This window comes from Odocoileus virginianus, unplaced genomic scaffold, assembly GCF_023699985.2.
Source record: "Odocoileus virginianus isolate 20LAN1187 ecotype Illinois unplaced genomic scaffold, Ovbor_1.2 Unplaced_Scaffold_11, whole genome shotgun sequence".
NCBI lineage: Eukaryota > Metazoa > Chordata > Mammalia > Artiodactyla > Cervidae > Odocoileus > Odocoileus virginianus.
In genome coordinates, this window is record NW_027224273.1 from 53,388 (window position 1) to 125,476 (window position 72,089).

The following is a 72,089-nucleotide window of genomic DNA, read 5'->3' on the forward strand; positions in this document are numbered from 1 at the left end:
TGATTTTGACAAAGGAGGCAAGAATATACAATGGAGAAAAGACAATCTCTTTAAAAAGTGGGACTGGTAAAACTGGTCAACCAGTTGTAAAAGAATGAAAGTAAAACACTTTCTAACACCATACATAAAAATAAACTCAAAATGGATTAAAGATCTAAATGTAAGACCAGAAACCATAAAACTCCTAGAGGAAAACATAGGCAAAACACTCTCTGACATAAATCACAGCAGGATCCTCTATGATCCACCTCCCAGAGTAATGGAAATAAAAGCAAAAATAAACAAATGGGACCTAATAAAACTTAAAAGCTTTTGCACAATGAAGGAATTTATAAGCAAGGTGAAAAGACAGCCTTTCATAATGGGAGAAAGTAATAGCAAAGGAAGCATTTAACAGAGAGTTAATCTCAAAAATGTACAAGCAGCACATGCATCTCAATTCCAGGAAAATAAATGACCCAATCCAAAAAAATGAGCCAAAATCTAAACAGATATTTCTCCAAAAAGACATACAGATGGCTAACAAACACATGAGAAGATGCTCAACATCACTCATTGTTAGAGAAATGCAAATCAAAACCACAATGAAGTACTATTTCACTCCAGTCAAAATGGCTGCTACCAAAAAGTCTACAAACAATAAATGCTAGAGAGGGTGCAAAGAGAAAGGAACCCTCTTAAACTGTTGGTGGGAATGCAAAGTAGTCCAGCCACTATGGGGAACAGTGTGGAGATTCCTTAAAAAACTGGAAATAGAACTGCCATATGACCTACAATCTCACTGCTGGGCACACACACCGCAGAAACCAGCATGGAAAGAGACACGTGTACCCCAATGTTCATCACAGCAGTTTACAATAGCTAGGCCATTGAATCAACTTAGATGCCCATCGGCAGACAAAGGAGTACGAAAGTTGTGGTACATATAGACAATGGGATATTACTCAGGTATTAAAAAGAATGCATTTGAATCAGCTCTAATGAGGTGGATGAAACTGGAGCCTATTATACAGAGTGAATTAAGTCAGAAAGAAAAATAACAATATAAAATATAAACGCATATATATGGAACTTAGAAAGATGGTAACAATGACCGACCCTATATGTGAGACAGCAAAAGAGACACAGATATGAAGAACAAACTTATGGACTCTGTGGGAGAAGGGGAGGGTGAGTTTATAGGAGAGAATGACATTGAAATATGTATACTACCATATGTGCAATATATCACCAGTCCAGCTTTAATCCATAAGACAGGGTGCTCGAGGTGGTGCACTGGGATGACCCTGAGGGATGGGATGGGGAGGAAGGTGGGAAGGGGGTTCAGGATGGGGAACACATGCACACCCATGGTTGACTCGTGTCAATGTATGGCAACAACCACTATAATACTCTGAAGTAATTAGCCTCCAATTAAAATAGATTAATTAAAAAAAATAACACACCCACACAAAAGAAATGCAAAAACTCAAAATGGTTGTCTGAGGAGGCCTTACAAATAGCTGAGTAAAGAAGAAAGGTGAAAGGCAAAGGTAAAAAGCAAAGATATACCCATCTAAATGCAGAGTTCCAAAGAACAGCAAGGAGAGATAATAAAGCATTCCTAAGTGATAAGTGGAAAGGAATAGATGAAAGAAAGAGACTGGAAAAGACTAGAAATCTCTTCAAGAAAATTTGAGATACCAAGGGAATATTTCAGGCATCAGTCAGTTCAGTTCAGTCACTCAGTCGTGTCCGACTCTTTGTGACCCCATGAATCACAGCACGCCAGGCCTCCCTGTCCATCACCAACTCCTGGAGTTTACTCAAACCCATGTCCATTGAGTCGGTGATGCCATCCAACCATCTCATCCTCTGTCATCCCCTTCTCCTCCTGCCCCCAATCCCTCCCAGCATCAGGGTCTTTTCCAATGAGTCAACTCTTCGCATGAGGTGGCCAAAGTACTGGAGTTTCAGCTTCAGTATCAGTCCTTCCAATGAACACTCAGGACTGATCTCCTTTAGGATGGACTGGTTGGATCTCCTTGCAGTCCAAGGGACTCTCAAGAGTCTTCTCCAACACCACAGTTCAAAAGCATCAATTTTTCAGTGCTCAGCTTTCTTCACAGTCCAACTCTCACATCCATACATGACCACTGGAAAAACCATAGCCTTGACCAGATGGAATTTTTTGGCAAAATAATGTCTCTACTTTTTAATATGCTGTCTAGGTTGGTAATAACTTTCCTTCCAAGGAGTAAGCATCTTTTAATTTCATGGCTGCAATCACCATCTCCCGTGATTTTGGAGCCTCCCCACCCCCAAATAAAGTCTGACCCTGTTTACACTCTTTCCGCATTTATTTCCCATCAAGTGATGGGTCCAAATGCCATGATCTTAGTTTTCTGATCTTAGTTTTAAGCCAACTTTTTCACTCTCCTCTTTCACTTTCATCAAGAGGCTTTTAGTTCCTCTTCACTTTCTGCCATAAAGGTGGTATCATCTGCATATCTGAGATTATTGATATTTCTCCTGGCAATCTTGATTCCAGCTTGTGCTTCTCCCAGCCCAGCGTTTCTCATGGTGTACTCTGCATATAAGTAAAATAAGCAGGGTGTAATAGATAGGCTCAATAAATGTTATGAACTTAACAGAAGCAAAAAGTATTGAGAAGAGGTGGTAATACACAGCAGAGCTATACAAAAAAGATCTTCATGACCCAGATAACCATGATGGTGTGACCACTCACCTAGAGCCAGACATCCTGGAGTGCCAAGTCAAGTGGGCCTTAGGAAGCATCACTATGAACAAAACTAGTGGAGGTGATGGAATCTCAATTGAGCAATTTCAATTTTTAAAAGATGGTGCTGTGAAAATGCTGCACTCAATATGCCAGCAAATTTGGAAAACTCAGCAGTGGCGACAGGACTGGAAAAGGTCAGATTTCATTCCAATCCCAAAGGAACGCTATGACAAATAATGTTCAAATTACTGCACAATTGCATTCATTTCACATGCTAGCAAAGTAATGCTCAAAATTCTCCAAGCTAGGCTTCAACAGTGCATGAACTGAGAACTTCCAGATGTTCAAGCTCTGTTTGTAAAAGGCAGAGGAACAAGGGATTAAATTGCCAACATTCGTTGGATTATAGAAAAAGAAAGAGAATTTAAGAAGAATTTCTACTTCTGCTTCATTGACTGTACTAAAGCCTTTGACTGTGTGGATCATAACAAACTATGGAAAATTCTTAAAGAGACTGGAATACCAGACCACCTTACATTCCTCCTGAGAAATCTGTATACAGGGTAAGAAGCAACAGTTAGTACTGGACATGGAACAATGGAGTGGTTCAAAATTTGGAAATGAGTATTCATCACCTTGCTTATTTAACTTATATGCATAGTACATCATGTGAAATGCCATGGGTGAAGCACAAGCTAGAATCAAGATTCCCAGAAGTAGCATTAAGCTCAGATATGCAGATGACACCACCCTTACGACAGAAGTGAAGAGAAACTAAAGAGACTTTTGATGAAAGTGAAAGAGGATAATGAAAAAGCTGACTTAAACCTCAATATTGAAAAAACAAACAAACAAACAAACAAAGATCATGGTATCCAGTCCCATCACTGGCAAATAGATGTTGAAACAATGAAAACAGTGACAGACTGTATTTTCTTGGGTTCCAAAATCACTGCAGATGGTGACTGTAGCCATGAAATTAAAAGACACTTGCTCTTTGGAAGGAAAGCTATAATAAACCTAGACAGACTATTAAAAAGCAGAGACAGTACTTTGCCAACAAAGGTCCATCTAGTCAAAGCTATGGTTTTTCCAGTAGTCATGTATGGATATGAGAGTTGAACCATAAAGAAAGCTGAGTGCTAAAGAATTGATGCTTTTGAACTGTGGTGTTGGAGAAGACTGGAGATTCTGTTGGACTACAAGGAGGTCAAACCAGCCAGTCCTAAAGCAGATCAGTCCTGAATATCCATTAGAAGGACTGATGCTGAAGCTGAAGCTCTAATCCCTTGCCCACCATGCGACAAGCTGATTCATTGGAAAAGACCCTGATTCTGGGAAAGATTAAAGATAGGAGGAGAAGGGGATGGCAGAGGATGAGATGGCTGGATTTCATCACCAACTCAATGGACATGAGTTTGAGTGGGCTTCAGGAGTTGTGATGGGCAGGGAAGCCTGGTGTGTTGCCCTCCATGGGTTTGCAAAGAGTCAGACAGGACTGAGTGGCTGAAATGAACTGAACTGATTTGTTCCAAAGCTCCAACTGTTCACTGGCTGGGAGTTTGGAGTCAATTGATCTGTAATAATAACAAGGTTGTGTTTATCAGAAATTCCTGTTCTGTATAAACCCTTCTGAAGCCCTGGGTTGTGAGAACAGAAACTGAGGTATCAGATGCAGCCTCTTTTGTCTCTTCCACCTCACTTCCATTTGACAATGCATGTATTAGACAGACAAGGACCTCTCTGATTTATTCTGAACCAAATGCATAGGATTCAGTACTAGTCACTAGGTAATCTCTAACTTTTAACTATTGATTCTCTTTGATTTAACTGATAACTGAGTCTAGCAAATTTAGACAAATCTGGTTTTCAGTTCTCAATTAAGGAAGTCTACAAAAGTTTTTACAAAAATATGTCTACCTTGTTAATTCATCAATAATTATGGATGCCTAATATATGGCAATTACCCTGCTCTAATCCCTCTTGCTAAGGATTTTCCAAAGATAATTAAAATATAGCTATTTTTCTACTTTCAAGAAGCTCATGATCATAAAAATGAGAAAGGTACAAATAACTGACAAAACAAGCAAAATTAAAGGCATACTAAGAATTAGTAACAAGCAAGTTCCTTTGGGCCACAAGAGAAAAAACAATTTCAATGTGCAAGTTAATGGCACGGCCTTAGGGAATGGTGGAACCAAAGGTGAAGCTGTACTTTTTAAACCTCTGTAAACTTCAACTGCCTTTCTGTGAAATGGGATGACAATTCCCTACTTATTTGTCTACCAAAAAGATCAAATGCAATTATGCTCCTCTATGCTTACCCCATAGTGACAGGAAAACTGGTGGTTCTGTTGATTAGAAAGTCATTTCAGAGAAAGAAGATAAGATAATCACAGATTGAGATTGTTGGCTGTGAGGTAGAATGCAAAATCTGTATGAAACTACCCAGTAGAAACAATTGTACATATTTGGGGTAAACCATTTTCAAAACATTATTCCATCTCTCAGTGTTTTTAATCCTGATTCACTCTCTCACACCACATTCTCCCTTCACTCCCAAGAGATTTAATTGTGTTGGGAGGGTGTAAGTAACATCATGTGTGTCTAAGTGCATAAAATTTCTGACTCCAATTTGTTTCACTCGCTTCTCCATGGTTTTCTTATCAGTGGCTTGTTTATTCTTTCTGGCCTTGCACATTTAATTAATATCATTTTAATGCTGAATTAATTTTATCTCTCCCCTGACTCTAGTTTTTCTTGCTCTATTGGCATTTCTCTTGCATGTATAAATTCATGCAAATATTATAAGTTTAATTTAGCTTACAATTACTAATTGTTATCTATATAGTAGACATTATGGTTGTGAATGAACCTGAGACAAAGACAAAATACTATTTAGTTTTTTACATCAGCACATTTACCAAGCATACTTTTGATCTTTGTAAGCTACTCCTTCACTTGTTTGTTTGTTTTTTCAAATAAATCCTATAGTAAATTTTTCTTTCTTTCATTACTTATTTCCAAAACAAATACACATGTGACTCCTCAGTCTGCTAAATGGAGCCTCCCTATTTGGGATTTGTTGCTGAGAAAGTTGGGTGCATACGTCCTAACTTACTTCAGTCATGTCTGATGCTTTGTGATCCCATGAACTGTAGCCCACCAGTCCATAGGATTTTTCAGGCAAGAATATTAGACTGGGTTGCCATACCCCTCTCCAGGGGATCTTCCCAACCCAGGGGTTGAACCTGAATCTCTTATATCTCCTCTATTGGCAGGCAGGTTCTTTAATATTAGGGCCACCTGAGAAGCCCAAGAACACTGGGACATCAGTGAAATATGTCATAACGTTTAATGGAAGATTCAAGGGTTGGAAGTGTAATTCCTCAGAATTTTCCCCAGTGAAAATTGATTTCTAGTAGATCTTGTCTTCAGAGATTACCAAGAAGCCTGGCAATGGTATTGAAATCATCTTGGCTAGACTAGGGGAAATACTAGCGCCAACCCACAAGTTGGCAGCTCCCAGGTGTTTTCATCTAAATGGGAATCCCCCCGGAGGTGAGTAATCTTACAAGCTCCTCCATTCCAGATCTCACAAATCCCTTAAATTTCCTTCCTATTTAAGAGATCTCTGGAACAAAGACAGACTTCATCACTTCTCAGTTTAATACAAATAGAGAAACACCATTGATAACACATAATGTTATCATCCATGCTATTACAGATTTGCTTAGGGCTTTTGGCAGACCTCACATTGCAGTTCCCAGAGCACTGCAGGCCCTGGAGATGCTAGGAACAGAAAGAAGCAAAATGAACAATAAGAAGTATTTTTAAGACAGAAAAAATCACCAACCCAAAAGCACTGTGGAGTTAGGCCTGCAAACTGGCTTGGGGGCTGAAAAATTCCAAAAGCCCAGCCAGGGTGTGGGAAAAGCCATGTTTTTAACAGCAGCATTGAAGATGAATCAGATTCATCCCTCAGGTCAATACCTCCTTGTCCATCTTATCCCCAGTCCCAACATTCTGGATTTTACTGAATTTAATTTAAAAAAAAATAATAAAAGATCTGTTTTATGCTTTTTCAGAGATTTGGTCATTTTATAAACTACTTTCAAATAGCCTAAAGATTGAGGTTAAGAGGCTAAGGGAGTTCAAACCAAAGTATCAAATTAATTGCCCCTTGAAAATTGAGAAACTGAGCTTAGAAATATCTAATTCAAGATTAAGTACTAAAGAGAACTTCTCTTAATCATGGCAGAAGCATAAATAAAAAAAATACATGACTCTCCCAAAGCTTTGAATGATTAAACCTGTGGAAAACGAATGCGCTTACATGTCTTCCATCAATTACATTGTGGATATAAATGTGTGCTGAAATCTGATCCCCCCCTTTAAGGATCAGACAAAGTCTTGCTTCTCTGCAGCATCCTAAAATCCCTTCAGTCAGACAAGCCGATTTCCTCCCTGTAATCCTAAGAGTGTTTGTTCAATTATTGTAACATATGTGAAGGAAAGATTCAGAGGGGAGATTTGGGAATTGAAGGGTGTTATTTAAATTCTAGATCCCCTATTTCTCAGCTCTGTGACTGTGGGGAAATAACACTTTCCTTAAGCCCCAAGTCATCATCATATGAAAAATGAAAAATGGGAATTATAATGAATCATATCAGTCAGGCTTATATCCAGGTATATCAGCTGTTAACACTCTGAATACTTCTGCTTGAGGGGCCCTGCCACTCTAGTTGCCCAGGACCTCTCTCTATATACAATCTACTTTGGCAACTAAAATGTTAACTGCTGACTTGGGCTTTAGAGGTGTCCACATTGTAACCTTCTGTTTGATGATGTCTCTGTTGTAGGAGTGGTTAGATATTTTAAATATTACCTTCCCTAATTGCAAACATTAAAGGCTATTGTTTCCCTGATATTGACTACATGTATGGTGTTTAGGCAGGTAGTTTTTGTTGTTATAACAAAATAGCATTTTTATTTTATCATTAGTTCCTAAATCTGTCCATGTCTCCAATTTTATTGACACTTACCTTAATGGCATATTTTGTTTTATTATCTCAACGACTAACAGAATTTTTCACAGTGTAGGTACATAATAAGTGAACACTGAATTAAAATACAGGAAAATTATCCAGTTTTCCAATTAATCTTAGTATAGTTATGTAAATAATAACTATTTTGATCAGCTTATTTCCTCAGACGATTGGTTTAGTATCTTGCAATAGTAGGCACTAGTGGTAAAGAACCCACCTGCCAATGCCAGAGACATAAAGACGTAGGTTTGATCCCTGGGTCATAAATATACCAGGGAGGAAGGCATGCCAACACACTCCAGTATTCTTGCCTGGAGATCCCATGGACAGTGGAGCCTGGTGGGCTATAGTCCATAGGGTCACAAAACCTGGACACAACTGAAACAACTTAGCACACATGCATACATATAGTTGAATATATGGTAGAATCTTTGTAAAAAATCACATGTAAAATCACAACTGTTCTGAGTCAATAATACTTATCTTTAGGTGTGCACTTTTTTAGATGCAAGTTGGCTTCATAACATTAAAAGAAGTGGGTTCATCTTTATGTAAATTCTTGACTGCCATATGACAAGATGCAATATGTCTCCTCTAGATCAATCCCACAAGCGAGTGATTGAAATAGCAAATACTGTGTCAACATATTATATCCAAAGCAATATGTAATTAGTAAGGAATCTGGATAATCACTTTCAATAACTGAAATATACTCTCCAGCAAATCTATATTGGGAGCTAACAGGAATTTGTTGAAGAAACATGGACAGCACTGTGATAAGGACAGAGAATCACTGTTATCATCTTTAATCATGATGGCCACTGATGTGAAACCAAAAATGTCACTGGAAAGCTTTCTTCGGTCCTCTTTAATTCAACCATTTGTTAAATCATGCCTATCACTGGTTTTTGGGCTCCAGAAGACACCAAAGAGGAATACTGGTTATGCTTTGTGGAAGCAACTTTTGCAACTATCAGTTGACCCATCCTTTAATCCAGAGCTGAGACTAAGTGATCTGTTAATCACTCTAATCCCCACTCTTTCTACCTCCCAGACCCATCATGGACTTGACCTACCTATCTGTTTCAGCTTAAATCAACATATTCTGTGAGTTTCTTCACCAACTACCTTACCTATGTTTCCATACTTATTCCATGGATAAAACACACAGTTTTCTCCATCCAGGGAAGGGCTCACTTGTCATTCTCAGTTTTCCTCTATTTGATATTTGGTCCAACTCTAATAGCCAGAATCTTTATTATTAATTTACTGCTCTGTTTTAAATGTCTTCCACTCCTAGAACCAAAAATTTAGTTTATATCATGTTGAAAAGTAACCTACCAGAATAATATATGTCATCTACTTAAGCACAGTTATACTGATTCTATATTAAGATAATTTTGGCTGTCGAAATGTTTGTTTTTGTTTTGTTTTTGTGATAGGAAAGCAATTCTCTTTAACAAACACATTACCGGTTTTATTTTATGATTTTTGAAAATGTTTGAAGAGAACTATTTCACCAACCAAAAGTGGCATCTTCAGTGTAACAGAGACTGTTCATAGGTCTCCAACCCTTCAAGTAAATAGTAAAATGTTTAATCAGAACAATTAACACTAATTTTAAATATATACAAATAAGGTAACTATTACAACAGTAAAAATGAATGCTGTGTTAAGTTGGTGACAGTTTCCATTATTCTCTATTTAATTTTCTTTGCTAAGTATCATTTATCTTTTTAAAAATTTAATTGTAAGTTTTATTTATTATTAAACAACTCTCTTTAAATCGCTAATTGCCAGTCTGCTTGAAATATAATCATGTATAGATGTTTAGAACTCTGTGTTCCAAAGTTTTTTTTTTTTGTAAATATACATGTCACAGATATTATAACAAGAATGTGTCAATGCTAATCACACTTAGCACAGCTGGCGATTTCTAGTCATTTTTTGCTGCCCATCTTTCTTGCTACATGAGACCTACGTTTTGAAAAATGCTGATTGCCATTATGTACTAAAATATTCTAACATCCACGTGTATCTATTTCCTGCTTTCCTGCCAAACTCCTTGATTTTTGGCTTTGATTACACATCAATGTAGATTCTTCTTTAATATTCTCTTCATGATTTTTTCTAAATATTGAAAGGAAATTGATCCCCAAAGCAAATATTCTTGACACTCATATATTATTTAAAAAAAAAGAAACTAGGAAAATGGAAGCTTAGATCCTGGTGTTTAAATGTGTCTAAGCTCCTTATTTGAATCACTAATGTTATAGTATGAGAGAAAATTTGCATTTGAGTTGAAAATTGGCTGATGATGGCATCACATAGTGTATATTTTGCTTATAGTTTGCCAAAAGCAGTGCAGGGTCTGGAAATCTGCAAAGCATGCAATGAGTGAATAGCAAAGCCTCAGTGGCACTGCTTGCTCTCAAGATGGTACAAGAAAAGGATGTGACCAGAGCTTCTAGTTCATACACTTTGTCATTTGTGTACAAGTTCTCAGAACTGACACAAACATTTGAAATCTAAAGGACAAATTAATACCATAAAATTTATCATAAGATAACATTACATTATCTTTTTTAATATTACATGAGTTAAATATGGAAATTAAATATGAAACCTATTATATTTTCCTTGAAGAAAACAACTGTTTAACAATTTTTTGAAAATAGCTTTCCCATTGCTGATTTGAGGCATACAGTGACTTTCTTCATCCTAAGACACATTATAAATACAAATTGGGAGTGGTATTTATACATTAGAATATCAGAGACTCTAAGTTTCCTATGAGAGAGATTATCATGTGGACAAAAATTGAAATATGTGCTGTACCTAAATGAACCTAAACATTTTATTTTGCATATTGACATGGAGAGAGGGGGTAGAGAAGCTATGTTTCTGCAATCTTCAGCTTGTTTTAGGAAAGTACTCTTTACACATATGTCTAAGCCCTCACAGGTTCAGCTTTTACTTTACAAAAAGGAAACGGCATTTTTTCTGTATTATTGATAATTTTGTTTTCTTTAAGTGTAGTTTCAATGTAAGATGACCAGATACCTTAGAAAGTAAAATAATGGGTTCAAATTATTTTCACATCTGTTGTGGTCCTTTTAAATGGAATGTGAACACAGACTAGGGCAAGAATAGTTTGATTTTTTTTAATCTTAAGTTTCCAATTCTTTCAAAGATATAGGAGCTTCTTTTAGTGTAAACTACCCACTTTCCCCACCAAAAAAAAAAAAAAAAATCATCAAACACAGTTCTGAGCTGAAGCTAAACTTGGATCACCCACTCTTCTCTAACTTCCTTGCACTGGTACACCAGACCAAACTTCCTTGCACTGAAGCACCAGACTATGGACTATCCACGTTCCTCCTTCTAGTTTAGCAGGCTCAGGAAATGGTCACTACATGACAAATTGGGCATATATTCCTTTGAATGTTATCACTTTTGTAAGGTTTTATCTATTTTTTAATTGATAAAGTTTTATCAGAGTAGTGACAAAACTCACTATAATTCTTCCTGTTTAAATAAACAAGGATGAAATTTCAGCTCAAGGTAATGAGACAGCAGTTAGTGAGACTTTGAGGGGAAATGAGTGTGCTTTTATGTGGATACATAGAGAACCCCACACAAGAGAAGTTTCCTGGTGCTTTGGGGGTGATTTCTACCTGCAGACATGGCTTGATTTACTACAGAATGAAGGTGGACTAGTTTGTCATAAGTCATTCTATCCTTTTCCTATTTTGGGGGACTCTAGTTACAAGTGGTTTTCCTCTATATTTTCATCTTTGCCTTGCTGGTTTCTTCTTCTAAATGTTAGGAGTTATGTCTTCCAAGTTGCTTATAACATTCTCAACATATCAACCCGATTTCTGTTGTCCAAGTCAACGAAGCCCACTCTGCTATTGTTTTTGTCTGTTTGTTTGTTCAGTATTTTACAATTTTGTGATGTTTTACAACTCCATGAACTGCAGCACTCCAGGCTTTTCTGTCCTTCATTATTGCCCAGAGTTAGTTCAAATTCATGTCCATTGAGTCCATTACACTATCTAAATATCTCATCCTCTGCTGTCCCCCTCTCCTTTTGGCTTCAATCTTTCCCAGCATCAGGTTTTGTTTTTCTGTTTTTTTTTTTTCCCCCCAGTGAGTCAGTTTTTCATCCAACTAGAGTAGAGTGACTCAAGGTTTCAACTAATAATTGAAAAGCATCTGGTGACAAAAAAGTATTGGTAGGCAACCAAGTAATTGATTATAGTGATTGAATTTGGAGGCATGAACATGTTCTCCAGGAGAAAAAGCAGGTACATTAGGTATCCACTGGACTGGCCAGTAGAGATGCAGGAAGCAGAGGCTGACAAAGTACCAAACCCAAGACAAGCAACAGTTTCTTTCTGGATCTGAAAGGCAAATCGGTGAATGTTGTAAACATGAAAAGAAACTTAATGAGGAGGGTTCTGCAGATCAGGGAAGGGCCAGTTGTTGTGGAGAATGGATTCTATCAGCTCAGGAATTCTGGAAAGTGAGATTTATGACACTTCCCACTCACTAATTCATTTTCATTTCCTCCAGATTTCCTAGAGAAGTAATGATCCCCAGGATGTACTTTTGCAAACACGAAGTTTCTATGCTATCTTTCTCTTGGTAATGATAGCAATAATTTTTATAGCTCAGAAGACTCTTAGGATGATATCATCATCAGAGTGGACATTTATGTAATTGAGTATAGATTTCTATAAACATATTTTTTCTATAGAAAAAATATCCAGGATCTACAGAGTTTCCCATTTCCTATTTGCAAATAAGTCCAATGGATGTCATTTCGGTTTGTGTTTAAAAACCCTTGGAAAACTCCAGGCTTTCTGCTGGAGAGTTTCAGACAGCCATGATCTAATGGCTTATAACTTGACCTTCACTGGTATATCAATATATTGACTAATTAAAAGTGAATTTCATAAACATCAAATATGCTATTGCTTCTTCTTCTGATGACCCAAAGATAATGGGTTTCATTTGGTTAGCTGGCACTACTAGAGATTAATGTAGATCAGTGGTCTCCAACTAGAGGCAATTTTTTTCTACCCCCGCACCCCAACCCCAGGGATAGTCTCTAATTGGGTTGATGGAGTAAGCTGAGGAGATCGCTTGCAACTGATGGGTAAAAGTTGTAAAACACCATATAGGGCACAGGACGCCCACAACAAAGAATCATCTGGTCCCAAATGCCAGTGCCTGAGACTGAGAAACGCTGCCCTTGAATTTTGTTTTGTTTTGTTTTTTGAGCTGTTTGTTTACATTTAAATCAAATTATACATGCAAATAGGTTGAAGTACTGAATCGTTCTATTTTTGTGGTTGTCCAATTGCTAGTCATGTCTGACTCTTTTCAACCCCAAATACTGCAGCATGCAAGTCTTCCCTGTCCTTCACTATCTCCCAGAGATTGCTCAGACTCATGCCCAATGAGTCAGTGATGCCATCCAACCATCTCTTTCTATGTCGACCCCTTCTCCTCCTGCCTTGAAGCTTTCCCAACATCAGGGTCTTTTCAGTGAGTCAACTCTTCACATCAGGTGGCCAAAATATTGGAGCATCAGCTTCAGCATCAGTCTTTCCAATGAAAGTTCAGGGTTGATTTCCTTTAGGATTGACTGGTTTGATCATGTTGCAGTCTATGGGACTCTCAAGAGTCTTCCTGAGTATAACAATTTAAAAACATCAATATTTTGGTACTCAGCCTTCTTTATGGTCCAAATCTCATATCTATACATGACTACTGGAAAAAAAAAATAGCTTTCACTATACAGACCTTATTGACAAGGTATTGTCTCTGCTTTTTTAATATGTTGTCTAGGTTTGTCATAGCTTTCCTTCCAAGGAGCAAGTGTCTTTTAATTTCATGGACTGCAGTCACTGTCCACAGTGATTTTGGAGTCTAAGAAAATAAAATCTGTCTCTGCTACCACTGTTCCCCTTTCTATTTGTCATGAAGTGTTTCCTTTTCTATTTATCCCTGTCATCATGTCGGTTACCTTGATCTAAGTTTTTTGAATGCTTAATTTTAAGCCAGCTTTTTCACTCTTCTCTTTCACCTTCATCAAGAGGCTCTTTAGACCCTCTTCATTTTCTGCCTTTAAAGTGGTATCATCTGTGTATTTGAGGTTGCTGATGTTTCTCTGACATATCTTGATTCCATCTTGTGATTCATCTAGCTCAGTATTTCATATAATGTGTTCTACATATTAGTTAAATAAGCAGAGTGACATTATACAGCCTTTTCATATTCTTTCCCAATTTTGAACCATTCTTTTGCTTCATGTCCAGTTCAAACTGTTTCTTCTTTACCAGCATACAGATTTATCAGGAGACAGGTAAGATGATCTGGTATTCCCATTTCTTTAAGAATTTCCCACAATTTGTGATGATCCACACATTGATTTTAGCATAGTCAATGAAGCAGAAGTAGATTTTTTCTGGAATTCCCTTGTTTTCTCCATGATCCAACAAATGTTGGCAATTTGATCTCTAGTTCCTCTGCCTTTTCTAAACCCAGATTGTACATCTGGGAGTTCTTGGTTCACAGATTGTTGAAGCTTAGCTTGAAAGATTTGGAGCATATTGTATGGTAGTTTGAACATTCTTTGGCATTGCCCTACTTTGGGATTGGGATGAAAACTGATCTTTTCCTGTCCTTTTAACCACTAGTGCATTTTCCAAATTTTCTGATATTTTGAGTACAGCACTTTCATAGCAGCATCTTTTAGAATTTTAAATAGCTCATCTGGAATGCTGTCACCTCCACTAGCTTTGTTCATAGTAATGATTCCTAAGGCCTACTTGACTTTGCATTCCAGAATGTCTAGCTCTAGGTGACTGACCACATCATCCTGGCTCTCTGGGTCATTAAGACCTTTTCTTGAATAGTTCTTTTGTGTATTCTTGCCACTTCATAATCCTTTCTGCTTCTGTTAGGTCCTTACCATTTCTATTCTTTATTGTGCCCATCCTTGTATGAAATGTTCCCTTGGTGTCTAATTTTCTTGAAGTGAGCTGTAGTGTTTCCCATTCTATTGTTTTCCTCTATTTCTTCATATTATTTATTTAAGAAGACCTTCTTACCTCTCTTTGCTATTCTCTGGAACTCTGCATTCAGTTGGGTATACCTTTCCCTTTCTCCCTTGCCTTTCACATCTCTTCTTTCCTCAGATATGTGTAATGTCTTCTCATACAACTGCTTTGCTTCTTAAATTTCTTTTTCTTGGAGATGGTTTTAGTCACTGTATCCTGTACAGTTTTATGGACCTCCATGCATAGTTCTTCAGGCACTCTGACTACCAGATATAACCCCTTAAAGGTATTTGTTTCTTCAACTGTAAAATCATGAAGGATTTCATTTAGGTCATACCTGAATAGCCTAGTAGTTCTCCCTACTTTCTTCAATTTAAGCCTGAATTTCCTAATAAGGAGCTCATGATCTGAACCTTAGTCAGTTCCAGGTCTTGTTTTTGCTAATAGTATAGAGCTTTTCCATCTTTGGCTACAAATAATATAGTCAATCTGATTTCAGTATTGATCATCTGGTGATGTTTATCTATTGAGTTGCTTGTTGTTTTGTTGGAAATAGGTATGTGCTATGACCAGTGCACTCTCTTGACAATACTCTGCTAGCCTTTGCTTGTTTCATTTTTAACTTCAAGGCCAACCTTGCCTGTTACTCTGGATGTCTATTGACTTCCTACTTTTGCATTCCAGTCCCCTTCTTAGCCAGCCTCCTTTCATTTTGATATGTCAGGTGTTCATCACATTTAACTTTTTTTCCCCACCCCCCTGGAATCTCTGTTTGCTACAAATGACTTTAATGTATGTATCAAGTAGGTAGTGATTAAAATTAATTTTTCTTTTCCCCCTAAAGAATGATTCCCCCACAAATATATCCTTCCCTTACACTGTGAGTGCAGTATATTATTCTTCCAAATATTAGAGAATATTTTTATAAGTATACATCCTGGCTCCTTATTTCTTTCGGTAAAGAGCAATTCATTTCAGAACAGGTGTTGAATAAAACACAAGGTATGTTTTATGAGGGACATGCAATTAAAATTAAAATGAGTTATCATTACATAAATGTTGAAATGGCTAAAATCCAAACTGACCCTACCAATCACTAACAAGTTTTCATGACCATAGAAAATTTCATTTAATATCTGTGTTCCTGCAAAATAATTTGTCCACTTTGGTTGGATGATTGTTTTCAAAACTAAATACACACTTTTCATAAGATTCAACACAGGTTCTCCTTCATGTTTCACTATACTGATTCAACAGTTTCTGCTGCTCAAGGACAAATGCTTATAGAAGCTTTATTAGTAGTTCTTAAAAAAAAAAAAAAAAAAAACCTGGAAGCAACCTGGATACTCTCCAACAGGTGAACAGATAAACAAATTGTGGTGCATCAGTAAAAGGGAATACTGTTCAATGGTAAAAATGAATGAATTGTCAAGTCATGCAAAATTCTGAGTGAAACTTAATTACATTTTACCAAGTAAAAGAAACCATTCTGGAAAGGCCGTATACTATCTGATCCCATTTATGTGACATTCTGGAAAAGGGAAAATGGTAAAAGATCAATAGTGCCAGCGTTTCCCAAGGAGAATGGGTTGAAACACAGGAATTTTTTTTTAGGGTGGTGAAACTACTCTCTGTGATACTCTGATGGTGGCTATATGACACAATACATTCATCAAGCCTTGTATAACACTACATCAGGATGAATAAATATGAAGTTATGAATTTCCTTAAAGAATCATGTAGGAGATTGGACAAGCCTGGGATGAATGCAGACTGTGACAGAGAATCTAGCTGCACTATTAACACATAAAATAACCTCACTGGAAGTAATAGGAGGACACATTTCTGACTTAAGGAACTTTAGAAATTGGTAGAGAATGTAAGCTTGATAACAAAATGAACTGCATATAGTTTTTACTCTGGTAGATAAAATTGTTTCCCATGGGGTGTGGATTAGTGCTTCTAACATGGGTGTACTGGAATTGAATCATTAAGTAAATGATGACAGATGGTTGCAACCAAGTTTCTCACTCTTGGAGTAAAAGGTGACAGAGAGAAGTATAAAATAATCAGTTAGTTAATGGATTAGAGTTAGAGACACCAGGAAGAACTTATATTTAGCTTAACATACAGGTAGATCTATGCAAAAATACTTAAAGATATGCACATATACTCTGATTAGTATGGCAACGTATATGTAACTTTCAAAGAGTAGCATCCTAGTGACAACAAGCACCCCAGCACTCAGAGCGTGGTTTCCAAACACCATTTGCCAGTGAAAGGAAGCAGGGTTCCTTGGAGGAATGACTGATTCTCAAGTTGGAGGTGGCATACACATGATGAGCCTGGAGCATTTCACAGCACCCAAAACAATGAAGTGTGCAAAACCAGCAAACAGTGCAAAATGCAGCACTAGGGGATGGCATTTGGACTCAGGAGCCAGATGAAAATGTTTGCAATAATGAAAGCTGGAATAGTTTGAGCAAAAAATAGTGTTACACTGGATTACAATGCTAAGTATAAGTAAAAATCCATGAGTCTATGCTGATAAAGATTAATGCCATATAAATTAATAACCAGGGGAAAAGTACAAGTCTCTGATCCAGAAGAATGCCAAATAATTTATGCAGGTAATGTTCCCTCAGGAAGATGGAGCATTACTTCCGAACCTTAACCATGTACTGGGCATAGTGAAGTACTTTTAATGATCAGAGTTTGGAAAGCCTAGTGATCAAGGTCAAGGTCAACACTGAGGAGTCATACTGATAATATAACTTGATATTATTTAATATGATAGCTCTTTACTCAGATTTTCCTCTCAAAACTTAGAACCCCAGTATAATCATGAGAAAAATGTCAGATAAAGTCCAGTTGAAGGACATTCTACTAAACACTATACAAGTACTTCTCAAAAATATCAAAGCCATCCAAAAGAATGAAGTTCTGAAGAATTGTCAGAGCCTAAAAGAATATAACAGAGGCATGATGAGGGATTACAATATGGCATCCTAGATAGAATACTAAATAGGAAATAAAAATAGAAACACTAGGTGAAAACTGAGAAAATCTGAACACGGTATAGATTTGTGGTAATAATAGTATATTCATATTTTTTCATTAATTGTACAAATGATCATTCTAATTCAGGATGTTAATAATAAAGAAAACTTGATGTGGGCTATACAGGAACTTTCTGTGTATCTTTAAAGATTCTATGTAAGTCTAAAATTAATATAAATGCTATGTAAATCTAAGGATAATACAAAGTAAAAAATGTGCTAAATTTGGAAAGCAAGGAGATGAAAAATATGGGACATAAGATGGTCACCATCTCGGAAACAGCAATAGAGGGAGAAGAGACAGCATGGTTATTGTGAAGGCAGTAGAAATGGTGGTTTCATGATAAATATAATATTATTTAAAATAACTAACTAATTACAATGATATTTGACAGAAGCATATAAATCAATGACCTTTGAAAACTTGCTCACCTTCATGTGGGAGAGTGTGCTGGTCTGTTGTGTATGATTCTTTGTGACTCTGTCGACTATAGCTCTCCAGGCTCATCTGTCCAGGCAAGAACACTGGAATGGGTTTCCATTCTCTTCTCCAGGGGATCTTCCCAACTCAAGGATCAAACCTGCATCTCCTGCATTGGTAGGTAGATTCTTTACACTAGCACCACCTGGGAAGCCCCCTCACACCACCCACAAAATTAATGTCAAAATGACTTAATGACTTAAGTATAAGACATGACACCATAAAAAAAAAATTGGGCAGAAGACCTAAATAGATATTTCTCCAAAAAAATACATACCGATGACCAATAGGCACATGAAACAAGAAATGCTCAACCCACTAATTATTACAGAGATGCAAATCAAAATGACAGTGAGGTATCACCTCACCCAAGCCAAAATGGCCATCATGAAAAAGTCTACAAATAATGAATTCTGGAGAAGATATGAAGCAAGGGAACCTTCAGTCTCAGTTCAGTTCAGTTACTCAGTCGTGTCTGACTCTTTGCCACCCCATGAACCGCTGAACGCCAGGCCTCCCTGTCCATCACCAACTCCCGAAGTCCACCCAAACCCACGTCCACTGAGTCGGAGATGATCCAATCATCTTATCCTCTGTCGTTCCCTTCTCCTCCTGCCTTCAGTCTTTCCCAGCATCAGGGTCTTTTCCAGTGAGCCAGCTCTTTGCATCAGGTGGCCAAAGTATTGGAGTTTCAGCTTCAACATAAGTCCTTCCAGTGAACACCCGGGACTAATCTTTAGGATGGACTGGTTGGATCTCATTGCAGTCCAAGGGACTCTCAAAAGTCTTCTTCAACAACAAAGTTCAAAACATCAGTTTTTCAGCACTCAGCTTTCTTTATAGTCCAACTCTCACATCCATACATGACTACTGAAAAAGCCATAGCCTTGACTAGACGGACCTTTGTTGACAAAGTAATGTCTCTGCTTTTTAATACGCTGTCTAGGTTGGTCATAACTTTCCTTCCAAGGAGTAAGCGTCTTTTAATTTCATGGCTGTAATCACCATCTGCAGTGATTTTGGAGCCCAGAAAAATAAAGTCAGCCACTGTTTCCATTGTTTCCCCATCTATTTGCCATGAAGTGATAGGACCAGATGCCATGATCTTAGTTTTCTGAATGTTGAGTTTTAAGCCAACTTTTTCACTCTCCTCTTTCACTTTCATCAAGAAGCTCTTTAGTTCTTCTTCACTTTCTGCCATAATGGTGGTGTCATATGCCTATCTGAGGTTATTGATATTTCTCCTGTCAGTCTTGATTCCAGCTTGTGCTTCCTCCAGTCGAGTGTTTCTCATGATTTACTCTTCATACAATTAAATAAGTAGGGTGACAATATACAGCCTTGACGTATTCCTTTTCCTATTTGGAACCAGTGGGAATGTAAATTGATGCAGGCACTATGAAGAACTATATGGAGGGTTCTTATAAAACTAAAAATAAAGTTGCTATATTATTCATCAGTCCTACTTCTAGGCATATGTCCAGAAAAGATGAATACTCTAATTCAAAAAGGTACATGCACCCATGTGATCTTCGCAGCACTGTATACAAAGCAAGATGTAAACCACCCTAAACTTCCATTGACAGATGAGTGAATAAAGAAGTTGTGGTAAGTAAATATATATATAATTGATGTTCTGTCAGTATTTCCATGGGATTTCCCAGGTAAGAACACTGGAGTGGGTTGCCATTTCCTTCTCCAAGGGATCTCCCTGGACCAGGGATCAAACTCATGTCTCCTGCATTGTCATTGTCAGACAGATTTTTTACCACTGAGCTACCAGGGAAGTGTATATATATACACACATATACATACACACGCACATACACATATATACTGAAATATTATTCAACCATTAGAAAGAGTGAAATAATGTCATTTACAGAAATATGGATGGACCTAAGAGATTGTCAAATGAGTAAACAGAGTCAGACAGAGCAGTACATATATCATATGATACTGCTTATATGTAGAATCTAAAAGAAGTAAAGTGAAAGTTGTTCAGTTGTGCCTGACTCTTTGAGACCTCATGGACTATACAGTCCATGGACTTCTCTAGGCCAGAATACTGGAGTGGGTAGCTTTTCCCTTCTCTAGGGGATCTTTCCAACCCAGGGATTGAACCCGGGTCTCCCACATTGTAGATGGATTCTTTAACACTGAGCCACCAGGGAAGCCCTGTTCTTCCAGATCTCTGGTCAAATGGTACTTCCCTAAGAAAGTATTCTGTGAACAGTTCAGGCTTGCTTTGCAATTTTTTCACGTTTTCATATCACCCTGTATCTTCATTTAATATTATTTAAGGAAGATGGTTTCTGAAAAGCATTTCTTTCTTCCATTAAAAGTGTACCACTAAATTTTTGCATAATTTTCAGAAGATATGGATTCAGTCCCTGGGTTGGAAGGATCCCCTAGAGAAGGAAATGGCAATCTACTCCAGTGTTTTTGTGTGGGAAGTCCCATGAACAAAGGAGTGTTTGTTGGCAAATTGATGTCCCTTCTTATTAATAGTTTGTCTAGTTTTGTTAAGTTTTCCCTCTAAGGAGCAAGCATCTTTTAATTTCATGGTTGTAGTCAACATCCACAGTGATTTTGGAGCCCAAGAAAATAAAATCTGTCACTGCTTCCATTTTTTCCCCTTCTGTTTGTCATGAAGTGATGGGACTGGATACCATGATCTTAGTTTTTTGAATGTTGAGTTTCAAGCCAGCTTTTTCACTCTCCTCTTTCACCCTCATCAAGAGGCTCTTTAGTTCCTCTTCATTTTCTGCCATTAGAATGGTATCATCTGCATATCTGAGATTGCTGATATTTTTCCTGCAATCTTGATTCCAGTTTCTGATTCATCCAGCATGACATTTCACATAATGTACTCTGAAATAAATATAAATACATATCCTATAAATACATATACATGTATATATCAAGAATGAATACATATTTTATCATATACAATAAAAATATTAGAAAACAAAACATGAAAAGCACAGAAAATGTAAGTTCAAAGCTTTCACTATAAGATTCAACACACCTAAGCTGCATTTCAGTAAACATGATCACAGAAAATGTAATGCAGGAACATAGAAAAAGCTTCAAAATATAAGCACATTTTTCCCTCACTGGTTTTCTGATACAAATAATGAATTCAGAGAATAATGACATAACTTTTCATTGTTTCACAAGCATAATTAAACAAAAGGTTATAAAGGAACCAGTGATCACCATATTAAACATCTGGGCACACATCTTAAATGAACATCAAGTGCATCAATTTTTTTAATGTGATAAATAGCCTTGACTTAATTACTTTGAATTGGTTGATGACAATGTTCCTTTCCAAGAGTAAATTATACATATTTTTTTATGTTCTATTTTTATTAAAATTATAGTAGAAAGAAAAACAGTCTCCCACAAAGTTATATTGGAATGAAAGAAGAGATTTTAAAGTAATTTTAGCAAACACAAAACATTCATTTGTAAAGATGATCATTATTGAGGCAAGTGACACTGACCTTCAAAATTTGCTTTAATTTGATTGTTCATAATTTGCCAATGTCAACAATTTTATAGACATTTTTAAAATGCCCAAAGAATGTGGTTTCAAGGTCATTATTTTCTAATGTCTGGATCATCTGTGATAAAAATTACATTTGAAAATCTTAAGCTGATTCTATTAGACACCCTGTGACAACTATTTTCAGGTATACAATACCCAGATTATCACCTTATTCACTGATTATTCTTGTAAAATATGGAACAATTATGACCCATCTTTTGAAACATTGCACTTCTAAAGATCTCACTTTCACTAATCACACAAAATTTTTCTCAGATTGTAAGCCATTTCTCAGTCACAGTTTAAAAACTTAACCTTAAAATGTTAACATATATTCAACATGGTTCTACAAAGCATGGTTTGTCTACAGCCTTCACCCCATGCAACTTATCTTGTGAATTTGAGAAAATCCTGGTTAGGATCCTGCTTAATTAATCAAGCCCTTGTATATTGTGCTCATGTCAAGTTGCCATAAATATTTCTGTGTTTCCCTTCAGTTTCTCCCCATATCTCAACATGGAGCAGTAACTATCCAAGGGACATTGTTCAGTAAGAACATCACCGTAGCCACCTCTCAGTTCAGCTGGGCATCTGGTTCTACTGCCAGGAAACCCTTTCACACTCTTGACCCTGAAAGTTGCATATTCCTCTGTCCTGCTATGACAGAGATGATTCCAGGATATCCTTTTATCTCTATATCCCATGCTTTTGAATTGAAATTTCAAATCTTCCTTCATGTCTGGTTGGTAGAGCTCAGCTCACATTCATGTATCTGAAATGCAAAGAGTCTGAATTCATGTATCTGAAATACAAAGAGTCTGAAATGGAAAACACAGTACTGAATTCTCCTAAAGGGAAAGCAGGACTCATATCATCGGCAAACTCTATAAAGACAAGGATGATTTCCAAGAGAATTGTGCAGTCAAAAAATGGAGCATGGATCTCCATCTACTGCAAACATTATAAAAGAAGTCCAAGGGTAAAAGGATGGCACCTTAATGTCAGGAAATGAGGTAGAAATGGAGAGAAGTACTATAAACACATATCAGAAAAAGGAGACTGAGTGTTAGGAGATAAAAAGGGGTAGCATTGATGTGGGGCAAGGAGAGTCAAGGGAATATCAAAGAAAATAGCTCTTCCATAGTGTGCCCACCTGCATATTTGATGATGTCATCCACATAGAGGGAGCTGAGAATGGGTATGGGTATGCTTTAGTTGTACTTTGTCTTATTGGCATGTCTGGCTTTGATTTGGGACATAATAATGTAACTGAATTAAGGAAGTGCATTAAAATCTGGCTCTAAATTTCACTTTGGGACAGATTCAGTAACAACTGTTTTTCCACTATGGACAAGTTTCTGTCTTTTCAGCAGTCTCTCTGGAATGTTCTTCAGAGCATAAGTTGGTTTTGCCCATCACTGCATCACTAGTGGAGGTGCCCAGCACATTGTACAAATTCCTGTTAAATAAATTATTTTCTACCTGCCTCCTGCCACACATTCCAGCTTAGACTTCACGTAAACTCAAATTTGACTGAGAATGGACTGGAATTGACTAAAATGGACTGGAAAGGATGAATTTAACTCTGATGACCTTTATATCTACTACTGTGGGCAGGAATCCCTTAGAAGAAATGGAGTAGCCATCACAGTCAACAAAAGAGTCCGAAATGCAGTACTTAGATGCAATCTCAAAAATGACAGAATGATTTCTGTTTGTTTCCAAGGCAAACCATTCAATATCATGGTAATCCAAGTCTATGCCCCGACATGCTAAAGAAGCTGAAGCTGAATGGTTCTATGAAGACTTATAAGACCTTCTAGAATTAACACCCAAAAAAGATGTCCTTTTCATTATAGGGGACTGGTAATGCAAAAGTAAGAAGTCAAGAAACACCTGGAGTAACAGGCAAATTTGGCCTTGGAGTACAGAATGAAACAGGGCAAAGGTTAATAGAGTTTTGCCAAGAGAATGCACTGGTCATAGCTAACACCCTCTTCCAACAACACAAGACTCTACACACGGGCATCAACAGATGGCCAACACCAAAATCAGATTGATTACATTCTTTGCAGCAAAACATGGAGAAGCTCTATACAGTCAGCAAAAACATGACTGGGAGCTGACTGTGGCTCAGATCATGAACTCCTTATTGCCAAATTCAGACTTAAATTGAAGAAAGTAGGGAAAACCATTAGACAATTCAGGTATGACCTAAATCAAATCTCTTATGATTATACAGTGGAAGTGAGAAATAGATTTAAGGGACTAGATCTGATAGAGTGCCTGATGAACTATGGACAGAGGTTCATGGCATTGTACAGGAGACAGAGATCAAGACCATCCCCATGAAAGAGAAATGCAAAAAACCAAAATGGTTGTCTGAGGAGGTCTTCCAAATAACTGTGAAAAGAGGAGAAGCAAAAGGCAAAGGAGAAAAGGAAAGATATATCCATCTGAATGCAGAGTTCCAAAGAATAGCAAGGAGAGATAAGAAAGCATTCCTCAGCAATCAATGCAAAGAAATAGAGGAAAACAATAAAATGGGAAAGACAAGAGAACTCTTCAAGAAAATTAGAGATGCCAAGGGAACACTTCATGCAAAGATGGGCTCAATAAAGGACAGAAATGGTATGGACTAAGAGAAGCAGAAGATATTAAGAAGAGGTGGCAAGAATACACAGAAGAACTGTACAAAAAAGATCTTCACAACCCAGATAATCACGATGGTGTGATCACTCACCTAGAGCCAGACATTCTGGAGTGTGAAGTCAAGTGGACCTTAGAAGCATCACTATGAACAAAGCTAGTGGAGGCGATGGAATTACAGTTGAGCTATTTCAAATCTTAAGAGAGGATGCTGTGAAAGTGCTGCACTCAATATGCCAGAAAATTTGGAAAACTCAGCAGTGACCACAGGACTGGAAAAAGTCAGTTTTCATTCCAATACCAAAGAAAGGCAATGCCAAAGAATGTTTTAACTACCGCGCTCATCTTGCATGCTAGTAAAGTAATGCTGAAAATTCTCCAAGCCAGGCTTCAGCAATATGTGAACTGTGAACTTTCAGATATTCAAGCTGGTTTTAGAAAAGGCAGAGGAGCCAGAGATCAGATAGCCAACATTCACTGGATCATCAAAAAAGCAAGAGAATTCCAGCAAAAAACGAAAACAAAAACATATATTTCTGCTTTATTGACTATGACAAAGGCTTTGATTGTGTGGATCACCATAAACTGGAAAATTCTGAAAGAGAGGGGAATACCAGACCACCTGACCTGCCTCTTGAGAAACCTGTATGCAGGTCTGGAAGCAATAGTTAGAACTGGACATGGAACCAGAAGAAGCACAATCTGGAATCAAGATTGCTGGGAGAAATATCAATAAGCTCAGATATGCAGATGACACCACCCTTATGGCAGAAAGTGAAGAACTAAAGAGCCTCCTGATGAAAATTGAAAGGAGAGTGAAAAAGTTGGCTTAAAACTCAACATTCAGAAAACTAAGATCATGGCATCTGGTCCCATCACTTCATGGCAAATAGATGGGGAAACAGTGGAAACAGTGGCTGACTTTATTTTTCTGGGCTCCAAAATCACTGCAGATGGTGATTGCAGCCATGAAATTAAAAGACGCTTGCTCTCTGGAAGGAAAGTTATGATCAAACTAGACAGCATATTAGAAAGCAGAGACATTACTATGTCAGCAAGATCCATCTAATCAAGGCTATGGTTTTTCCAGTAGTCATGTATGGATATGAGAGTTGGAGTATAAAGAAAGCTGAGCACAGAAGAATTGATGCTTTTGAACTGTGGTGTTGGAGAAGACTCTTTAGAGTCCCTTGGACTGCAAGGAGATCCACCCAGTCCATCCTAAAGGAGATCAGTCCTGGATGTTCATTGGAAGGACTGATGCTAAAGCTGAAACTCCAATACTTTGGCCACTTGATGTGAAGAGCTGACTCATTTGAAAAGACCCTGATGCTGGGAAAGATTGAAGGCAGGAGGAGAAGGGGACGACAGAGGATGAGATGGTTGGATGGCATCACTGATTCAATGGACATGAGTTTGGGTGGACTCTGGGAGTTGGTGATGGACAGGGAGGCCTGGCGTGCTGCAGTTCACAGGGTCTCAAAGAGTCAGACACGACTGAGCGACTGAACTGAACTAAAACAAACTTTTCAAAAGCTTTCCCTTAAATCCATGTCACTCTTGTCATTGTGAAAAATAAAGTATTATATTAATCTAAATCATGCCCAGTGGGATAGGTTATTTTATCACCATAGATATTTAATAGGTTAACAGATTCTAGAAACACAAAATGAAATAGTTGTTTGTTCTTATTTAGTTCCTAAGTCATATACTACACTTTGTGACTCCATGGAACGTAGTCCACAAGGCTCCTTTGTCCATGGAATTTCCCAGGCAAGAGTATTAGAGTGGGTTGGCATTTCCTTCTCCAGGGCATCTTACAAATCCAAGGAGTGATACCATGTCTCCTGTATTGGCAGGTGGGTTCTTTTTCATCTATGCTATCAGGGAATCCTTGCAATTAGAAAGTCAATTTAGAGACTGGCATTCATCTCCATCAACAGGATGAAGCAAGGATTGGAGACCAAAGGACTGTGAGTGTGCATTGATGCCTTTCCTTCCAATTGACAAACCAGCCACACAAACTGAATATAGTATATTGGTATCATGTGGAAATATATATTCATTTATACTTTCCAACCAAGCAACCTCTAGTAACTAATTTAGATATTTTAGACAATTAATCAGAAGAACAGGCTGTGTGTAGTTGTTTTAATTGCAAGACTGCCAGAAATGATCTCTGTACAAACCTTTTCTCTGATTTGATAAATTTCTTCTTAAAAAGGCAAGACTGTGTTTTATAAAGCGTAGTTTTTAAAATTGAAAAAAAAAGTATTTGTATGAAAAACCTATTGGAGTCTCAAGGAGATTTTGCCAAGTCAAAGGAAGATGAACAGTAGAATAAGGTGTCAGCTTCTAAACAGGGTAAGGAAGACCTTCTATAACAAGGAGCAAGTTTAACTCTCTTTCATGTGGTGTTAGATTCATACCTACCAAATTGCCCAGGATTGAAAAGAAGCTGCATTCTGCCTTCCAGGGACTCTGAAAAAGTAAACATGAAAAATGTAATGTCACCCTTCCTCCAAATAGCATAGATCAGAGTGAAATTTGCTGCTATATTTAATTCTAGGATCATTTACCTATCTGCCCTTCTCTTAGTAATTTTCAGACTTTGATTTGTTGTCTCTTTCTGGGGTGGTGAGAGGAAGCCTTTGCTTCTTTTCCTCCAAGGCTTTCAATGCAAACTCTAAAAATAAGGCTGCCTTAATTAAATTGCAAATGCAATCATCAGGGTTTGATTCAGTAAAAATGTCATGTGTTAGCATTGCGTAGAGTCCCTCTGGACCTTGTACAGAGCTGGAGGAGCCTCTTGTCAACCACCCTTCAGGTCTGGGAAGGAAGCCCACATCGGGGTGGCATGCCCCCTGCCCCGTCCCCCCCCTACCCCATATGAGGTTTCTTATTTACAGAAGTGAGAGGAAAAACACCCAGTCCATTGCTCTGTCTAGTTGTTTGAGATGCTTCCACAAATCTCTGCAGTTTGTATGAAAATGTAAAACTACCCAAGACAACAGTGACACTGCTGATCCTTGAGAGTCCACCCACATCCCAGGACCAGACCTTCCAGGAGTCTGTCAGGGGGCCTGGCCCCAACTGCAGCTAAGCTCCTGATCCGAGACTCCATTTGAGACACATAATGTGTAATGAAACAGGTTGTTGATTGAAGTAATAAAAACACCAGCAAGCATATCGCCTTAGGTTACCAACAAATAAAACTTCAGAAAGAGGCAATAAGAAATCAGTTTGGTAAATGCTCATTTCACATCCACAGCAAGTTAAGATGGGTGATCTGTCTTGTATCCCACTATTTGGTTAAACTTCATTTGCTCTCATATATTTTTAAAGTGAAATGTACTTGTTTTAAAAGATCTGACTCTCTAAATTCCATATATATGTGTTAGTATACTGTAATGGTCTTTATCTTTCTGGCTTACTTCGCTCTGTATAATGGGCTTCAGTTTCATCCATCTCATTAGAACTGATTCAAATGAATTCTTTTTAATGGCTGAGTAATATTCCATGGTGTATATGTACCACAGTATGCAAAACAGAAAAAGAGACTCAGATGTATAGAACAGACTTGTGGACTCTGGGAGAAGGCGAGGGTGGGATGTTTCAAGAGAACAGCATCGAAATATGTATATTATCTAGGGTGAAACAGATCACCAGCCCAGGTTGGGTGCATGAGACAAGTGCTCGGGCCTGGTGCACTGGGAAGACCCAGAGGGATCGGGTGGAGAGGGAGGTGGGAGGGGGGACCGGGATGGGGAATACATGTAAATACAGGGCTAATTCACTTCAATGTATGACAAAAACCACTGCAATGATGTAAAGTAATTACCCTCCAACTAATAAAAATAAATGGGGGAAAAAAAAAAAAAAGATCTGACTCACCTCTAAAATGAGAGGCACATCAACTTTTAGGAGGATTGGAACAGTAACTCCAGCCACTGGAAGGGATGGAAAGGACCATACATACTGGTTCACAGAATGCATACAATCAGATTCATGTCGTCTTATGTTTGAAATATTAAAAGAGAAAGGAATATATAATGCTTGCTGTACAAATCAAGAAAAATAGAGTGTGAGATGGTCTGATATTGGAGACTGTGAAAGCTTATTGGAAGGAATTTATGATAAAGAAAAATGAACATCATTTTGTAATATGGATCAGTCTCTTTTTAGAGTTGGCAATCATGAAAAGTTTAAATGGCATATGTGAGTGATAGTTGCTCAGTCATGCCTGACTCCAACCCCATGGACTGTGGCCTGTCAGTCTCCTCTGTTCCTGGAATTCTCTAGGCAAGATTACTGGAGTGGGTTGCCATTTCCTTCTCCAGTAAAAAGTGTATAAATATCCATATATGTTTATATAATATATTGTAGATTTTTAGATAAATTGCATGTAAGGAATAAATAGATTAAAAATGCATATAAAGGAAGAAGAAAATTGTTTAACAATTAAACTAAAATCTTAGAAATGAACTAAGCACACATAAAGTTGAATATAGAAATTCAGAATGGTGAATCAATAAAATAGAAAATAAAAGATCAAAACCAAATGCTAAGCTTTGATAACACTTTAAAACAACTTAATCGTATAAATTACTATACATAAAATGGATAAACAACAAGGATTTACTGTTAGAACAGGGAGCTATATTCAATATTTTATAATAATATACAATGGAAAATAATCTCTAAAATATATATTACTGATTCAGTTTGCTATACAACTGCAATTGATGCAATACTGTAAATCAACTATACTTCAATTAAAAACTTTTTAAACATAATTTAATCTTATTAAAATTTGGTAGAATAAAATTAAACCATACAAGATCAAGTTAGAGAATGAAAAACTCTGTACAATTATAAATGAAATATTTAAGGTCATACTAAAATGCTATAAACCATAAAGTACCACTAAATTAAAATTATAGATAAATATTGTTCTATAAAAGTATAAATAGCTAAATATATTTACACAAGAAATAGAAAACATGAATGCATTTATACCTGTTTTTTAATTTGATTCAAATTTTGAGATATTCAATTTTTTAATATGTTTCAGAAAATGGAAAAAGAATGTAGGCCCTCTGAATCATTTTATTATATTACTATAACATTGACACCAAATATTTTAAGGATAATAAAAGAAAGAAAAACTAAGTCAATATTTATCTTACAAACTACAAATATCTCAGATAAAACATCAATATGACAATGAGTTAATAAATAAACAATTCAGTGATAAGATGCTAGTTATCACAATAATATAATTTAGCATTAGCATAGCAACACAATTATGCTTAACTCTGAAAAATATATAAATATATTAAGCTTTTATAAATATATTATATATAAATTTTTATAAATATAATATATAATATAATATAAATATATAATAATATGTTTATATATAATATATATTATATGCTACTATATTATATATTTATAAATATATAAGTTTTTATAAATATATTAACCTCTTCTTTACCAAAACAAACACTATAAAATTAAGCATGTATTCACCAAAAACTCCTGGAAAACTGGGAACATCATTGCTAATGTGATATGTTTGCCAAAGTAGAGCAAGCGTATTATTTAATAATAAAACTTAAAAATAATTATTTTTGTTATAAACATAAAATGATGCCTGCTTTCACTGCAATAATTGAACATTTTACTAGAAGTACTAGGGAACAAATACTATAGAAAATTATGAAAAATACAGAGCAGACAGATTGAGTAGAAATAAAAATAATTTTCATTATTTGGAGACAATTTGATTATACATAGAGAAAATCCAACAGACTCCACAGGCTAATTTTTAGAACTCAGTTTACCAATGTTGCTGAATACAAGGTCTTAATACAGAAATCAGTAGTATTCCTATAAACAAGAATACTGGTAAAATATATATACACATTTTTAAATAATAAATTCATGATGAAAGCAAATTACAAAGCATGGAAATAAATCTAACACAAGGTACGAAAGTTTTTCATAAAGGGACTATAAGGCATTGGAAGGCTTTAAAGAGGAATTGCATTAGATGACTATGGCAAGTTCATGTATAAAAAGATCTGTCCCAAGAAGGACAATGTTTTGTCCATTCATCTGCAGGTTGAATGCAACCTTAGCCATCATTCCAGCAGGTCTTTTATCATTATTTTGACAAAATGATGTTACAGTAATTACTGATGACTAAATGGCCAAGAATACCCAAGACAATGTTGTGGAAGAATAATGATATCAAATTTACTTTAAAGAAAAGATGACAACAGTTCTAACATGTTGGTAATTAAAATAGTAAAGGACATCCAGGGCCAAGTAATATAAAAGACACTGAATATAACAGCTTGCTAAAGACCAGCACAGAAATAAATGTATTTTAAAATATGGTAGCATTAAATCCAGTGAAAATTAAGATGTGTTATTAAATAAATGAGGCTTCAGTTGGCTTTTTACCTGGATAAACAAGTATAAATTTAGAGTCCTATAACACAAACTCTTCTTTACCAAAATTTTAAGTGGATAAAACCCCATAATGTAGGAAAGCATCTTTTTCTCTTTTTTTTTGAAAGCATCTTTTTCTCTCAAGTAGGAAGCATACAAAGGAAACATAGAACAACCTCACTTTATTACAGAAAGAAGATCACCTATTTAAAATGTGAAAAATGCTATAAAATAAAAAAGAAGTATCTGCAATAAAATAGTGTCATCATTTAAACATTGATAGATTTAACACAAACTTTCATATTAAGCTTCTCTTGCATTCAGATGTTAGGTGTACATTTTGACCCCATTTTACTTAATAGCTGATGGGAACAGATGAGGAGTAGCATTTATGTGGGGCTTGGGATCCACAGTGTCCTTTGTCTTGATGATACAGAGGGTGCGTCAGGTACAGTTTCCCTCCCAATTGCGTTGCCATGTTTCATATAGCAAAGGAGAGACTGAAACATTTTCACACATGTGGCTTACTTTCTTACACCTCTTTTCACTCGTAGTTTGTTTGTCTGGTCTTTGTCTCCTGCACTGAAAACTATGATGCCTACTATGGACCCTAACACAGCACTGTTTAAATTCTAAGAGCAGTGGCATGGAGTCACCCTATCTACTACAACTGAAATGCTTTTATGAGGTAAAGTAGGAAGACTTGACTTCCACAAGTGTGGTGGTTTATGGAAGCATGTTTGCAGCATGTTTTACATGTTTGATTGAAACATGGATATTTAACAAGATGATTTTATCTAAGACTCAGGACTTATCCTATAGATAAGATTTTTCTTATTATCTCATTCTCCATATCTAAACCACTAGTCTAATTTATTTCCATGTGTATTTCCATGTGGCTGACTTTAGCTCAGCATTCATCTAGGATGACTTTCGTCGTGTATGCAAATGGTTCAAATTTCCATTCATCTTCTGTAAACCTTCTGTGTCAGGGTTTTCCCAAAGTCCAATTGCCCAATTGCCTTTTGTTCTCATTAATCACAGACATGACTTATTGGCATCAGTAAGGACCTTAAGGTCCATCAGTTTCTGCCATATAGCAAGATTCTTGATTCCTACTTATACCACCTTAACTGTTTGATAACATTACTATGATGTTTTGTTTTTGATAAGCTATATTGCTTCACTATTTTGCATTGGTGCCAAATTTTTCATTATTTCATCTTTGTAGTGTTTTCTAAAATACCTTGAGGTATTAAAAATAAATGCGCAAACTGCAGAAGATAGTGGAGGAGGAGAAGGGCTGGCATGCTTCAGTGCACAAGTTTGCAGAGAGTCAGACATGGCTTAGTGTCCCAACAACAACATAAAAATTATGCTGAAAAAATTGCACGTATTTAAGCCTTGAATTTAATACCACTCCCCTGCCTTTCCCTACCCCTACCTTCATCCTGAGGCACAACTGATCTTTCTGTCATTATAGTTTAGCTTTTTTTTTTAAATTTTATAAATTGCATCATACAATATATGCTCTCTTGGTCAGGCCTGTTTCACTTTATCACTCACTGAGCCACCAAGGGTTTCCATGGTGGCTCAGATGGTAAAGTGTCTGCCTACAATGTGGGAGACCTGGGTTCGATCCCTGGGTCGAGAAGATCTCCTGGAGAAGGAAATGGCAACCCACTCCAGTATTCTTGCCTGGAAAATCCCATGGACGGAGGAGCCTGGTAGGCTACAGTCCATGGGGTTGCAATAGAGTCGGACACAACTGAGCAACTTCACTTCACTTCTTTCACTCTATGAGACTGATATCTACCCATGCTGTTGTATGCACTGATAGATCTTTCCTTTGCATTTCTGAGTAGTGTTTCTATGTGTTTTGTTTTGTGTTTCTATGTTTGTTTGCTTTTGCAATATCTGGATTTGTATCTAATGTACAGACTAAATTTTATTAAAAAGACAAGTATTTTTAAAGTGATCTTGCCTTTAACATAAGAGGACCTTGCCACAGAAGTATTTTGTCAAATGTCCTCCTGAAATCCAGATATTAACAGGATGAGTCTACTTTTTTTCTTAGCTAGCATGCTATGACCCATATAGACTTTATATTAGCATACCTTATGTCAGCAAACTGAAATTATTTTCTGATACTATTTTATCTTTTATACATACATTTAACAAAGATAAACTTATCAGTCTATCTTTTATAGTATTGACTTTTCTAACATCTTGAAGACTGAATCTATATTTTCTGAATACATCACCCATCCAACTTTTTGTAGAATTCTTGAAATTTCATTCAATGTGCTCAACAATCTAATTTGTGAAACAATATTTTTAGGGGAAAAGAAATATTTTTTAAAAATCTGACTTAGCATATTAATACTTAACATTTTTTATACTTTTTTGTAGGTTTTCTTAAAATGTGTGTAAGACATTTTAATTTATTCAAAACATAAAAATTTGGTTAAAACACATTTTAATAGAAGGAAAACTCATGAACTTTCAAGGAACAATTCAGACCCAAATAGCTTTAATAAAAACTATATTGTAAGTTATAGCTACAATTTTATTTGTTTTTAGATCAAGAATCAGACATCCTCACGACATATCTTCCAGAATTTATAAAATGTGCCTCTAATTATTTTCTTTGTTTTTTTTTTTTTGTTACCCTGGGCAGTTTGGGGATCTTAGTTCACTGATCTTGCCAGCAAAAGCACAGAGTCTAATGACTGGACCATCACGGAATTCCCCTCATTACCTTAAAAATGAATGCAGAATAAACATATTGCTATTTCTGTTGGGACAATAAAAATAACTTATAGTCATCATTCAAATAACTGATCTGCAGATCAATATACAATAATTAGTACAAAAATGAATTTGAAAGAAAAACTAATCATGAATTTGCATGTGAAATGCAATTTCCTTTCCAATAAATCTGGCTTAGTCAACAAACCTTGATCAATCAGCTTCCAGAAAATGACACTGCACTAGATTACTGAATGATTATTTTCAGCAAAGAATATAGTATTCAGTACTTTGATATTCAGGATAAGTTGCAATAAGGTAAATCAACACAGCCACATTTGAACATTTTAATCAGGTGCTCCGTTAATATGTTGTATATAGTTTACAACCATAAACCATTGAACCTTGGCATACATTGGTTCTGTTGCTTGTCTTTGCTGTCATTACACTGAAGATGACCAAACATTATCTGCCATAAATTACTGAACCTTCACGATCTGACATCATTTATCCTACAAAATTTCACCATCTTTTCAGCCAATACAACCATGTTGATATAATAAACGTGATTCAGGCGAAGTCCTGCTGGCTCCCTGGTGGGATTATTCCATTTCTTCATGTATTTTACTTATTTCATATCAAATGGTATTTGTGAGGATGCCTATCAGTAGACAAGTCAACAAAAATATGCATGTTTTATGATGATTAATCATCTTGATTTAGATTATGTTTAATACATTTTAGTATGATGTTCCAATTTCAGCTGAATCCAACACTATCTGAAATGATGCTAATAAAATAAGACCTGGCTGCTGGACAGCATGCACTACAATGCCAATACCTGTGGTGCTCATCTTTCTTAAAAGCTGCAAAAATGTGTTTCCTACTGTGATATCCAATACACCAAAGAGCCTTCTCTGAAAATCATCCTTTCATTATGTCTTTGTAATTACTGTTTTCTGTCTGATGAATCTTATGCAAGCTGTGATACTCTGAATTATGGATCTAGGAGAGTTACAGGAACATAACTAGCAGCAGTTCACTGGGCTATGTGTATCATCCCTTGCTACACACTCCATCATCTGTAGTCACTTTCAATGAGTTGATCAAAATTCTAACTTATGGAACCTTGTGCTAAGTTTCTCATTTAACAAATGTTGAGCATCCCTGGCAGGTAAGATGTTCTATAGAGCAGCACCTGAGAGACTTATCTTTTGCCCTTAAAACTTTCATTTTCTGGAAGAAATAGCTCAGCTTTAAATGTCACCTCTGTTTTCATTTTATGGCTTGCAAGTTTTGATTATAAAATTATATTTGGACTGGACATTAGCTAGCAGGCATTTTGTTCTACACATATTTAACAAATGAGCCAATACATAATATGAGCTCAAATAAACAAACAGAAAAACACAATGGCATGAAATTACATTCTAGAACACTTTCCAGAAGCATACATATAAACAAGTACTTCCTTATAGAAATGCAGTACATGAGTGGAAGAAACCAGGTGAACCTTTCTAGACTGCAAAAGGTATTTTTTCAACAAGCACTTACTAAGTGCCAATGCATATTCCACCTACTATACTCAGTGCTGGCTTTGTAGTCTGGTGATATGGATTTAATGTATGAATTATCCTACATTTCTGACATTCAGTCACATCAGATAGTAAAGGAGCACACAGATGTTACTTTCTGTTGGAGAATGCAGTCTCTAACAGAAAACCCTGGTCAGGTGAAAATGGAGCAGGACAGAAGGAAGCAGTAGCACTGTCAAGCTTGTCAGATAAATCAGCACTGGCCAGAAAATAGGATGACAGTGTCCTTAGCAGGCTATGCTCAAAAGTCAGAGACCAGCTGGTCCAGTCATTTTCAACTGTAGCTACAATCCAATCCACTAGAAGGATTTTAAACATACACATTAAACACTCACAGAGCCCTCTCTGGAGCATTTAAAACTGAACAGCAAGACACTGGCTTTATACCTTATTCTCATGTGCACTTAGGGTTGAGAACTTTGGATATTCGTCTAATGTGCCTCTCATACTGTAAGATGCACCTGTTACCATGCAGATATTGATAGAATCCACCTAGCGTAATGCCTGAGAGTCTGCAATATAATGAATACCCAGGGTGTTGGCATGATCACACTCTACAGAATAGCTTGTGATCTGTTAGGAAACTTAGAAGTCAGAGCCACGCCTCAGACCTACTGAAACAAAATCTGTGTTTAGCAACATCTCTGGTTTATTTGAATAAACACTGAATATTGAGAAATGCTCCTAAAATATGCAATTTTCTCAAATGAAGGAAATGATACTCACTATAACCTAGACCATAAGATTGTCTACTTTCCCTTCAATATCTAATTCAAGTTTAACTCCAACAAGTTCAAGATCCTAACATCAGGTACATTCACAATGAAGTCTATAGCAGTGGTTCTCAAAGTATTGTCCAAGGGCAGGTCCCTTGTTGTATCACAAGGGAAAGGGTTATAAATGTTGTATTATAAATTATTTATATTTATAGATTATATATTTATATATTATAAACTATAATAAAATGTTGAAAGTTATCTAGACTTATTAGGGATGGGGCCCAGCAATCTTTGTTTAACAATTCTCTAGGTGATTCTAATACTACATATTCAAATCTGAGAATCACTAGCCCTTCAAAGTATTGTAATACTGTAAACAACTGAAATGTAAAGTTTAAAAAAACATATATTTTCAAAGCTACAAGAACTAAACATGCATTGATCTTAATTCTCTGAAAATAAGAAAAAAGAAACTAAAAAAAAAAACTAGTATACTAGTATATGACTGTTACATAAAGATGAAATAGAGCATTATCAGTGGACATGTATTTTTAAGGAATTCCTAGAAATAGAAAATTGATCGTGATGAATCATGAAATAGACACACACAAACACAGTGGAGTTGAAATATATATATATAAAATTACATATATACTGCATAATTATATAAACTATATAATATAATATATTTAATATATATAGAATATAATAATAAATTATATTATATAATATAATGTATAAATATATATAATAAAATATAACATATTGTATATATATATATTTCAACTCCACTGACATTGTGTGTGTTTCTGTGTGTGTGTATTTCATGATCCATCACCATCAATTCTCTCTATATGTATTTTATATATATTATATACAAAATACTATATATAATATAATACATTGTATATTATAACATATATATTATAAAAATATTACTATAATAATGTAAATAATATATATTAATTATATAATACAATCATATATAAAAAATTAACATATAACATTATTATATAATATATAATATACATATAATATTAATATATTAATGTATTGAGCATTATATAATACATTAATATATTATATAATTGCTATAAGATGACATAGTGATATGATATATATAATATATATAATATAAGATGTATATATAATATCATATTTTATGTTATATTTCTATATTATTTCTATATTTTAATATATTATATATCATTATATATTATCATATATTATATATATTATATATAATATCATATTAATATTATATATTCTGTAATATGTGTTATACTATATAATATATATATAATATATTGAATATAATATATATATTTATCTATATCTATCTATATCTCTCTATATATATATAATTCTATTATTAGAACAGAATTATAATATACTTAATTAAATTATAATAATATAATATTATCTACTATAATAATATATATATAATTGTCTCCCTATATATAATTCTGTCTATAATTCCATAATTCTAGTCAATTCTATGACAACCTTCATATATATATAAAATATATATTATATACATTATATTATATATATATAATATATATGATATCAAATACAGAGAAATCCCACAGCGAACAAATGGAAAGGATTGCAGGCCATTCTATGACAACATTTTGAATAATTAAATATATTTATTCACAGTTGCTCAATCAGTGGGCACATTCCTCCGATCTTCCTTAAAATAGTGAAGTTTGGATAGATACAAAATTCTGAAGTTTCCCTTTTAAATGACCAATGACCTACCAGGGAGATAATTCTGAACTTCATTTCACTACAACTCAAAAAAAAAAAAAAAAGAAACAAACAAACAAACAAAAACAAAAAATAAAAGAATAAAACAACAACAAAAACAAAGTAATTAAGTCTACACAAGAAATAGGAATGCATTATGACCGTGGTGCTTGTGAAGCCCTTTCTCTATAAAACTATATTAAAATTACTTTGTTGCTGAATTGTTACATCTATATATTTCCATATATCCTTGATCACTGATCAATGCAAAGAAATAGAAGATAACAATAGAATGGGAAAGACTAGAGATCTCTTCAAGAAAATCTCTTGGTATCTCTATACCAAGGCAGCATTTCATGCAAAGATGGGCTCAATAAAGGATAGAATTGGTACGGATCTAACAGAAGCAGGAGAGGGGCAAGAAGACACAGAAGAACTATACAAGAAAGATCTTCATGACCCAGATAATCACGATGGTGTGATCACTCACCTAGAACCAGACACCTAGGAAAGTGAAGTCAAGTGGGCCTTAGGAAGCATCACTATGAACAGTTAGTAGAGGTGATGGAATTCCAGTTGAGCTATTTCAAAACCTAAGAGAGGATGCTGTGAAAGTGCTGCACTCAATATGCCAGCAAATTTGGAAAATTCAGCAGTGGCCACAGGACTGGAAAATGTCAGTTTTCATTCTAATCCCAAAGAAAGGCAATGACAAAGAATGTTCAAACTACTGCACCATCGTACTCATTTCACATTCTAGCAAAGTAATGCTTCAAATTCTCCAAGCCAGGCTTCAACAGTATGTGAACCATGAATTTCAAGGTGTTCAAGATGCATTTAGAAAAGGCAGAGGAACAAGGGATTAAATTGCCAATATCCACTGGGTCATCGAAAAAGCAAGAAAGTTGTAGAAAAATATCTACTTCTGCTTTACAGATTATGCCAAAGCCTTTGACTGTGTGCATCAAAACAAACTGTGAAAAATTCTTCAAGAGATGGGAATACCAGACCACATGACATGCCTCCTGAGAAATCTGTATGCAGGTCAAGAACAACAGTTAGAACTGGACATGGAACAACCGACTGGCTCCAAATCGAGAAATGAGTATGTCAAGGCTGTGTATTGTCACTCTACTTATTTAACTTATATGGAGAGTACATCATGTGAGATTCTGAGCTGGATGAATAGCCACCTGGAATCAAGGTTGCTGGGAGAAATATCCTCAGATATGCAGATGACACCGCCCTTATGGCAGAAAGTGAGGAAGAACTAAAAATTCTCTTAAAGTGAAAGAGGAGAGTGAAAAACATTCAGAAAACTAAGATCATGGCATCTGGTCCCATCACTTCATGGCAAATAGATGGGGAAACAATAGAAACAGTGACAGACTTTATTTTGGGGGGGGGGCTCCAAAATCACTGCAGATGGTGACTGCAGACTGCCATGAAATTAAAAGATGCTTACTCCTTGGAATCAAGTTTTGACCAACCTAGACAGCGTATTAAAAAGCAGAGACATTAATTTGCCAAGAAAGTTCTGTCTATTAAACGCTATGGTTTTTCCAGTAGTCATGTGTGGATGTGACAGTTGGACTATAAAGAAAGCTGAATGCCGAATCATTGGTGCTTATGAACTGTGGTGTTGGAGAAGACTCTTGAGAGTCCCTTGGACTGCAAGGAGGTCAACCAGTCCATCCTAAAGGAGATCAGTCCTGAATATTCATTGGAAGGACTGATGTTGAAGCTGAAACTCCAATACTTTGGCCACCTGATGCAAAAAGCTGACTCATTTGAAAAGACCCTGATGCTGGGAAAGATTGAAGGCAGGAGGAGAAGGGGACGACAGAGGATGAGACAGTTGGATGGCATCACCAACTCAATGGACATGAGTTTGAGTAAACTCCGGGAGTTGATGATGGACAGGGAGGCCTGGTGTGTTGCGGTTCATGGGGTCTCAAAGAGTCGGATACGACTGAGTGACTGAACTGAGCTGAACTGAATTGTTACATCTATCCTTATCCATCTATCTAACTATATACTTAACACTGGCAAAGATTCAAATTGGATTTTATTATTATTTTTAAATGTGTTCCAAATAAACTGAATAGACAATTTACAGAATGGGAGAAAATATTTGCATATCATATATTTGATAATAAACTTGTATCCAAAATATACAATGAACTGTTACAACTCAATAATAATAATAAAAGACACAACTACCCCATTTAAAAAATTGGCAATGAACTTCAATGAACATTTCTCCAAGAAAGATATATGAAAGGCCCATAAGTGGATAGAAAGATGCTCCACACCATTAGTAAGTAGAGAGGTACAAATTGAAACCACAAAGAAATATCACTTCTCATAGAGTAGAATAGATAGAACAAGAAAGTCAGATTATAATCAGTGCAGGGGAGGTCACAGTGACACTGGAAACTTCACACCTTGCTGGTGGGGCTGTAAAGTGGTTCAGTCACTTTGATAAAGTGTGTAGCAGTTACTCAAATGATTGACTATAGAATTGTCAAATGAACCAGAAATTCTACTGCTAGATATATCTGCACAAGAAAAATGAAAACATTTGTCCATCCAAAATTTTATACTTGAGTGTTTAGAGCAGCATTACTTGTAACAGGCTAAATGTAGAAATGACTTAAATGTCCATCAACTAACAAAAAAACATAAACAGATGCAGTTCACCTATACTATGAAATAATGTTGGGTCATAAAAAGGAGTGAAAGACTAACACATGCCACACATGATAGCCCTGGAAACATCACGCTAGTCAAAGAAATCAGTCACAAAAGACCATACATTATACAATTCCATTTATCTGAAATTTCACTAAAGGAAACCTTGTGAAAGAAAGTAGATTAAGAGAGAAAGTAGATTAATGGTTGCTTAGGGCTAAGAGTTGTAGAAGGCAGTGGCAACCCAACTCCAGTACTCTTGCCTGGAAAATCCCATGGACAGAGGAGCCTGGTAGGCTGCAGTCCATGGGGTCGCGAAGAGTCAGACACAACTGAGCAACTTCACTTTCACTTTTCACTTTCCTTCATTGGAGAAGGAAATGGCAACCCACTCCAGTGTTCTTGACTGGATAATCCCAGGGACGGCGGAGTCTGGTGGGCTGCTGTCTATGGGGTCGCACAGAGTCGGACACGACTGAAGTGACTTAGCAGCAACGGCAGCAGCAGGGCTGAGTTGGGGAGATAAGTGTGTGAGAACCAAAAAGCTGAGGTTTCTCTTTGAGGAAAGGAAAAGACTAAAATGCGTATTTAAATAAAATATTTTAGAATTTCCACATATATGACATATTAAAATTCCCATGTACTAAAAGCCAATGAATTGTACATGAGGTGTTATAGCAATTATATTTTAATAGAATTATTTTAAAAAGTTTACTTAAGAATATCTATAAGTATGGAGAAAGAAATAGCACCCCATTCTACTATTCGTGCCTGGAGAATCCCATGGACAGAGGAGCCTGGTGGGCTGCAGTCCATGGGGGTCATAGGAGTCAGACATGACTTAGCGACTAAACCATCACCACCATCTATAAGTAAAAAGTACATCCAAATGAATGAAAACTGTGATATAAATTTGGAATCAACCCATGAAGCATAACAAAAGCTCTATAAATATGAGACAAACATAAAGCTGGCAGAACTCAGGCTAACAGGGCAGGAGAACAAGAATTGCTGACACTTCAGTAGCTGTGCACAGGAGAAGAAATAAAAACATAAATGGAAAATCATGAAACCAGATTTCTGTGGGGAGAAACATGAGATGCAGTATGTATATGTGTTATGTTTTTAATAAGAATTATAGGATGATTTATGGCAAATAGAGGGGGGAAAGTGGAATCAGTGACAGATTTATTTTCTTGGATTCCAAAATCACTGCAGATGGTGACTGCAGTCATGAAATTAAAAGATGCTTGCTCCTGGGAAGGAAAGCCGTGAAAAACCTAGGCAGCCTATTAAAAAGTAGAGACATCACTTTGCTGACAAATGTTCATATGTACAGTCAATACTGTGGTTTTTCCAGGAGTCAGATACGAATATGTGAGAACTGGACTATAAAGAAGGCCGAGCACTGAAGAACTGATACTTTCAAACTGTGGTGTTGGAGAAGACTCTTGAGAGTCCCTTGGACAGCAAGGAGATCAAATCAGTCAATCCTAAAGGAAATCAACCCTGAATATTCATTGGAAGGATGATGCTGAAGTTGAAGCTCCAACACTTTGGCCACCTGATGCAGAGAGCCAACTCACTGGAAAAGACCCTGATGCTGGGAAACATTGAGGCAGGAGGAGAAGGGGGTGACAGAGGATGAGATGGTTAGATAACATCACTGATTCAGTGTATATGAATTGGAGTAAACTACGGGAGATAGTGGAGGAGAAAGTAGCCTGGCATTTGAGGTGGCCAATCTGCAGTCCATTGGGATCACAAAGAGTCAGACACAACTTAGCTACTGAACAACAACAAAAACAGAACAATTTAGTTCTTTAAGCTATTTGCACATATAATTTGATCTAAAGGTAAACAAACAGCTCAGAGAAAAATTCCAGGGCAATGTTTCTCAGTCTCAGAAGCACTGGCATTTGGGGCCAGATCATACTTTGTTGTGGGCATCCTGTGCCCAGTATGGTGTTTAGCAGGATCCTGAGCCTCCACTGATCAGATGTAAGTAATATCCTGAGATCACTCCATCAACCCAACTAGAGACTTTCTTTAATGTACAAGGGATGGGGTAGGGGCAGCAAAAGTTGCCTCTAACTGGAGACCACTGATCTACATTAATCTCTAGTGTCAACTAACCAAATGAAACTCATTATCTTTTGGAGCATAAGAAGACGAAAGAACAGCATATTTAATGTTTATGAACATCACTGTTAATTAGTCAGCATATTGATTTACCAGTATGTAAGTTAGAGGCCATTTCTCATGGCCATCTGAAAATCTCCAGCAGAAAGAGTGGGGTTTTCCAAGGGTCTTTAACCACTATTCAAAATGACACTTATTGGACTTTATTTGCAAATAGGATACGGGAAAATTTGTGGATACTGGGGAAAAATACACTTTAAGAAATCTATACTCAATTACATAAATGTACACTCTGATGATGATATCATCTTAAGAGGTTTCTTAGCTATAAGAGTCATTGCTATCCTTACAAAGGAATGGCTTATTAAGAAAAAAAAATGATAGCATAGAAACTTTCTGTTTTCAAAATTATATACTGGGGAGTCATTACTTACCTATGGAATCTGGAGGAAATGAAAGTGAATCAGTGATTGGGAAGTATAGATCTCACTCTCCAGAACCTCTGGGCTGATAGCATCCACTTTCCACAATAGTTGGCCCCTCTCTGATGTGCAGAAGCCTCCTCGTTAAGCTTCTCTTCATGTCCTCAGTATTCACCTGCTTGCCTTTCAGATCCAGAAAGTAACTGTTGCTTGTCTTGGGTTTGGTACTTACTTACTACACTCTACTTCCTCTACCTCTACTGGCCGGCCCAGTCGGTACATAATGCACCTGCCTTTTTATTGGATAATATGCCCACACCTCCAAACTCGATCACCATAATCAATTATTTGGTTACCTTTCAACACTATTTTTTTGTTGTTGTTTTTCAATTGTTAGTTGAAACAGTGAGTCACTATATACTACATGCATGGATTACCAGTAAAAAATGGACAAAAGAGAAATTGCATTAATATCCAAAGAGAAGAATATCTACGTTTGAATGTATGAAAACTTAAATTACTCGAAAGTCTTCATAAAATCAATGTTGTCAGAGATAAAATATAAATCATAGCTTAGTCTCACCATTTCCTTAAATGGCAAATTGCAGAAAGTAACATTAACAACTATTCTAGAAGAATAAAACATGCATCCCATTTACTGAAACAAAACTAGTTATTTCTTAAAAGAGCACTCATGTGAATTATATTTATTTTTTATGATAATGAAAAAAGTGGCCTTCTGTCAGTACTCCATCTGCAGTTTTTCTGGACTGCAGGAATTGCTTTCTCCCTTTAAATGTCAAGTATAAAAACAAAACAAGACTGCTGGTGGGGATGTAAAATGGTATAGATGCTGAGAACAGTTTGGTGGTTCTTCAAAAAGTTAAACAGAGTTACCATATGACTCAGCAATTCTATCTTAGAGAATTGTATATATGTATACATATATACATATGTATAGAGAATTCTCTCTATACATGAGAGAAATGAAAACAATGGTCTAGACAATATTTTGTACATGAATGTTTACAGGGGCATTATTCATAAAGGTGGAAAAAATTCAAATATTCATCCATTGGCAAAGGATAATCACAATGTGACATACCAAATCATGGTAAAATTTTGGAACATCGAAAGGAATGAAGTTCTGACCTGTGCTAGAACAAGGATGACCTTAAAGGCATTATGCATTGAGGACTCCAGTCACAAAAGACCATAGTCCACAATAGGGGAATCTATATACAGAGACAGCTGGAGAAACCTGAGTACCGAAGAATAGCTTTTAAACTGTGGTGCTGGAGAAGACTCTCCTTGGACGTCAAGGAGATCAAATCAGTCAATCCCCTAAAGGAAATAAACCCTTACTATTCATTGGAAGGGCTGATGATTGGAAGGGCCAATGATCCAATACATTGGCTACCTGATGTGAAGAGCCGACTCATTGGAAAAGACCCTGATGCTGGGAAAGATTGAAGGCAGGAGGAGAAGGGGACGACAGAGGACCAGATGGTTGAATGGCATCACTGACTCAATGGACATGAGTTTGAACAAGTTCCAGGAGATGGTGAAGGACAGAGAAGCCTGGCGGTGCTGCAGTTCATGGGGTCACAGAGTCGGATATGACTGAGCAACTGAACAGCAACAACAAATATATATATAAAGTAGATGTATGCTATATATATAGATAGATATATAGATATATAGATGTATGCTTGTTTAGGGCTGAGGGGAGCGAGAGATTGTCGAGTGGGTAATAGAGGGTACAGGATATCTTTTTGAAGCAATTAAAATATTTTCAAATTAACAATGGGTAGTGGGTACATCTATCTGTGAATGTACTAAAAGCCATGGAACCTTGCACTTTAAATAGGTGAATTGTGTGGGATATAAATGATATGATGATAAAGATGTTCAGAGAGAGATTGACAGAGACAGAGAGGATGGGGAGAGAGATCCTAAGCCCCTCTCGCCAGAGCCAAAGTCTTGCTAGCAATGAGAATATTGGGGGCTAGAAGCCACCACCTCCAGATAGTAGAGTGCAACAAGGCTGCTGCTGCGCCTGCTGGCTGACATCATCCCAGACCCAGGGCGCTGTTCACACCCACCACCAGGCTGTGGGATGCGGGTATTCGCGTGCCGTTGGCCGCGCGCTTCCCTTACATCCAGATGCGAACGGTCACCGGAGCCCTGGGCGCTTCACCTGCAGCAGGTCGAGTGACCTCGGGAACTTCTGGGAGCCGAATCCTCCTTGGGGCCTCCTCTCCTCTGCTGGCTCCTATGGGCAGCTACCTGAGCATGTCGGAGCCTGTGGTCCCGGCTGGCCCCGCCCAAAGCGCTGGGTATGGCGTCAAGCCTGGAGCTCTCCGCAGATGCCGAGGGGCCGGAGTCCCTCCTCGGAGGGTGACCCCCAGACTGTGGAAGCGCTTTCCCGCCAAGCCGCCCCTGGAGGCCGTCCTGGTGCCAGCTGTTCCTGGCCCCCAGCATAATGACATGAAATGGAGACGCTCAAGTGCCCAGCACCCCTCAGGAACCTGGAGTCCTGTAACAGTCAAAATCACGCCCCCTGAGTGCAGACTAGCCCTTGTGCATCCTGGAGGCTTGCACCTGCCGAGGAGAGCCCAGATCCCTGTGCCAAGGAGACGGCGCTGCGGACACTCCACCTTGGCAAGAAGGGGAAAGGCTGTTTGACAGGCCACTCTGGTTTGAGATCTCCGAAACCAGGTCATCTGCCTTCAAGCCCCTGATCAAAAAAGGAGAGTTTCCTTGCTTTGTTCCCAGGCCAGGGCCTCTGGACAGAAGTCTCCCCTCCTGGAACTGCAATATCAGTGAGGAGGAGGCTGACCCCTGGCTTAAGGTCCAGCTTTGGGCTTCTGCCACCCAGCCTGCGGCAGGGACCACATCGGCACAGGGCACAGAAGTTCAGCTGGAAGGCAGGGAGAAGATGTAGCGCTTCCGGGGCCCCGCGTGGTCCTCCAGGGCACAAGAGCAAGCCAGGAGAGTCTCATTCAGCCCAGAGGACGCCTGGCCTGCCCGCTCCTGTTGCTCCTGGGTCAGGACACTGGTACCCACAACCTGAGACTCAGACGCAAATATCCGTTCTCATCTTCCTGACCCCCACCTCGCTCTACCCCAAGATGGGACTCTGACATGGTGTTGCTACAGTGCCAGCCTTGCCAGGACCCCAGAGCCCTGTCCTTACTCTGCAGAGTCCGCTCGGAGATCGTTGATACCAAAACTCTGGCCACCGCCCCACCAGCCCCCATGGTTGCCCACTCTTTCTTGCCTCTCCTTCCTTTTCAGGAAGGCATGCTTCTTTCTCACCTCCCCTGTTTGCCAGATGTGTAGAGTTAAATATTTGACCTCATTAAATAATAATTAATAATAATAATAATAATAACATTTCTTAAAGAGCTTTTCATGTAAAAATAAAGGGGAAGTTTACTCCAGACTAGCAAAAGCAAAGGCTAAGACTTGGAATCAGGGACAGTTTGTATTTGTCTGAGGTCTATATGTAAGTCCAGTTAGGTGGAGCAGTGAAAGAAAAATATTTGGTTAGAGACACACACTTTGATAAAGTCATAGAAGACATTGGGGGAAGGTAGTAAGTATGATTTTGTCCTAAGGACCATGGGTTTAGGAGGAGGGAAAACTGAGGGGGTTGATATTTTCAAACAGATCTCCCTGCCCGTTGTGTGGAGAGGGCACTGTCCGCAGACAGAATTAAAACAAACAAGGGAAGCTCAATGATGTACTTCAGGCAAGAGATAAAGATGGTTGGATCTTAGGGGGAAATAATGGATATGAATGAAGATGAACCTGAGTTTAGGGCATTCTTGGAAGGTGGGTGTCTTGTTAGTGTAGCAGATACCATCATCAGCAAAGCAGATGAGTCCTAGGGTCTTAACTTGTTGGATTAGAAACTGTATTGGGGTGGGGATGCCAATAGAGGAAATATTTAGAGAAATTAGAAGTTTTGTTTTGATCATGTTTCCTTAACTACATACATTATATATTTGTTTCACCTGTATATTTTGAAAACATGAGACTGGAACTCAGTGGAAAAGTGGGACATTTGAAGCTGGAGAAAGAAAACTCATGAACATAGAAGCTCACACATACTATGTGTATGGTGCTTAAAGCCAGGGCTACATGAGGTCACTTACACAGAAAGTATGGAGAAGGAGGCTGAAGATGGAACCTGCAGGGCACCAGGGTGAAGGAAAGGGTAAGAGGAGGAGAGGAAGCCTGAAAGAGAACAACTGTTGAGGTAGGACATTTACAAGCAGCAAGGACAATGAGGTGAGAATTTCAGAAGGTGGGATTCATTAACCGTGTTGGCTGCTGCTGAGAAGCTACATGAGGGATATCCCATCACTGGGTTGGAGAGAAGAGACTGAGTGCTTAAGGTAAAAGTCTGAACTGATTCGGAGGATGATAGGAGACATGGATGGTGGAGACGGGACAGGAGAAACCATTTCGTGGATAGTAAGTTGTGAGTAAAGCAGGCAAGTGGGAATGCTAGAAAGAGTTTTACTTTTTTTTTTTTTTTAAGAAAAAAATTAAAAAAAATGTTCTTCTTAATTTTTAAGAAAATATAGGGAAAATGTTTCAGCAGTAAAGTGGTCTTCAGGGATATCTGTAGGAGTGGACTCTAGTGCTGGTGGAGGGTGAGGGGCACTTATGCATGTGATCCATGATAGCACCAGGGTGGGCGGTGGAGGGGTCAGGGCGCTGGACCTGGGACCCGAGAAGATCACTCCTCTCTCTTCTGCTCTGTCAGTGAGGTACAAAGCAAGTCTCAGCAGAGGCGGGGGAGGGTGGGAAGGGGATATCGTTGATGCTTGAGGAAAAAGAAGTGCTGAAATAGAATTCTCAGACTTTGACAAAGTCTCCTAGAAGTATGAGAAAATGCAGAGGAACTCTTTCTAACTTGGGTTCTTACAGGGAACCCAGGAAATAGGATTCATGTGTTTCTGTAGATTTTACTTTACCTAAACTAGTACAAGTGAAGATTAAGTGCACAATTAAAATAGTTAATTACAATATGCTATAATATTTTTTTTAATTATCATATTCCAAAAGTAGTTAATCAAAGGGAAAGAAGCAAGGAAGTTAGGGTATGTACAAGTCAGGAATCTTCTGAGAAACTGAATGAGTATGTTTTCATGTGTATAAATATATATATATATATATATATATATATAGAGAGAGAGAGAGAGAGAGAGAGAGAGAGAGATTCAGGTTAACTCTATAAAGAACAGGCAGAATTCATTGACTTGACTATGGAGCTTAAGAAGTCCCAAGATGAGTAGATGGCAAGCTGGTAACCCAGATGGGAGAGCTGATGGTGCAAGTTCCTATCCAAGTCTGAAGGTAGGAGACAGATGTCCCAGCCCAGAGAGGAAGAGGCAAGACTGGAATCCTCTGACTCAGGCTTCGATTCTATTCAGCTCCTTGCTGTGCTAGATGAGGCCAATGCACACTGAGGAGTGCCATCTGCCTCACTCAGTCTACAAACTCAGATACTAATCTCACTGAGAAACATCCTCACAGACACACCCAGGAAAAAAAAAAGTTTAACCAAGTATCTGGGTACCTCATGGCCCAGTCAGGTTGACACATAAAATGAGTGTTTTTAAAGGAATGGTTTTCATTTGAATGATGGAATCATAGCTGGTTAAGCAAGAAATTGATGTGGGAGACAGGTAATAAAAACTCTGGGAAGAACAGAACTATTGAGGAGTCTGGATGAATACTTGTCCCATAAAAGTAACTGAAATAAACTGTAAAGACAGAATAGAAAAATACATTTTTTTTTTTTAAATTTGTGATTTGAGAAGTTTAATGAGAGTCAGGGATGGGAGAATGGACTAAGAGGACCAGACATCTACCCGCGTTCTAGAGGAGTACTGGGATATTAAAATCAATATAAATCGTGACCAGAACAGATGAAGAATGAAGATTATGGGGTAGGATTCAGAATTTTAGTGAATGAAGGGAAGGTAGTAGAACACCTAGGAGTGACAATAATAATAAGAGAAAGCCCGTGATTCCTAAGATCGTGAGCTTCAAGGTGAGAGGGAGTTTGTGAAGGGCCAGAGGGAAGAGTTTGCAAGCAGTGCATGAGAAGGGCACTTGTTCTGCCTCCATCTGCTGGGTTCCTGGAGACTGGAGAAAGGGCACTCTCCTTCAGGGTGAGAAGCAGAGCAGTGTCCGTGGTCGCCGAGGGGAGGAACTCACTGAGGACATCTCAGGAGTTCAGCTTGTGGTTTTCCAAGGACTCACCGTGAGTTCCCGGGGCAGATTCTAAGTGGAAGGCCTGGAAAGACAAGATGGGGAATGCACCGGACCTGTGAGCCTGGTGGGGCCGTTTACAGCAGGGCAGCGTGGTGTGTCGTTAAGTTCCAGGATAGAATGTTCCTCTGGTAGAGATGGACAAGTTTTACGGAGAGCATGCCCTGCCAACAGAGAAGAGGGGGCATTACAGGACCTGGAGAGACAAGACTCCCTGGTGTAGCACTGAGATTCCTGAAACAGACTCATGAGAACTTAATAAATGATAACGGTGGCATTTAAAATCTGTGTGACAATAGTGAGTTGCTTGTAAAAACTGACACACTCAGATATCCGATTAGGAAACGGATGACAGCTCTCTATCTCATGCAAAAACACAAACGTAAAGATCAAAACTATTTTAGCTGAAAATTAGAAGAAAATGCCCACCCCCAGAATTATTTAAAGTTTAATTACACACACGATAAATACATTTTGACACTGTACACTTCACAGATAGAGTTAAAATCAAGCCCTCTCCAAACCTCCTCCTTTAGCATCCTCAAGGAGGCCGAACACCTAGAAGCCTTCAAACAAAAGTTTGTGATCGCTGATGTTTTAAAAACCTACCCTAAAATAAAGTAAAAATTTCTAGGGCAAGTGAAACTTTGTTTTGTTGTGTTGGTTGCTCAGTCATGCCCGACCCTTTGCGACCCTATGAAGTGTGGACTATAGCCCGCCAGGCTCCTCTGTCCGTGGGATTCTCCAGGCAAGAACACTGGAGTGGGTTGCCATGTTCTTCCACGGGGGTCTTCCTGACACAGGGACAGAACCCCGGTCTCCCGCATATCCTGCACTGCACGCAAGTTTTTTACTGCTCAGCCACCAGGGAAGACCTCTAATAATATAGCAGCTGACAAATTATTATTCCACAAGGGTAAGGAACCACTAAATAGACATGGGTTTAAAAAAAAGAGAGGAAGAGAAATGGTAATTACTAAAAAGTAACTACATAATTCATACAAGAAATAATTCCAATTACTAATAAATATATATAAAAGTTTTAAAATATGTTCTAGTTACTTGAAGAAATGTATTTATCTCAGTGTCTGTATCTACATCCATAGGAGGTATTTATACCCATCATTGCCAAAAATAAAGTATGCTAATATCCATCTTTAGACATATTGTAGGATAAATAATCTTATGTTACTTGGGTAAATTCTCATTGTGTGAAAATTTGTAATTATTCTTTTATTTTGGCATTGCTATTTAATTTTAATAAAATATAAAATATTCAGTAAAGATATGAGCCACAAGATGGGTAAAATAGTGAAAGGTTGTTGCTGAACGATTAGACGCGGGATTCTTGGCCTCTGGAGGAGACAAATTCAATCCGGGGCCAGAGACGAGGCTGGATCGCTCAGAGCTTTTGTGCAAGAAAGTTTTATTAAAGTATAAAGGAGATAAAGCTTCTGACATAGGCATCAGAACAGGGCAAAAGAGTATCCCCTTCCTAGTCTTTAGCTGTGTATTATATAGTCACTCACAGTCTGTTAATGAAAAGAATGTCATAAAATTTAGAATGGCACCAGATAATTCATCCCTGGCCATAAAACGATTGACTTGAATCTTGTAGAAGGGCAGATTACCAACAAATAGTTTCATTTACATAGATTAGGGGAACAATACCTGAGTAAGTAGGTTGGGCCATTTGGCGGAACCAACTTGAAGATAGAGTCTGGGGTACATTAACATAGCTTAAGACAACATTTCCATAAGAAAAAGAAATGTATTGGTTAACTCAAGGTTTGAGAGTAGTTAGCTTCAGGTGAAACCAGGTGTCATGGCAACACAGCATTTTAAGAGAAACCTCCTTTTAAATTTGTATAGAGAAGAAAAAATATCGCTGGTTTGTTTCCTCCTGCTGCTTAAGAGAGATAAAAATGTCTGGCACTTGCAGCCTCTTTCCTCCATTTGGAGACCCCTGGCCTCCCGCCTGTTACCCTCTCAATGGCATAGCTTTGAAATATATTCACTAAATAGATAAATAAAAGAAAAAGAGAAGAAAAGCAGCAAGAGCAGACATTTTTATAACTTAAGCTTTGAAAAATGTATAACATGATACAGAAGCCATTCTATCTGATGGAAAGGTTATAAATGAAAAACAACTAATTCAATAATCTATCCATGAACCACTGGGCTCGTTTTTCTGTCCATTGTTAATTCCCAGGTCCCCTGGCTTTTTCCCATCAAGACCACACACTAGCTGTGGCCCTAGCTTTGATGGTGAAGGCAGAGCACCAGGCCAAAAGTGAAACAAAAGCAAAAGGAGGCGCTGGGGTCCAGGCATCATCTAGAAAGCTATTCTTCACCTGGATGCTGCTCACCCATTCCTGTCCACTCTGATTTCAAAGAACAACAGAGTTTCTTGGGTGACTCGCAAGCTAGAATCAAGATTTTTGGAAGAAATACCAACAACCTCAGATGCATGTATGTACAATTCTCCTATCTGTTGCTAGAAGTGTTTTGGTCTGTTAGGTCAAAAACTGCTTAAAAAGCGGACTCACAAAAGTAACATATTGTTTAAATGTTACTGTGTATATGTTTATTGATTTACCAAATTTTTAAGGAGAGATTCAGGTTTTCCTTTGCAAGGGCTGTAGTCTATCAGGCTCCTAAGTCCATGGAATTCCCCAGGCAAGAATACTGGAGTGTGTTGCCATTTCCTTCTCCAGAGGATCTTCCCAAACCAAGGATCAAACACACATCTCCTCATTGGTACCAGGGTGGCCCGTGTTATATGTATGTACATGCCTATTATACATAGCAATATGTATTACAAATGTGCCTGCATGTATACATATCCTAGATATGAGTATGGGCTGAAAGTCTGGTAGCACCAGAGTAGTATATATATATATACATATATATGTGTATATATATGTGTGTGTGTATATACATATATATGAGATGAGGAAAAATTACTTTAAAAAGTCAATATCACTAGAATAAGGCTCCAGGGGTTATTTATAGTTATGAACAAAGAAAGAGTAACTTCTTAAAGAAAAGTTAGAATTTAAATACACAGTTTTATTTTGAAGTTTTATTGTATTTAATGTTTCTGAGGACCAAATATTCCTCAAATATTTAAAGTTTGGAAATAATTACATGAAAATAATAAAAAAAAAAAACCTCACTTTACTTCTTGATTATGCTGTTAACCTCAGTATTAGCTTAATTGTTATTTTTTTCTTTTAGTTTTTGCAACTCAAATGATAGACTATGATATCTTGTATGTTTTTATTAGCAAACTTTGTCATTCCACCAGTGACCATATAGAAAACTGTAATAATACTTAGTGTTTCATAAACAGGCACAGTTTTCTGGTTGTAGTTTTCTTTTTTTTCAGAGAGGAGAAAAATATCTTTGTTGTGGCAAAATTTTATATCCCACTGTTACAACTGTCTAGAAAATAGAAGTTCTAAAAAATACCATTATTATACTTTAAAAATTTGTAATAATTGCTCATATAAAAAATGACTTCTTTCACTTGCACTTAAAATGTGATGTTCCTCATTAAATATATGACATTTCTCTAAGAGATTGTGAAATTATTATATTGAGTAACAAAAGTAATAAAAATCACTTAAGCAATTATAACCCTCAACATTTCTTAATTTTGGAAAATAATAATTATGATAATAACTCACATCAGTGACTCACTATCTTATGCTATAATAAATTAAATATTTTAGATAAATTTTTTAAAAAGAATAGATAAAGAAATGTCATAAAATGTTTGGAATACACTATTTTCTAAGGTACAATTTAATTTAATTCAGTAGTTTTTTATAGAATATTACTTTTCATATCCTGAGTTTCTGTCTCCTTTTTTATGTGTTCTCAGCAGTAGCTCTGTAGGAACATTAATTGATAAATATGAGGGAACATGGAGAGAGGTCCAACCTAAGCTGATCAGTCCCAGAGAGCTCAATAGTGAAGTTCATTTCTCTTTGCATTTTGTCTTCTTTAAATTCACACACGATCAAAGTTTAAATGTCCTTGAAACAGAGATATGCATCAAATGATCAAATTACAAAATGCATAGGAAAGGAATAAGGAAAGAATACTCTTTGGGGAAAGTCAAGTAGCTATGCATTTAAGGAGGATCCCTGTGTTCTCCTGAATCAGAACTTCACACCTCCCCCAGGGACATTGATGTAAACAAACCTTATACAGGGAAATTGCTCCAAAAACTCTGTTCTTAAGTTGTATTTTTTTTTTTTTTATGTCAGTTCTGATAGCTTGATCTTGGGGCTCTGAGTTCAGATTCTCCCAAAAGTTCTGCTGTTAGATTTCCATCTTTTGGCTTTCTGGTCAGTGACCTCTCATCGCTTTGACTCTGCTTCTCAAGTAGATTCTTATGCTAGTCACACCCTCCTGAAACAGGCCTCTGGGTGCTTGTCCAATGTGTCTTTCCTAATCCACTGTGGTTTGTTCACTTTCCAGCCCTACAATTTGGCCTATGGACAGTATGAAAAGGTGAAACCATATGACATGGAAAATAAATCCCCCAGGTTGGAAGGTGTCCAATATGCTAGTGGGAAAATGTAGAGGGCAATAATTAATAGCTCCAGAAAGAATAAAGCAGCTGAGCCAAAGTGGAAACGATGCTCAGTTGTGGATGTCCCTGGTGGTAAAAGTAAAGTCCAGTGCAGTAAAGAACAAGATTGCGAAGGAATCTGGAATATTAGGTCAATGAATCAATGCAAATTGAATGCAGTCAAGCAGTATATGGCAGGGTTAAACATTGACATCTCAGGAAGCAGTGAAGTAAAATAGACAGAAATGGGTGAATTAAATTCAGATAACCATTACAACTACTACTGTAGACATGAGTCCTTTGGAAGAAATGGAGTAACCTTCAGAGTCAACAAAAGAGTCCAAAATGTAGTACTTGGGTGCACCCTCAAAAGCAACAGAATGATTTCAGTTTATTTCCAAGGCAAATCATTCAACATCACAGTAATCCAAGTCTATGCCCCAACCACTGATGCCAAAGAAGCTGAAGTTGATCAGTTTTCTATGAAGACCACAACACCTTCTAGAACTAAAACCAAAAAAAAAAAGAATGTCCTTTTAATCAAAATGCTAAAGTAGGAAGTCAAGAGCTACCTGGAGTAATAGCAAGTTTGGCCTTGGAGTACAAAATGAAGCAGGGCAAATGCTAGCAGAGTTTTGTCAAGAGAACACACTGGTCATAGCAAACACCATTTTCTGACCACCCAAAAGATGAGATGGAACTAGCAGACCACCTTACCCACATCCTGAGAAACCTGCATGCAAGTCAAGAAGCAATAGTTAGAACCAGACGTGGAACAATGGACTGGTTCAAAATTGGGAAAGGAGTACATCAAGACTGTATATTATCACCCTGCTTATTTAATTTATATGCAGGGTACATCATGTGAAATGCCAGGCTGGATGAAGCACAAGCTTGAATCAAGATTGCCAGGAGAAACAGCAGTGGTCACAGGACTGGCAAAAACTCAGTTTTCATTCCAACCCCAAAGAAAGGCAATGCTAAAGAATACTCAAACTACCATACAGTTGGACTCATTTCACATGTTGGCAAGGTTATGTTCAAAGCTCTTCAAACTAGGTTTCAGAACTATGTGAACCAAGAATTTCCAGATGAACAAGCTCAAGTTAGAAAAGCAGAGGAACCAGAGATCAAATTGCTGACATTCATTGGGTTATGTAGAAAGTAAGAGATTTCAGAAAAATATCTACTTCTACTTCATTGTCTACACTGAAACTTCTGTCTGTGTGGATCACAACAAACAGTGGAAAACTCTTAAAAAGATGGGAATGCCAGACCACTTTACCTCTCTCCTGAGAAATCTGTATGCAGGTCAAGAAGTAACAGAACTGGATGTGGAACTGACTGCTTCAAAATTAGTAAAGGAGTAAGACAAAAGTGTATATTGTCACCTACATGCCGAGTACATCATGAGGAATGCCAGGCTGGATGAATCAAAGTTGAGATCAAGATTGCCAGGAGAATTATCAACAACCTCAGATATACAACTGATAGTATTTAATGGCAGAAAGTGAAGAGGAACTAAAGAGTTTCTTAATGAGGGCAAAAGAGGAGACTAAAAAAACTGACTTGAAACTCAACATCAAAAACAAAACAAAACAAAACACCTAAGATCATAGTATCCAGTCCCATCACTTCATGGCAAATAGATGAGGAAAAAAATGGAAACAGTAGCAGATTTTATTTCCTTGGACTTCAAAATCAATGGCATTGGTGACTGCAGCCATGAAATTAGAAGATGCTTGTTCCTTAGAAGAAAAGCTATGAGAAACCTAGATGGTGCATTAAGAGCAGAGAAGTCAGTTTGCCAACAAGGGTCCTACACGTCAGGACGATGGTTTTTCCAGTAGTCATGTAGGGGTGTACATGCTAAGTTGCTTCAGGCATGTCAGACTCTTGTGACCATCTGGAGAATAACCTGCCAGGTTCCTCTGTCCATGGCATCCTCTAGGCAAGAGAGTTGGACTATAAAGAAGGCTAAGCACTTAAGCTTTTGAATTGTGGTACTAGAGAAGACTCTTTAGAGTCCCTTGGACTGCAAAAAGATCAAACCAGTCAATCGTAAAGGAAATCAACTGTGAACATTCTTTGAAAGAATTTTGCTGAAGCTGAATCCCCAGTACTTTGGTCACTTGATGCAAAGAGCCAACTTATTGGAGAAGTCCCTGATGCTGGGAAAGATTGAAGGTGAAAGGAGAAGGGGAGACAGATGATGAGATAGTTGGATGATACCACTGACGAAATGGAGATGAATTTGAACAAACTCCAGAAGATAGTGAAGGACAGAGGAGTCTGGCATGCTGTAATCTGTGAGGTCATAAAGAGTCAGACATGACTTAGTGACAGAACAACAAAGACAACAAGAGGTTTAATGAAGCAAAATGACACACTCCAATTTGCTTAACTTTTTATTGGAAATAATTTTAGATTTATAGAAGAATTTCCACTTACCTTTACTCAGCTCCCCGAATACTAACATTTTCAAAAACAGTGGAATATGTTCAAAATTAAAGAAGTAACCTTCATATAAAATTGAAAACTTAGCTCAGACTTCTTTTGGATTTCTTCAGCATTTTTGTCAATGTCTTTTCTCTTTCAGGATCCAGTTCAATGCACCTTGTTACAGTAAATCATCATCTGTCCTTAGGAGCAAGCTGCCTGGGACAACCTCTGTCTTTTCCTGTTTTACATGACCTGAGCAGTTTTGCAAAATATTCCATTGGGGAACAGAGTATTTTCAAAAGTGAGTTAAAAAATATCTTAGAGGAGAAAGATATTCTAAAAGATTTTTCATGGTTTACACTTTTGGGTTAGGATATAGTTTTCAAAATTATTATCACATTTGTATAAGTGCTTTTGGTATGCATATTCAATACATCTTTACTTTTTTGTTTCAGTGTGAATGCAGCCTTGCTTGATAAGTGATGTTGCTAAATGTGAAGGAAAGTGAAAAGAGTAAGAGAATATTCCATCAACATGGATGGGATTCACCACAGCCAGCTAAGGGCTGGATAGTCTTAAGCCATGTAAAAAAAAATTAAATTTAGGTATAAAAAAAGTTTAAGTATGTCAGCAATTTTATTTCCCTGGTTGCTGTCAGCATCACATTCATTTAGCCTTCCTAAAGGACTTTTTGAGAGTCTCTTAGTTAACCTATATGCAGAGTACATCATGTGAAATGCTGAGCCAGATGAAACACAAGCTGGAATCAAGATTGCCAGGAGAAATATCAATAACCTCAGATACGGAGATGGCACCACCCTTATACAGAAAGCAAAGAACTAAAGAGTTTCTTGATGAAAGTGAAAGAGGAGCATGAAAAAGTTGGCTTAAAACTCAATATTCAGAAAACTAAAATCATGGCATCTGGTCCCATCACTTAATGGCAAATAGATGGGGAAAAAATGGAAACAGTGACAGACTTTATTTTTTGAGGTTCCAAAATCACTGCAGATGGTGACTGTAGCCATGAAATTTAAAAAAAAAAATGCTTGCTCCTTGAAAGAAAAGCTATGACCAACCTAGATGGCATATTAAAAAGCAGAGACATCACTTTGCCAAGAAAGGTTCATGTATTCAAAGCTATGGCTTTTCCAGTAATTATGTATTGATGTGAGAGTTGGACTATAAAGAAAGCTAAGCCCAGAAGAACTGATGGTTTTGAATTGTGGTGTTGGAGAACACTCTTGAAAGTCCCTTGGGTTTCAAAGAGATCCAACCAGTCCATCCTAAAGGAAATCAGTCCTGAATATTCATTGGAAGGACTGATGCTAAAGCTGAAACTCCAATTCTTTGGCCACCTGATGCAAAGAACTGACTCATTTGAAAAGACCCTGATGCTGGGAAAGATTGAAGATGGGAGGAGAAGGGGACAGCAGAGGATGAGATGGTTGGATGGCATCACTGACTCCATGGACATGAGTTTGAGTAAACTTGGAAGTTGGTGATGGATGGGAAAGCCTGGCATTCTGCAGTCCATGGGGTCACAACAATTCAGACATGAATGAGCGACTGAATTGAACTGAGCTGAACTGACCCTAATATTTTACTATGCACCAGGGACAGAGTGGTCCCTGAGACACCAAGGAAATTAGAGGTCACTGGGAAGACAGTAAGAAGAAAGAGGATTCAATACAGTTTGACAAGTATTATATCAGCAAGTACACTTTTCTGTGTCAGCACATCAAGGACATGAGAAAGTTTTGCTATGGATAATTTAGGGGGATAAACAAACTCTCAAGATAAGTAGGAATTAATGGGAAAAAATGACTTGGAAAGGAAGGAAATGGAAAAGAAGAAAATACTGGGCCATATAAATAAATAGTGATGAATGAGCAAAATATTGCTGTTACAAATAACAATTTATAGATCTGAGTTGGACCTTTCCATAGTTGACTATCTCAGTTGACTTGGCATATACCCAATCAGTTTGTGCTCCTTTTTCAACCCCAGTCTCCTGATTTTAATGATAAATTGTATGCTTACTCTTATTTGCACAGATTATATGGTCTGTACCTGCTGAAGGCACATGGGCCTGGCTGGGTAGGCACAATTGGAAATGGGTAGAATAAAAGAGCCTTGAGTCTTTTATTATGGTGGTTAAGCTTGATGTTCTTATGAAGCATTCATGCAGAGACAAAATGCAGAGGAATCCACACATTGTGTGTGGGATGTGTGTGTGTGTGTGTGTGTGTGTGTTTGGAGAGTGGAGAGAGAGAGATGGGGGAGGGAAAAATGAAAGAATGAGTGAATCTCAGAGAACATGCAGCCCTGTATAGTGATTATGCAAACAGATTTGGGCTTGGTAAATTATGTCTCCTGTCCCTCATTCATAAAGCCAGCCTAATATCATTCAATTCGCACTGTTCTAATGAAGAACTGCAAAGGTGAATAAGAGCTTGCAGCCAGTCATCATTCAGTGTCAATATAGTAAGAAATATATGTAGTTATGGAGTTTTCTCCATTTTATATACTTATCAATAAACATATGTAGCTCTCGTTTCTTTGTCCCTGGGATAGAAGAAATAGGGCAGCTCCAGTGAAAATACCTCTATCTGAAGGCTATATTATGTCATCAAATGAAGAGGAATTTTAAGTGACGGGCATATTGTTTGTTTAGGCACAGAGGGAAGCTTCAGGCAGGCCATTTGCCTGAAGGCAGATTGAGAAAAAAAGAGTGAACTTTTATGTGGGCCATTTTATGCGGAAAGTTACCTTTCTACCATTGCTTAGGCTGCATCTGTGGGCCTGGACTGCAGGAATCTTGAAGAGACTGGTTTCACAGCAACATCTCCTCACACCAATAAGCCTGTAAGAACATGTTTAATAAAGAGAATTTAAAGAGAATTGCCTGAATTCCTCAAACAAAATCAACTCTAGTCAGAAGTGGTATATGGATTTTTCTTTCAAGAGATAAGCCAAGAAGAAACAGAGGATTAAAGGCAAAATATATCTACAGGTGATTAATATTGTACAGATGTAGACAATATAAAAACAAACAAACAACTAGATAACAGAATTTTTATCCTAAAGGAAAAAAAAAAGTACAAAGCCCCACAGAGAATGAGCTGGAAAATCCACAGCACCCTTCAGTGTGATCAGAAGCTCTGTGTTGTGCGGTAACTGAGTCACAATAGAGTGCAAGGAATACCCAGTTAGCTATGCGGACTACAGTCTCTAGGTGTGCCCATGTTGCTGAAAATGACATTACTTCATTCAGTGAAAGGCAAATATCATATGACATCAGTTATATGTGGAATCTAAAATGATGATGAACCTGAACTGATTTACAAAACAAACAGACCAACAGACATAGAGAATAGACTTATGGTTACTAAAGAGGAAAGATAGGGAGAAGGGATAAGTTAGGAGTTTGGGATTAACATATACACACTACTATATATAATACAGACCAATCAAGGACCTACTGTATAGCACAGGGAACTCTGCTCAATATTCTGTAATAACATAAATGGGAAAATAATTTGAAAAAGTATATATATATATATATATATATATACACACACACATAAACTGAATCACTTTGCTGTACATCTAAAAATAACACAACATTGTAAATCAACTATGCTACAATATAAATAAAAATAAAATTATTAAACTTTAAGAAATTGAATTAAAATTCAGTCAGTTTTGTAGGTTAGATTGACTATTCTTTCCGATAATCATTTGCTGAGATGTTTAATGTCATTTTGAAACCAAATCTAGTTTATCTGGGCATCTTTTTATTTGTAACTCTCCATCAACAAGACAAGACGAAGGCACAAGAGATTCAAGGCCTGGAAGTTGTGCCAAAATGGACAATGCCTATTGGGAGATGTCTCAGAGAAGGCTGACTTTGGGTTAAAAACAAGAGCTGACTTCAGACTATCAGAAGCTCCCCACCTTTTCAGCTGTCCTTGGGATGCAACTCAGCTTGCCCTTCCTATTCCCACAAGCTACCCCAAGCATACAATCTTGAGATAGCTATGTAATGGTAAGACCCTCTGGATTGTGTGTGCATTGCTGACCTAGTTAAGTCCTCCATATACACTTTTAGAATTCTTTTCTGCAGAACAGAAATCTACCACAAGCTCCTGTGTGAGTTCCCTTGGGTGGTCTACCTTATTGGTCTCTCCTTGCCCTCTTTGTATGTGGGCTGGTTTCTAATTAAACCTGGGAAGCTTTCCAGGTTTTCAAGACGCAGTTGTGGAGTTAGCCAGGACGTGGAGTACAGGATGGTTAATCAGAGATTTTAGCCTGCTGTTTCACAGAGAGAGGTGTTGCAAACCACCACAGAGTAAGGTTTGAGCACCTGTGACAGAACAAGACCCTGTTTCCCCCAAAGCCAGTCCCTCCCACCAGCAAGCTTCCACAACCTTCTTATCCTTATCCATCAGAAGGCAGACAGAATGAAAACCACAATCACAGAAAACTAACCAAACTGATCACATGGATCACAGCCTTGTCTAGCTCAATGAAACTATGAGCCATGCCATGTGTAGGGCCACCCAAGATGGATGGGTCAGAGTGGAGAGTTCTGATAAAATGTGGTCCACTGGAGAAAGGAATGGCAAACCACTTCAGTATTCTTCTTGAGAACCCCAGGAACAGCATGAAAAGGCAAAAGATATGACACTGAAAGATGAACTCCCCAGGTTGGTAGGTGCCCAATATGCTACTGGAGATCAGTGGAGAAGTAACTCCAGAAAGAATGAAGGGATGGAACCAAAGCGCAAAAACAACACCCAGTTGTGGATGTGACTGGTGATGGAAATAAAGTCCGATGCTGTAAAGAACAATATTGCATATGAACCTGAATGGTAGATCCATGAATCAAGGTAAGTGGAAGTGGTCAAACAGGAGATAGGAAGAGTGAACATCAAGATTTTAGAAGTCAGTGAACTAAAATGGACTGGAATGGGTAAAGTTAATTCAGAAGACCATTATACCTACTATTGTGGGCAAGAATCCCTTAGAAAAATTGAAGTAGTCCTTACAGTCAACAAGAGTCTGAAATGCAGTACTTGGGTGCAACCTCAAAAATGACAGAATGATCTTTGTTCATTTCCAAGGCAAACCATTCAATATCACAGTAATCCAAGTCTATGCCCCAACCACTAATGCCAAAGAAGCTGAAGTTGAACAGTTCTATGAAGACCTACAAGACCTTCTAGAACTAACACCAAAAAAGATGTCCTTTTCATCATAGGAGACTGGAATGCAAAAGTAGGAAGTCAAAAGATACCTGGAGTAACAGACAAGTTTGGCCTTGGAGTACAAAATGAGGCTAGGCAAAGGCTAACAAAGTTTTGCCAATAGAATGCACTGGTCACAGCAGACACCTTCCAACAACACAAAAGATGATGCTACACAGGGACATCAACAGATGCTCAATACCAAAATGAAATTGGTTATACTCTTTGTAGCTGAAGATGGAAAAGCTCTGCACAGTCAGCAAAAACAAGACTGGGAGATGACTGTGGCTCAGATTATGAATTCCTTATTGCAAAATTCAGATTTAAAATGAAGAAAGTGAGAAAAACCACTGGACTATCAGGTATGACCTAAATCAAATCCCTTATGGTTATGCAGTGGAAGTGACAAATAGATTCAAAGGATTAGATTTGATAGAGTGCCTGAATAACTATGGATGAAGGTTTGTAACATTGTATGGGAGGAAAAAAGAAATGCAAAAAGGCAAAATGTTTGCCTGAGAAGGCCTTACAAAGGGCTGAGAAAAAGAAGAGAAGCAAAAGGCATGGAGAAAAAGATATGCTCATATCAACACAGAATTTCAAAGAACAGCAAGGAGAGATAAGAAAGCTGTTCTAAGTGATCAATGCAAAGAAATAGAGGAAACCAATAGAATGGGAAAGACCTGAGATCTCTTCATCACAGTAAGAGATACTAAGGGAATATTTCATGCAAAGATGGGCACAATGTAGCACAGAAATGGTATGGACTTAATGAAAGCAGAAGGTATTAAGAAGAGGTGGCAAGAATACATGGGAGAACTATACAAAAAAGATCTTAATGAACCAGATAGCCACGATGGTGTGATCATTCACATAGAGTCAGATATCCTGGAGTGCAAAGTCAAGTGAGTCTTAGGAAGCATCACTACGATCAAAGCTAGTGGAAGTGATGGAATTCCAGTTGAGCTATTTCAAATCCTAAGAGATGATGCTGTGAAAATGCTGCATTCAATATGGCTGTAAATTTGGAAAACTCGGCAGTGGCCACAGGACTGGAAAACTTCATCTTTGTTCCAATCCCAAAGAAAGGGAGTGCCAAGGAGTGTTCAAACTACCACACAATTGCACTCGTTTCACATGCTAGCAGAGGAATGCTCAAAATTCTCCAAGCAAATCTTCAATGGTATGTGAAATGAGAAATTCCAGATGTACAGGCTGGATTTAGCAAAGGCAGAGGAACCAGAACTCAAACTGGATCATAGAAAAAGCAAGAAAATTCCAGAAAAATATCTACTTCTACTTCACTGACTATACTAAAGCCTTTGTGTGAATCACAACAAACTGGAAAATTCTTAAAGAGATGGAAATACCAGACCACCTGACCTGACCCCTGAGAAATCTGTATGCAGGTCAAGAAGCAACAGTTAGAACCTTACATGGAACAACAGATTGGTTCAAAATTGGGAAAGGAGTTCATCAAGGCTGTATATTGTCAACCCTGATTGTTTAGCTTATATGAAGAGTACATCATGTGAGATGCCCAGCTGGATGAAACACAAGGTGGAATCAAGATTGCTGGGAGAAATATCAATAACCACAGACATGCAGATGACACCACACTTATGGTAGAAAGTGAAGAAGAGCCTTTTGATGAAAATGAAAGAGCAGAGTGAAAAATTTGACTTAAAACTCAACATTCAGAAAACTAAGATCATGGCATCTGGTCCCATCACTTCATGGCAAATAGATGGGGAAACAATGGAAACAGTGACAGACTTTATTTTGGGGGGCTCCAAAATCACTGCAGATGGTGACTGCAGCCATGAAATTAAAAGATGCTTGCTCCTTGGAAGAAAAGCTGTGACCAACCTAGACAGCATATTAAAAAGCAGACATTACTTGGCCAGGAAAGGTTTGTCTATTCAAAGCTATGGTCTTTCCAGTAATTACGTATGGGTGTGAGAGTTGAACTGAGCAGTGAAGAATTGATGCTTTTGAACTGTGGTGTTGGAGAAGATTCTTGAGGGTTCTTTGGACTGCCAGGAGATCAAACGAGTCAATCCTAAAGGAAATCAGTCCTGAATATTTGTTGGAAGGACTGATTCTGAAGGTCCAATACTTTGACCACCTGATGTGATCACTGATTTGTTGGGAAAAACCCTGATGCTGGGAAAGATTGAAGGCAGGTGGAGAAGGGGATAACAGAGAATGAAATGGTTGAATGGCATCACCAACTTTATGGACTTGGGTTTGAGTGGGTTCTGGGAGTTGGTGATGGACAGGTAGGCCTGTCATGCATGGGGTCGCAAGAAGGCCGACATGACTTGAGCAACTGCACTGGCTGAACTGAACCTGTGATAGTGTCTTATTGAGATGCTTGGAGGTGGAATCCACGGCAAGGTGATGTGAGTAAAGAGGAGGATGTTGTGTTAATGAAGAATTGTACAAAACACCCGATGCCAGCCCACCCCTAATAGAAAGGAAGGCCGAGCACAGCTATAGCAACCCAGCCAGCAGGGCAACCCCCACTCAGGGAACTTTTGTATGGCGATATGTATGAAATCTTTCATATAGTCCCACTCAGTTTATTGATACAGTTGCCAAGTTCCCACAAAAGGCCAGGGAAGGCATCCAGATGTGTTTAGTAGTGGGTGCTGGTGGAGCGGGGGGAGACAGGTGATGGCATGTATCTGCCCAAGCAGGAGGTGTACAGAGAAGACAAACATCATCACTGTACACCTACCTGCCAGCAACACTTGCATGGTGCTGGAGGAAACCGGGGCTTCCAGTCTCTTAGAGACTGGGTTATTCCATCCTGCAGGGAGGCTTGGCCCAATGAAGGGAAGTGGCCTCCGCACGTGGTACCCTGGGTATCTGTAGAGGAAATAAGGTGAATCCAAAAGGAGTTGGGGATGAGACATAAAGTCCACACCCCTTGTTGTATAAGGTCTTAATCAGAATAAATTCAAGAGGTGAAAGTTAAAATGTTCCAGTCCTTGTGTAGCACCTCGTGTGAGATGCTGATATCCATGCTAAGTCCAGTCATCATGGGGCATTTATGATGGTGGGCAGTCCACTGCTCATTTAGGGGAAACTGACAAGTCCTGGGAATGGCTATTTCAATTGGCTATATACAGTCCAATAAGTGTGGTCTGACCTCTTTGCTACAGGAATCTACCTGAATAGATAGACTGATAACTCAATACTGTGTTGGTTGGCCTGGGGAAAGTCTAAAATGTGAACAAGAGGTCAGAACTGCCTCATCTGCCCTACCATCCCTGGTGCCCTACTACCTGCAACAGAGGCCTCAGGGGTACAGTCTTATTAGGGTGAATGCCTCCCACATCCCAGGTATAGTTTGGAGGCGAAGGTTGCCTCCAGATGAGGCTACTGGGAGGTGATAGGAGGCCCCATCCTTGTTCATTAGCCCTCTAGAAGTAAGCCAAACATGATGGCTCTGACACTAGCATGCCCTAATACCAGCCACCCTCAGAAGTATTCTGGAGCCCTCTGCATCATTGAGGGTAGATGGTTACGATATGAAGATGAGCTCCGCAACTTCTACCAGGAACCTGCCTCCAACTTAGACCAGTCAAACCAGGACTAAGGAGAAATGACAGCTGGGAACTCTTAGTCACCACCCCTTCTAACAATGGTAACTGCCAAATGGTGTAAACTGCTGGGGGTCAAGAGGAGATAGGAGACACCATCTAAGAACTACATGTGTAGGTATCATAGCCATTAAAGCCCAGTTTGACCTGAAAAAAAGCCAGCTGGTTCATGGAAGATGCTGTGGCTACCAAGAACTTAACAAGGTAGTGCTCCACGCAGACACTGTGCCCCACACTGTCCCTTCTTACTCATGATCCTAGGAGGGCATCATGATGCCTTGCATTTGGCAAATGTCTTTTCCAGCTCACCCTTGGGGACAGAGTCACAGGATCAATTTGTCATCACCTAGGAGCGGCACCTTTCAGGTGCTTCCCCAAGGCCACCTGCATAGCCCTACCACATGGCATGGATGGTAGCCTGAGATTGGCCTCCTTCCATCAATAAAGTGGGCCCATTACACTGATGACATAATGCTAACACATGAAGACTTGCCTCTGGGGTAGGACACTGCAGACTTTGCTGGAAGAACATCTGTCAGGGAGAGGATGGGACGTTAACACACCAAAAATTCCAGTGCAGGTTCAGCAGTAAAGTTTGGGAGTCGTTTGGTTGGTAAGATGCTCTTTGTCCCAGAAGTTGTGTGGCTGTTAAGAGACAAGCCTGTCCATCCTCTAAGAAGGTGACAGAGGTGTGAGGCTTTGTAGGGACTTGGATTCAGGTATTTTTATTCCCCACCAAGCACAGTGTATCCATCTCATATATCTCCAGGTAAAGAAAGGTGCCTTGTGGGACCGGGTATCAGCGCAGCAAGCTACTTTTGAGAAACACAGTGCTACTGAAGCAGATGAAAGCTCTGGATACCTCCCAGGCTGGGCCACTCAAGTGTATGTGACTCTGAAGTGTATGGGTCAACCACTGTGATTGAGATGATAGGAGAGAGTGCACCAAGGATTCTGGTCCAAGCTCTGCAAAGAGGCAGAGACAATGGACCCCTACATAGAGAAATAGTATCAGACTGTAAGAACTGCCCTTCCCATCAGAGTGTGAACTGAGAAAACTTTGTATCCACTCATCTCTGCCAGAGGTCAGGCTCCCACATCAGCTGCTGATGCCTGTTAGGTGGATAGATCTACTTGAGGCAGTCTGTCCAGGTGGATGGATGTCACTATTCTGCCCATCATCAATACCATCTAAATGCATCATCAATAACATTTAGATGGGAAATTGGAGCAGATTGCAGCAGTCCATGGGCTGAACTCAGAGAAGTTTGGCTGGAACTCAAACATGACCCCTGGCTGTTCCCTCTGCTCTGACAGTTGGTCTGTTCCAGAGGACTAACTCTACAGCTTGGACAATGGGAAGCCATGCTGATCATAAATGAGGCTGTGAGGGGTCAGGATATGTGGAAAGGCACTTGGTTCGCCTGAAAGAGTCCAAGGCAAACTTCACTGCTCTCCACATCTCAGCTGATAAGGTGTTGGCACCCCAGGCATTCAGGGGCTTATGCCCGGGCATGGGTATGAGCCCCAGCAACCAACCCTTCAGTAGATCCAGCAGACTGGATGCTTAGGAAGAGTGGCCACTGCAGGACCTGCATGGGATGGTTGGTTGTCAAGAATGGTTTCCTGATTCTAATTCCTTCCAATCTTTTCATGACCGTACTTCCTGGTGCTTTATATGTCTATGTTGGCTTCTAAATTACCTGAAATGATAACCCACTCCAGTATTCTTGTCTGGGAAATCCTGCGGACAGAGGAGCCTGGTGGGCTACAGTCCATAGGATTGCAAAGAGTCGAACACGACTGAAGCAATTTTGCTTGCCTGCATGCAAAGATAAATATGGGTTTCCCTGGTGGCTCAGATGGCAAAGAATTCACCTGCAATGCAGGAGACCTGGGTTTGGATTCCTGGGTCAGGAAGACACCCTGGTGAAGAGAATGGCTACCCACTTCGTTATTCTTGCCTGGAGAATTCCATGGAAAGAGGAGCCTGGCAGGCTACAGTCCATGGGGCTGCAAAGAGTGGGATATGACTGAGTGACTAACACTTTCAAAAAGAAATATACTGAAAGATTGGGGTAAATTAATCAGAAAAAAAGAACCCAATTCACCTAAAGACTTTGGTTTAAAATAAAGAGTCATAAGTGAAACTTATTGATCATAAGTCTATAAAAGATACTGGTATGACCAGTACCAATATTGACACTATTTTGTATACAGACTTTGGGAAAGAATCAAACACTTGGAATTAGTACCAGAAGTAGGGCATAGAGCCTGACCCATAAATAGTTGAAGTATATATAGTCAAAATGAATTAAGAAATTAAGAGTTGGCAAAAAATCTAAGGCTGTTTTCAATGGGTGTCCTGAGAGGACACACTGTGAGTGTCAGTTGTCAGTATTGAAGCAGCTGGTTCTAGAAGGTCATTGTGAAAACAGTAGCACATGACTTCAAATTCATAACTGCGGTATGGAAAAGCATTACTGGAACATCTCTAATTATAACCTTTTTTTTTACTTTATATATTTTTAATTTTAAAATAAAAATAAATAATAATCACACGTACTTTTACTCTCAAACAAAAACCACTACTATAGACTCTATTTTTTTAATATACATTTAGATGCATATAATTATCACTATGTCGAAACACATAAGAAAATAGATTATACAACATTAGTTCTTAAGAAATTGCAAATTAAAACTACAAGGAGATACTTCACATCCCCAGTGGCTTGGACACAAGTAATAGTAATTATTAATAAGAACGTGGAGAAATTTGAACCCTCACACATTGCCTGGAAAATAGGTTCACAGGTTTTGAATATTTACTTATAATTTACTACATGACCTACCAATTCCACAGCTAGGCTTTCACTCAAGAAAAATGAAAACACATATTGTACAATGACTTGTAAGTGAATGGTTATAGTAGCATCTTATTACTATATAGCAGTCAAAAGGCAAAAACAGTTCAAATATCTATGCATGATACTCACTCTCTAAGTCATTTCTGCCTCTGGGACCCTGCCTCCTCCATCCTTGGGATTTCCCAGGCAAGAGTACTGGAATGGATTGCCGTTTTCTTCTCCCTGGGGATCTTCTCGACCCAGGGATCAAATATTTACACATCGATTCTTTACCACTTATCCACCTGGGAATCTATAGAGAAATGGACAAAAACAATTGGTACATCCAAACAATGGAGTAGCATTCAGTAATCAAAAAGAATAAAATACTGATGTATGCAAAATATGGCGCTTCCCTGGTGGCTAAGATGGTAAAGAATCTGCCTGCAATGCAGGTTCAGTCCCTGGATGGGGAAGATTCCCTGGAAAAAGAGATGACATTCCAGTATTCTTGCCTTGAGGGTACCATGGACAAAAAAGCCTGGAAGGCTACAATCCATGGGGTCACAAAGAGTCAGGAACGACTGAGTGACTAAAAGTTTCATACAGCATATGGATGCTCCTCAGAAGCATTGTGGTAAGTTAAGGAAGACAGACAAACAAGGCCATGTGTTGTTCAATCCATTTATACAAAATGATGTCCAGATGAGTCAAAACTACAGAAACAGAAGAATATTACTGTTGTTTGAGGTACAGTTGGCTATAGAAAGTGGTTATCAATGGGTACCCAGGTTTTGTGAGGTGATGAAAACTTTCTAAAATTGATTTTACATAAATGTGCTAAACATAATTGATTTGAACACTTTAAAATAAGTGCATTTATGGTATGCAAATTATATCTTAATACAGCTCTTAAATAAAAAAGGTTACAGTTAAAAATGGATAAATGAGCTATTCTATTTTGCTCTTCTTCAATATTGATTTCCCCTTCTTTGAAGCATCCATTTCCTTCAGGAAAGTTTAGAGTTATTGATGTATGAATTATAATATTAAGAGTTAATATTTAGCTTCTGACATTTGAATTGTAAAGTTGTACAAGATAACAATGCTAAAAACTAGACTTTTGGCTTGGAGACCTCCCTAAATTGTAAGCAGTTAAGATACAGATCAAAGGAATTATTTCAATAAGTCAAGAACCTGCATCTTCCTATACATTGCTATTTGTTGAGTCAATTGTTTTGATTCTTTTGTGACCCTGTGGACTATAAGCTAGCAGGCTCCTGTGTCCTTGGGATTTCCCAGACAAGAACACTGGAGTAGTTGCCATTACCTTCTCCTGGTGTTATGCAAAGAAAGATGCTAACTTCATTAACTTGAGATATCTATTTTTTCTTTGATTGATAGTAATTCTTTGAAACCCCAGCTACCTGGTCATCATTGCAAAATCTCCTTATGTATCCTGGCTCGTCCCTTCTCTCTTTGAAGTCATCTCCCTGAAAGAACACATCCCAAGCTCAAGTCCCCAGTTGTGTCCACCAAATAAAACACGATTCTCAACTTTTCGGTTGTTAACTCTTTTCAGTTGAAACTTCAGGGGCTGGCAATCCTGTGGGAGAAATCTGGCCTTCTGTAAGGAAAAATAAATAAATAAAAGAGTCACTGGTACACGACCACAACCTCACACCTCGTCTCTTGCAGCTTCAGGGCTGCAGTGGCCAAAGTGAGTAGTTGTGAAAGGAACCTCATAGCTCTTAAATCCTGAAATATTTGCCTTCTGGACCTTTACAGAAAAAGCTTTCTAAACCCTGAACTAAATCAGTCAGCTTTCTAAAAGTCAGATGCTGGACAACATGGAAGTTCCACTTTCTTTTATCTTGAAAGACTGCTTAAGGAATCATGATAGAGGACAAGTGGGTCAGGAATCAAGTTTCTTTCTTTCTCTATTTCTTTCATTTTCTTGTGACCACAAGGCCCTGCTATGAGGGAGACATTGGCAAGAAATTTTATTTTTAACTGTATATGTTTTAATTATTTACTGTTGACAGGGAAATATATTTGCATAGTTCAAAATTAAAAGATAGAAAAGTTCTACACTAAAATTCTCCTCCATGACTGTGTAATTCCTCTCACAACGCCCCTCCCCAGATGAAGCCAGCACTGCATACTACTTATTACTGTTCCCAGAGCTACTTTATGCTTGCCCTTTTCTTTTTTTTATAATGTACCTTTACAATGTTTCTAAAATATTTATTTAAAAAAAGATGAATGAGATATTTTCATTCATATGACATTTTGCCAATGCTGTATAACCATAGGATAAACTCTGGAATTGGAATTGATGAGACAAAGGACATATGTATTTATCATTTAAAAATATTATCAAATTACCTTCAAAACGTTTTCCACATGCTGTCATCCACAATGTAGGAAAGCGGATATTTCTCCAAACTCTTACAAACAAGCATCTCACAAAGAAGGCCAGTCAATGCCAACAAGGAAAATAAAAAGCTAGTAGAGATCTCTTTGTTCTTGCCTTTCCATGAGGACAAAGTGCTCCCCATCCTGTATGTATTTACCTATCCTGAGAAAACAAAGGGAATAAAATATAAAGGATAGAGAATTGACATACATGAACAGAATCATTTAAAATATCCAATTTAGGAGGTAGTTGAAATTAGAATGGACAGAATGTTTGAATTAAAAGAAATTCTGAACTAAATGCAGATAATGCTAAAGAACTATGCCTTGAAAAGTTTAAATATGCCCTGAAATACATTAAGGTCATTTGTAATAAATAAATGGACGCCTTAAGAATGCAAGAGAAACCCTTTTTTTTTTCTCTTGAATGCCCAAACTTAAGTATCATTGCCTTGGCAATCCTGTGGTCATCAGTCAGAGTTTGGACAGGACAATAGAGGCCTCTCTTTGTGCAACAGCAACCAAGGGTTTTGTTGTTGTTGTTGTTTGTTTGTTTTAAAGAACAATTTGTAGTTTTTTTATTTTTTAATAATGGTTTTTATTGGAATATAACTGTTTTATAATGTGTTAGTTTCTTTTGCAGAGCAATGGACTTCCTTTTCATTTAGGGCTTCCTTGGCAGCTCAGTTGATAAGTAATCCACCTTCAAAGCAGAAGACTCCAATTTGATTCCTAGCTCAGGAAATCCTCTAGAGAAAAGATAGGCTACCCGCACCAGTATTCTTGGACTTTCCTGGTGGCCCAGATGGTGAAGACTTCACCTGCAATGCAGGAGACTTGGGTTCAATCCCTGGGTTGGGAAGATCCCCTGGAGAAGGGAAACGCTATCCACTCCAGTATTCTAGCCTGGAGAATACATTTAGGTCAACACAGAGCATTGCGTAGAGTTCCCTGTGCTATACAACAGGTTTTCATTAGTTATCTTAATACAGAGACTCAAAGACACATACAACCACAGAGTTAACAAGTCAGGTATCTCTCCAGAGCTGACCTGCAAACCACACAGCTCTCAGGAAACTCTGGACAGCTCATCTCTTCTGGAGTATCCAATGGTAGTCCACGTGCATAGTGGGATTCAGAAATTTCAGCCTTCAGCTTTTTCTCAGCATTGCAAGCTAGAATCACACAGTGGAGCTGATTTTTTTCTTCTTGACACAGTATCATGAATATTTCTCATAAGTTTAATATTTTTTAAACACACAATTTCCATTAGCTTTTTCATCTAATGAAATCTTTGGGGGTACATGATAGTTTTTGTTTTTTAATAGTTATAAATGACATTGTAATGGATATTATATGTTCATATTTTCTAACCACTGATTAAATATCCTTAGATATTTCTGAAAGGATATTAAAAGATAAAGGGAAAATATATTTTTAAGAAGAAAATCCACAGAAGTGGATCAGCATAATTCACTAATTATATCTAAAAATTGCCATTTTAGAAACACTA